This window comes from Pecten maximus, chromosome 18 (assembly GCF_902652985.1).
Source record: "Pecten maximus chromosome 18, xPecMax1.1, whole genome shotgun sequence".
In the NCBI taxonomy this organism is placed as follows: domain Eukaryota; kingdom Metazoa; phylum Mollusca; class Bivalvia; order Pectinida; family Pectinidae; genus Pecten; species Pecten maximus.
The window spans coordinates 17,257,320-17,329,408 of record NC_047032.1 but is presented as its reverse complement, the minus strand read 5'-3'; the positions used below and the strand labels follow the sequence as shown (position 1 = coordinate 17,329,408).

The following is a 72,089-nucleotide window of genomic DNA, read 5'->3' as shown; positions in this document are numbered from 1 at the left end:
CAGCATCCCAGATGGAGGAGGTCGTGGAGGCAGTATCTGCCAGAGTTACCCCTCGCCTGGTTGAGGCAGTTCATTCAGCAATAGAGCCTGTTACCGCAACACAGTCAGAAGGTACAGTAGCATGTAATACTGTTAATCCATATCTGGAGCCCTCTCTGTCTACAATATCGAGCTGTGTTAGTCAGTTTGACCCAAAAGATTATCAAGTTGCCAGTGTCAATAATGATTTAGGCAGTAACATTTCACAATCCATAAGGCAAAAAATCATGGGCAAGGAATTTATTGACCTTGGTCATTGTTAGCAAAGCCTTCTCGAATAGATGACGAGAAACGCTTGTCTTTGGTTGGGGGTGAATTTGTTGTAAAAAGTAAAAATAAAACCCCTACAATAGTCGACTTGGATATGTGGACTGATGCGTTCATCGTGTTCATGTCAATATACACATCAGTTCATCCAGGAGAGGTATCTGGCATGTTAAAGTACATGCATACAGTAAGGTTAGGGGCAAAAAGGGTTGGAGGTCTTGGATGGAGGAGTGATGATGAGCAGTTCCGCTTAAAAAAGGCCCAAACCCATGCTATTCCGTGGAATACAGTGGACCAGGAACTGTGGCTCCTTTATATGCATTCTGGGGGCGCAACTTCGTCAGCCATAACAAAACCTCCCAGGATGGTTCAGGGCATAAAGAAATGTTTTGATTTTAATAATGGCAGGTGTAACAGGTCTTTTTGTTTTTACAAACATATTTGTTTACATTGCTCAGGAAATCACAGGAAGATTAACTGTTATCAGCTGGGGGCACAGACAAATAATTCTAATATGAATTATTCTTCTAGGTCAGGCAACAATCCTTCCACCAGCAAAGCAAGTAGTTGTCAACCTCCAGCCGGGGGTTATAACAAGTTTAATGGATCTCGGGCGAACACCAATTAAACCTGACATTCTCAGCAATTTGTTGCGGTCACATCCAGACAGAATTTTAGTGGATGAGCTAGTGTCTGGTTTTCGTTTTGGTTTTTCATTACATTATCGAGGTCCACGTGTACATTCTAATTGTCAGAATTTACTTTCGGTTAAGGGTAATGAAAATGAGGTTCTCAAGAAGATACAGAAAGAGATAGATGCGGGTAGAGTAGCGGGGCCTTTCGGTTATCTCCCTTTGTCCACATTGAAACTTTCTCCGATTGGTTTGGTACCCAAGAAAGATGGGTCATGGAGATTGATTCACCATCTTTCATATCCGAAGGATAACAGTGTTAACACGTTCATTGATGAGAATCTTTGTAGGGTGCTTTATACAAATTTTGACCGCATAATTAATATAGTTCAATGTCTTGGACCCAACACTTTGATGGAAAAAATGGACATAAAGTCTGCATTTCGTTTATTACCTATCAGTCCTTCTGACTTCGATTTGTTGGGGTTTAAACTTGGGGAACAATTTTTTGTTGATAAATGCTTACCTATGGGTTGTGCAATATCCTGTTCATTATTTGAGAAATGTTCAACGGCTCTGGAATGGATTGTTCGGGAGGTGGTAAAGTTGGATAGTTCACAGCTCTGTTCAGATCTAGATCACTATTTAGATGATTTTTTCTTTGCTGGTAAGGACGGTACTTCTGAATGCTTCTATCTCATGAACACTTTTGACAGGATATGTACTGATTTGGGGGTTCCTATTGCCGTAGAAAAAACTGTTTTACCAACCCCTATTTTAACATTTTTAGGTAATAGATTCCATTAATATGCAAATTAAAATTCCCAGTGATAAGCTGGTGTTTCTAGTTGGGTTACTGAATGAGGTTGTTGTTAAGAAAAAAGTCACACTTAAACAACTTCAGGCCTTGACTGGGTCTCTGAATTTTTGTGTAAGGGCAATTCCAGCTGCCCGTGCATTTATGCGGCGTTTCTACAATGCGATGTCAGGAGTTAACAGGCCACATCACTTTATACGAGTTTCCCAAGGATTGAGGGATGATATCCATACTTGGCTTACTTTTTTAGAGCTTTTTAATGGATATTGTAGTTTTCCTGAGAAAGATTGGGTCAACAACTCAGAGTTACAGCTATTCACTGACAGTGCAGGGGGTGACAGCACAAGGGGTGGGGGGGGGGGGGGGGGGGGGGGGGGGGGGAGGCCTTCTTTTACGGTAAATGGGCATTTTTCCCCTGGCCTGAAGCATGGATAGGTTCACCAATCATTCGGGACATCACCTTTCTGGAACTTTTTCCTATTGTCATGGCAATTTTTATTTGGGGCTCTGAACTTGAAAACAAAAAAATCATTTTGAATACAGATAATGAAGGCCTAGTGGCAATTTGAACAAGAAAACTTCAAAATCGTGTAGAGTCATGGGTTTCATTCGCCCATTTATACTGAGGTGTATGTTGTACATTATTCAGTTTAGGGCAGTTCATATTGATGGGAAGTTAAATTGTATTGCGTATTGCTGATGCTATCTCTCGGCAGCAATGGGACCGCTTCCGCGGATTGGCACCTCTCGCAGAGCTGGTACCATCTGAAATTCCGGCTTCATTCCTAGAGTTGATATCCAACACGAAATTAACCGGCTCCTGAGAGCTTCCATTTCATCAAACTCTAGACAAGTGTATGAGACTGGAATAGTTCGTTTCGAACAGTTTTGTAAAACTTACCTCTCAAGCTGTTCTTGGCCACCAACCCATCAGAGTGTAATGGAGTTTATCGCGTATTTGTCGTCACAAGGTATTGCTCCATCTACTGCAAGGGCTTATATTTCTGGTATAGGTTTCAAATGTAAAATGAGTGGAATTGTGGATGTGACTCAATTTTTCATTATCAAAAAAATGCTTCTTGGTATGGCAAGATTAGATGCTAGATACGATTCCCGTCTACCCATTACTCCAGAGCTCCTCACCAAGATTATCAACATTCTACCTAATGTTTGTATTTCACCTTATGAAGCAAATATGTTTGCGGCCCTTTTTTCAGTAGCATTTTTTGCATTTTTGCGTGTTGGGGAATTGGTAGCAGCGAAGCAGGGGGAGTATGGACATGCGTTATTGGCGCATAATATCTCAGTTTCTACAATAGAGCGCCTGGTTCAGCTAAAGCTTCCTCATTCAAAAACAGATCAGTGTGGATCTGGGGTTGTCATAACACTTCAGGAGAACAAGGAAACCGTTTGCCCATTTAGGTTAGTTAATAATTTTATAGCCTCCCGTGGCCATGCCCCTGGGGTGTTTTTCTGTCACTGTAACAATGTTCCGGTGACTCGCTATCAGTTTTCAGCAGTTTTGAAAAAGGCTTTGAATGTAATTGGCATTCATTCAAGTGGCTACAAGTCTCACTCCTTTAGGGTGGGGGCAGCTACTGTCGCTTCGTTGAAGGGTTTCTCTGATGAAAAAATTAAGGAAATGGGTCGTTGGGAGTCAAGAGCATATAAAAAATACATTCGAATTTCAACTGTATCCTTATTGTACATCAATTGAATTCATTTGTAGTCAGAATACCAGGTTTTTTCCCAACAATGTAGCAAAGAAAATAATTTCATATGCAGGGTAGCTTTCTGTTCATCATTAAAAAATTGGCTCAATTGCAGTAACTTATTGTAAGTTTAAGTCTTCACAGAGTACCACAAAAGAATTTGGATAGTTGGTTCATCCATTATAAGAAGAGCTTTCTGTCATGCACGGGCCTACAAGGAAGGATCATTTCTTGACCTGGGTCGTTATGGTGCCTCCATCTTATGGCATGCCAAAGGAGGTTTAAGGTGGAACAGTGTTATCCGTCATATTAAACTTCTACTCCCCATTGGAAATCCTCCAGACATTTTAGCCATCCATTGTGGAGGCAATGATGTGGGTCAAGTGAATTCTGGATCATTGAGGTATAAAATGCTGTCAGATCTGGAAACCTTACAAACTATGTTCCCAAACACGAGAATTGTGTCGTGAGCAATTTTACCGCGTTTACAGTGGAGGGGGGGGGGGGGGGGGGGGGGGTTTACAACATCAGTCAGTTCGTAAGATACCTGTACGTATTAACAGTCAAATAAGTTCTTACCTAATTAGGAATGGGGGCGGGTATATAAGATACCCAGAGATTACAGATGAGAACACAGGTCTATTCTTGGATGGGGTTCATCTAAGTAACTTGGGAAACGATATTTTCCTATACAGGTTACAGCAGGGTCTTCAGGCATTATTGGGCACTAATACTAGTATGACCCCTGTTTTGGGGGAAAGGGGGGCCATGGTTATGGTGCTAAATTTGGGTGCTAACTTTTTAAGATGTGTGAGAGCATTGCCTGGTCATTTGATATAGTATCTTAAAATTTGTTTTGGATCTTTATTTAATTGTCTTGCTTTTACGTGACTGTTTTTTACTTTGGTGTGGTGTATTTGCTGAAATCTTGGAGGATGCCAAATCGCCCATAATCTTGTTTGGGTCGGCTCCTTAATCCTGATATACTGCAATTGGAATGCAGTATTTTTGTACATTGGCGTACATTTTTTCAGCCGGGCACTTGGGCCCCCCATCATCGTTTTCAGTTTTTGCTGAATATATTTTTGAATTTGATTTTTGCGTCACGGTTGCACCGATTTTGTGGTGTTCTTTGTTTACTTGCTATTCAATTGCTGCTGAATATTTTGTTTTTGAAAATTGGTCGCCTTTTAACACCAAATTTTTGATTGTTTAAAACATCAAAATTTAACAAACCAGGTTTTGCTCTCGCACTCTGTTGTGGCGGTGGCAAGCACTCGCATTTTGCTTGTGTTGCCATTTGGCTGAGTTTCTCCTGCACAACAGATTGCTGCTACATGTTTTTTGAACTTTGACTTAAAATTTGATTTCAAAAGATATCAAATAGTATTGGTTAGTATCTGCTATGATTTTGGGGGGAATTTTCTGCTCCCAGTTTCCTCCCCAACTTCATTAGCTAGCGTGGTTGAAGTCATTGGCCATCATTTGCCATATAATCATAACATAAAAATAAACCCAACATAAAATGTGTAATTTTTGTTTATTTGTTTGAGTTGTCTTCTATTTGATAAATCAAAGCAGCAATTAATCGCCTTAGAACAAATAACGTTAGTTAAATATATTTAAAATATATACATCTAAGCAAGAAAAATTTCCTAGAAAAAATGTATGAACACCATTCGCGACGCGGAACCATAGGCTGCGGGCTATATAATCATAATCTGTATGAATTCATGCGTTATCTGTCAATCGTCATTAATATAATTGACAAACACTGTAACACCATGGCAAGGTTCTCTAGCTTTCCGCCAACGTTCTTGATATGGTCAGTTTTTGATGTGTTATGGGTATGTTGTCAGCATTTGCTGTGATGTTGGTATGTTGTCAGTTTTCGCTGTGATGTTTGTATGTTGTCAGGATTTGCTTTGTTATGGGTATGTTGTCAGCATTTGCTGTGTTATGGGTATGTTGTCAGTATTTGCTGTGATGTTGGTATGTTGTCAGTATTTACTGTGATGTTGGTATGTTGTCAGTTTTTGCTGTGATGGTTGTATGTTGTCAGTATTTGCTGTGTTATGGGTATGTTGTCAGTATTTGCTGTGATGTTGGTATGTTGTCAGTATTTGCTGTGTTATGGGTATGTTGTCAGTATTTGCTGTGTTATGGGTATGTTGTCAGTATTTACTGTGATGTTGGTATGTTGTCAGTTTTTGCTGTGATGTTTGTATGTTGTCAGGATTTGCTGTGTTATGGGTATGTTGTCAGTATTTCCTGTGTTATGGGTATGTTGTCAGTATGTGCTGTAATATTGGTATGTTGTCAGTATTGCTGTGTTATGGGTATGTTGTCAGTATTTGCTGTGTTATGGGTATGTTGTCAGTATTTGCTGTGTTATGGGTATGTTGTCAGCATTTGCTGTGATGTTGGTATGTTGTCAGTTTTTGCTGTGATGTTTGTATGTTGTCAGGATTTGCTGTGTTATGGGTATGTTGTCAGTATTTGCTGTGATGGTGGTATGTTGTCAGTATTTGCTGTGTTATGGGTATGTTGTCAGTATTTGCTGTGTTATTGGTATGTTGTCAGTATTTGTTGTGTTATGGGTATGTTGTCAGTATTTACTGTAATGTTGGTATGTTGTCAGTTTTTGCTGTGATGTTTGTATGTTGTCAGTATTTGCTGTGATGTTGGTATGTTGTCAGTATTTCCTGTGTTATGGGTATGTTGTCAGTATGTGTTGTAATATTGGTATGTTGTCAGTATTTGCTGTGTTATAGGTATGTTGTCAGTATTTGCTGTGTTATGGGTATGTTGTCAGTATTTGCTGTGCTATGGGTATGTTGTCAGTATTTACTGTGATGTTGGTATGTTGTCAGTTTTTGCTATGATGGTTATATGTTGTCAGGATTTGCTGTGTTATGGTATGTTGTCAGTATTTACTGTGATGTTGGTATGTTGTCAGTTTTTGCTGTGATGTTTGTATGTTGTCAGGATTTGCTGTGTTATGGGTATGTTGTCAGTATTTGCTGTGTTATGGGTATGTTGTCAGTATGTGCTGTAATATTGGTATGTTGTCAGTATTTGCTGTGTTATGGGTATGTTGTCAGTATTTGCAGTGTTATGGGTATGTTGTCAGTATTTACTGTGATGTTGGTATGTTGTCAGTATTTGATGTGATGTTGGTATGTTGTCAGTATGTGCTGTAATATTGGTATGTTGTCAGTATTTGCTGTGTTATGTGCTTGTTGTCAGTATTTGCTGTGTTATGGGTATGTTGTCAGTATTTGTTGTGATGTTTGTATGTTGTCAGGATTTGCTGTGTTATGGGTATGTTGTCAGTATTTCCTGTGTTATGGGTATGTTGTCAGTATTTGTTGTGATGTTGGTATGTTGTCAGTTTTGTTGTGTTATGGGTATGTAGTCAGTATTTGCTGTGATGTTGGTATGTTGTCAGTATTTGCTGTGATGTTAGTATGTTGTCAGTTTTTGCTGTGATGTTGGTATGTTGTCAGTTTTTGCTGTGATGTTTGTATGTTGTCAGGATTTGCTGTGTTATGGGTATGTTGTTAGTATTTCCTGTGTTATGGGTATGTTGTCAGTATGTGCTGTAATATTGGTATGTTGTCAGTATTTGCTGTGTTATGGGTATGTTGTCAGTATTTGCTGTGTTATGGGTATGTTGTCAGTATTTACTGTGATGTTGGTATGTTGTCAGTATTTACTGTGATATTGGTATGTTGTCAGTATTTACTGTGATGTTTGTATGTTGTCAGTTTTGCGGTGTTATGGGTATGTTGTCAGCATTTGCTGTGATGTTGGTATGTTGTCAGTTTTTGCTGTGATGTTGGTATTTTGTCAGTATTTGCTGTGTTATGGGTATGTTGTCAGTATTTACTGTGATGTTGGTATGTTGTCAGTTTTTGCTGTGATGTTTGTATGTTGTCAGGATTTGCTTTGTTATGGATATGTTGTCAGTATTTGCTGTGTTATGGGTATGTTGTCAGTATGTGTTGTAATATTGGTATGTTGTCAGTATTTGCTGTGTTATGGGTATGTTGTCAGCATTTGCTGTGTGATGGGTATGTTGTCAGTATTTGCTGTGATGTTGGTATGTTGTCAGTATTTACTGTGATGTTGGTATGTTGTCAATTTTTGCTGTGATGGTTGTATGTTGTCAGTATTTGCTGTGTTTGGGTACTGTTTGTCAGTATTGCTGTGATGTTGTATGTTGTCATTATTTGCTGTGTTTATGGGATGTTGTCAGTATTTGTTGTGTTTGGGTTATTTGTTCATTATTTACTGTGTGTTGGTATGTTGTCAGTTTTTGCTTGATTTTTGTATGTTTGTTAGTATTTCTGTGGATGTTGGTATGTTTGTCATTATGTACTGGATGTTGGTAGCTTTGTCCAGTTTTGTTGTGTTATGGGTATGTAGTCAGTGATTTCTGTGCTATGTTGGTACGATTTCATATTTTGCTTGATGTTGGTATGTTGTCAGTTTTTGATGTGATGTTGGTATGTTGTCAGTTTTCGCTGAATGTTTGTATGTTCCGGATTTTTTCCCCTGTGTTAGGGGTTATTTTCAGTATTTGGCCTGTGTTATGGGTATTTGTTAGTTTTTTACTGTGATGGTTGGTATGTTGTCAGATTTACTGTGATATTGGTATGTTGTCAGTATTTTACTGTGATGTTGGTATGTTGTCAGTTTTGCGGTGTTATGGGTATGTTGTCAGCATTTGCTGTGATGTTGGTATGTTGTCAGTTTTTGCTGTGATGTTGGTATGTTGTCAGTTTTTGCTGTGATGTTTGTATGTTGTCAAGATTTGCTGTGTTATGGGTATGTTGTCAGTATTTCCTGTGTTATGGGTATGTTGTCAGTATGTGCTGTAATATTGGTATGTTGTCAGTATTTACTGTGATGTTGGTATGTTGTCAGTATTTGCTGTGTTATGGGTATGTTGTCAGTATTTACTGTGATGTTGGTATGTTGTCAGTTTTTGCTGTGATGTTTGTATGTTGTCAGGATTTGCTTTGTTATTTGATATGTTGTCAGTATTTGCTGTGTTATGGGTATGTTGTCAGTATTTGCTGTGATGTTGGTATGTTGTCAGTATTTGCTGTGATGTTGGTATGTTGTCAGTTTTTGCTGTGATGTTTGTATGTTGTCAGGATTTGCTTTGTTATGGGTATGTTGTCAGGATTTGTTGTGTTATGGGTATGTTGTCAGTATTTGCTGTGATATTGGTATGTTGTCAGTATTTGCTGTGATGTTGGTATGTTGTCAGTATTTGCTGTGATGTTGGTATGTTGTCAGTATTTGCTGTGATGTTGGTATGTTGTCAGTATTTGCTGTGATGTTGGTATGTTGTCAGTATTTGCTGTGATGTTGGTATGTTGTCAGTATTTACTGTGATGTTGTCAGTTTTTGCTGTGATGGTTGTATGTTGTCAGTATTTGCTGTGTTATGGGCATGTTGTCAGTATTTGCTGTGATGTTGGTATGTTGTCAGTATTTGCTGTGTTATGGGTATGTTGTCAGTATTTCCTGTGATGTTGGTATGTTGTCAGTATTTGCTGTGTTATGTGCTTGTTGTCAGTATTTGCTGTGTTATGGGTATGTTGTCAGTATTTGCTGTGTTATGGGTATGTTGTCAGTATTTGCTGTGATGTTGGTATGTTGTCAGTAATTGCTGTGATATTGGTATGTTGTCAGTATTTGCTGTGTTATGGGTATGTTGTCAGCATTTGCTGTGATGTTGGTATGTTGTCAGTTTTGTTGTGTTATGGGTATGTAGTCAGTATTTGATGTGATGTTGGTATGTTGTCAGTATTTACTGTGATGTTGGTATGTTGTTAGTATTTCAGTGTTATTGGTATGTTGTCAGTATTTACTGTGATGTTGGTATGTTGTCAGTTTTGTTGTGTTATGGGTATGTAGTCAGTATTTGCTGTGATGTTGGTATGTTGTCAGTATTGTTGTGTTATGGGTATGTAGTCAGTATTTGCTGTGATGTTGGTACGTTGTCAGTATTTGCTGTGATGTTGGTATGTTGTCAGTTTTTGATGTGATGTTGGTATGTTGTCAGGATTTCCTGTGTTATGGGTATGTTGTTAGTATTTCCTGTGTTATGGGTATGTTGTCAGTATGTGCTGTAATATTGGTATGTTGTCAGTATTTGCTGTGTTATGGGTATGTTGTCAGCATTTACTGTGATGTTGGTATGTTGTCAGTTTTTGTTGTGATGTTGTATGTTGTCAGGATTTGCTGTGTTATGGGTATGTTGTCAGTATTTGCTGTGTTATGGGTATGTTGTCAGTTTTTACTGTGATGTTGGTATGTTGTCAGTATTTACTGTGATATTGGTATGTTGTCAGTATTTACTGTGATGTTGGTATGTTGTCAGTTTTGCGGTGTTATGGGTATGTTGTCACCATTTGCTGTGATGTTGGTATGTTGTCAGTTTTTGCTGTGATGTTGGTATGTTGTCAGTTTTTGCTGTGATGTTTGTATGTTGTCAAGATTTGCTGTGTTATGGGTATGTTGTCAGTATTTCCTGTGTTATGGGTATGTTGTCAGTATGTGCTGTAATATTGGTATGTTGTCAGTATTTACTGTGATGTTGGTATGTTGTCAGTATTTGCTGTGTTATGGGTATGTTGTCAGTATTTACTGTGATGTTGGTATGTTGTCAGTTTTGCTGTGATGTTGGTATGTTGTCAGTATTTGCTGTGATGGTTGATATGTTGTCAGTAGTTGCTGTGTTAGTTTTTAGTATTTTTTTCTGTGTTTTGGTATTTTTTTTTTTTTTTTGGATTTGATTTTGTTTTTGGGTTTAGGTTTTTTTGGTTGTTGGTATGTTTTCCCCCCCCCCTTTTTTTTTTTGTAGTTTTTTTTTTGGGTTTTTGGTATTTTTAAATTTTTTTTGTTTTGTTTTTTGTTTTTTTTTTTGGGTTTTGGGATGTGTAATTTTTTGTTGGGTTGTTTGTAATTTGGGGGGGAAAATTTTTTTTTCCTTTTTGTGGTTTAAATTTGTTTATTTTGGTTTATGGGTTATTTTTTGTTTTTTTTTGGGGTTTATGTTTTTCGGTTTTTGCTGTAAATGGGGGGGTTTGTCGATTTTTTGGTTTGGTTGTTGTCGTTTTTTTTGGGGGTTATTTGTCGTATTTCTGTGTTTGGTATGTTTGTCAGTTTTTTTTTGGTTTGATTTGTTAATTTGCTTTTTTTTTTGTTGTATTTTTTTTTTTTGGGGTTTTTGTTTTTGTTATTTGGGTTTTTGTCATATTTTGTGTTTGGTAGTTTTTTTTAATTTTGGTTTTTTGGTTTTTTTTTGTTTTTGGGTTTTTTTCGGGTTTGCTTTTTAGGGTTTTTTTTTCCTTTTTTTGGTTGGGGAATTTTTTGTTTGTATTTTCTTTTTTTATTTGTAAGTTTCGTATTTGCTGTGATTTTCTTTATGTTGTCAGTATTTTGGTGATTTGGGTAGTTGTCAGTTTTTGCTGTGATGTTGGTATTTTCTATTTGCTTGATTTGATGTTGTCAGTATTTGTGTGATTTGTTTTTTGTTTTTTGGTTTGGGTTGTTTAGAATTTTTTTGGGTTGGATTTTTGTATTTTTTGTGAGTTTTTTTTTTTTGCGTTTTTAGGGGGTATGTTGTTTTGTTTTTTGTTGGGGTATTTCTTTTTTTGGTTTTTTTTTTTTGTTTTTGTTTTTTTTGTTTTGGGTTTTTTGTTGTTTGGGGTATTTTCTTTTTTTTTCTTTTTTTTTGTTTTTTTGGGGGATGGGTTTTGTCGTTTTGCTTTGTTAGGGATTTTGTTTTTTGTTTTTGGTTTTGTCAATTTCTGGGGGGGGGTTTTTAATTTTGTTGTTTGGGTTTTTTGTTTTTTTTTTTTTTGGGCGTTTTCGTGTGTTGGTTGTTGTCGTTTTTTGGGTTTTGTTGCTTTTTTTTATTTTTTTGTTTTTCTTTTTGTTTTGTTTGGGTTTTTGGTTTCCGTTTTTTGTTTTTGGGTTTTTTTTTGGTTTTTTTTATTTTTTTTTGGGGGTTGGGTTGTTCGTTTTCTTTTTTGTTTTTTTCCCTTTTTGTGTTTTTTTTATGTGGTTTGGGTTTTGGGTTTGGTATTTTTTGTATTTTCTGTGTTTGGGGGTTTTTGTCTTTTGTTTTTGGGTTTTTTGGTATTTTCGGGGGTTTGGATTTTTGGTTTTTTTGCTGTGTGTTTTTAGTTTGTCAGGGTTTTTTTTTTGGTATGTTTTTGGTTTTTTTTTTTTGGGGTTTTGTTTTTTTTGTTTTGGGTTTTGCTATTGGGGCTGTGTTTGGGTTTTGTTTTTTTGGGGGGTTTTTTTTTGTATTTTTCTTAGTTTTATTTGTCAGATTTTGGGTTTTTTTTGGGGTAGTTGTCAGTTTTTGGTGTTTTTTTTGTCAGTTTTTCTGTTTTGGTAGTTGTCATTTCTGTGTGTTGTATTTTGTCATTTTTTTGGGGGGGGGGTTTTTATTTTTTTTTAGGGTTTTGTCATTTTGGGTGTTTTTTGGGTTTTTGTCTTTTTGGGGATGGTTGTTGTAGTTTCGTTTTTGGGGGTTTTTTGTTTTTTGGGTTTTTTATGTTGTGTTTTTGTTTTTGGGGGGGAAAAATTTTTTGGGGTATTTTTTGGGGTTGTTGTTGCCCGTTTTTTTTGTTATGGGTATTTTGGTATTTTGTGTTTGGTTGTTGTCAGTTTTGCTTTTGTGGTATGTAATTTTTTTGGGGGTTTTTGGGGTAGGTTGTCGTTTTTTGGGGGTTGGTATTTGTCATTTTGCTGGATGTTTGTAGTTGTCAGGATTTCTTTGTTTTTTGTTGTGTTTTTTTGGGGTTTTGGGGGTTTTTATTTGCGTATTTGGGGTTTTTGTCAGTTTTGGTGTTTGGTAGTTTTTTTTTTGTTTTATTTGTCAGGATTTGTTTTTTATGGGTATTTTGTCTTTTTTTTTTTTGGTTTTTTGTTTTTTTTTTTTTATGTTATTTTGTTTTTTTGGGCGTGTTTGGGTGTTTATTTTTGGTATTTGTTTGTGTGGGTTTTGTGTTTTGTTGTGGGGGGTTTGTTTTTGTGAAGGGTTTTTTTTTTTTGGGGTTTTTTGGTATTTTGTCAGTATTTCTGTATGTTGGTATTTGTCATATTTGGTGTTTGGGTTTTTAATTTGCTGTGTTTGGTTGGGTTTGTCATATTTTGTTTTTTTTTGGGGTATGTTGTCAGTATTTTTTTTTATGGGTATTTTTTAATTTTGGGGTTGGTTTTTTTTTTTTTTTTTTTTTTTGGGGGTTTTTTCATTTTGTGTGATTTTTTTTTGTCAGTTTTGCTTTTTGGGGGGTTTTGAAAATTTTTTGGTGTTTTGATTTGTCATATTTTGTGTTTTTGTTTTTTTTTTTTTTGGGTTTTTTTTCGATTTTTTTTGGTTGTTGTAAATTTTGCTTTTTTTTGGGGTATTTGTCAGTATTCTGTGTTTTGGGGTTTTTAGTTTTTTGTGTTTTTTATTTTTTAAAGTTTTGTTTGGTTTGGGGGGTTTTTTCGTTTTGGGTTTTTTTTTTTCTTTTTTTTTGGGGGGGGGTTTTGTATTTTTGTTATGGTTATGTGTAAATTTTTTGTGTATTGGTATTTTATTTTTTATGGGGTAGTTGTCTATTTGCTGTTTGGGGGTTTTATTTGTTTCTGGGTAATGTTTTGAAATTTTTTGGGGTTGGTTTTGCAGTTTTTGCTGTGTTTTGGATTTGTCAGTATTTGCTGTGTTTGGTATTTCTATTTGGGTTGTTGGTTTTTATTAATTTGGTTTTTGGTATGTTTTTTTTTGGGTTTTAATGGATGTTGTAAATTTTTGTTTTGGTTTTCATTTTGCGGGTTATTGTTTGTTTTTTTTTTCTGTGATTTTTTTTGGGGTATGAAATTTGCTTATTTGGATTTGTTTTTGCTTTTTAGGGGGATTTGCGTTTTGGTTTTTTTGGTTGTTGTATTTTTGTATTTTTTGTTGATTTTTTTTTGGGTTTTTGTATTTTCTGATGTTGGTATTTTTATTTGGGGTTTTTTTTTTGTCAGTATTTTTGTTTGGGGGTATTTTTCAGTTTGGTGTTGGGGGTTGTTTCATATTTGTTTGTTTGGGGTTTTGGGGGTTTTTGTTTTTGGGTTGTTGTTATTTTCTGGATAGGGGTATGTTTTAATTTCTTTTTAGGGGTTTGGTTGTTTTTTTTTGTGATGGGTTGTTTTTTGTTGTTTGTATTGTTTTTTGGGTTTTGGTTTTGTTTTTGCTTTTTTTTGGTTTATTTTTTTTTTTGTGTTTTGGGTATTTTGTTTTTTTGTGTTTGGTATGTTTGTATTTTGTGTTATGGTTGTTTCAGTATTTGCGTTTTTGGGTTTTTTTTGATTTGGTTAGGGGTTTTGTAATTTTGCTGTTTTTTGGGGTATGTTGTAGTTTTTTGCTGTTTGGTTTTTAGTATTTCTGATTTGTTTGGTATTTTTGTTTTTGGGGTTTGGTTTTTTTTTTGGGTTTTTTTGGGTTTTGGGTATTTTTCTTTTTTGGGTTTTTTCTTTTTTGGTTGTTTGTATTTGCTTTGCTGGAATTTTGTATATTTTTTTTTGGGTTTGTGGTATTTGGGTTTGGGGGTTTTTTTTTTGGTAAAATGTTTTGAAATTTCTGTGATTTGGTATGTTGTCATTTTTTTGTGTTTTTTTTTTTCAGGTTTTTTTTTTTGGGAAATTTTGTCAATTTCTGTGATTTTGGTTTGTTTTCAGTTTTTGTTGTGTTAGGGGGATGTTGTCATTTTGGGTTTTTTGGTAGTTTCATATTTGTTTTTGGTAGGTTTTCTTTTTGTGTATGGGGGTTTTGTCAGTATTTTTGTTTTTATGGTTTGTTTTTTTTTATTTTGGAAATTTGTTTTTTGGGGGGGTTTTGTTTTTTTTTTGGGTTTAATGTGGTTTTTTTTTTTGTGTTTTTGGGTTTTTTGGGTAAATTTGGGGTTGTGTTTTTTTTTTTGCTGTGTTTGGTTGTTTCAGTATTTTTGGATTGGTATGTGTCAGTATTTTTTTTTGGTATGTTTTAGTTTATCTGGATTTTGGGTTTTTTGGTTTGGTTGAGGGGGTTTTTATTTTTTGGTTTTTTTTTTTTTTTGCTGTTATATGATGTTGTCAGTTTTTGGTGTGTTGGTTTTTCGTTTTCTGTGTGGGGGGTTTTTGTTTTTTGGGTTGTTTTTTGTTGTCAGTATTTACTGTGATATTGGTATATGTTGTCAGTATTTACTGTGATGTTGGTATGTTGTCAGTATTTGATGTGATGTTGGTATGTTTTCAGTATTTGCTGTGATGTTGGTATGTTGTCAGTATTTGCTGTGATGTTGGTATGTTGTCAGTATTTGCTGTGTTATGGGTATGTTGTCAGTATTTGTTGTGTTATAAGTATGCTGTCAGTATTGGCTGTGATGTTGGTATGTTGTCAGTATTTGTGTGATGTATGTATGTTTGCCCAGTCTCGTTTATAGTATATTAACAAATTCTCACAAAAGATTAGTTGTCCTTTTTTTCATCAGCCGTCTTCAAACTTGGGATGAACTCATGGGAATATATAGCAAATTGATACTATATTACGGTTGGCAAGATTGGATTTAATTAATTATCTTGTATGAGGAATGCATATAGGTATGGAAACTCCGTAATAGGGAGGAAATCAATCAAAGTGTAGCTAACGACCTAACACAGGTGTCCCTATTATGCCAGGGGGTAATCATACAGTATATCATTGATGATGTCACGTTTTATTTGCTTTTATCATCAATTGCCTGGTACGAAAGGGCCGCGGTGGCCGAGTGGTTATGGTGTCCCAACACTTTATCACTAGCCCTCACCCTCTTCGCATCTTCGCTAGCCAAGGCTTCTGATTGCGTTACACTCCACGAACCCTTGGCGGATATAGTCGTGTTCAAACCGTCGCGCCCTGTATTCCCAGGGCACCCAATCAAATCGCGTTTTACATTCTGGCTTGGTTTCGCAGTAAACAAAAAATGCGGCACCCAGTACAGAGCTACATTGCCGACTATGTCATGGCATTTTACCTAAATACAGAAATCACAATCTTTGGGGGAACATTCGCAGTGTTTGATCAATTCATATAAGTCATTGATCACATATCTCATCGAAATGACACCAAACCTCGATGTGTGTTTGTAAACATCACCGATGAAGTAAATCGGTAACGCTTGTTTTGATTGGTCGAAAATTTCATGCGTGAAGGGTGGTAATTTCGAATCACCGCTAGAGGGCCAGAACTGACGCCTATATCCGCCAAGGGTTCGTGGAGTGTAACGTAATCAGAAGCCTTGGCTAGCGAAGATGCCCTCTTCGTGGCGAGTCCGAAATCCACGTTGGGTAGTGCCAGGTACTGACCGTAGGCCGGTGTGTTTACTCCGGGTACTCAGGGTTTCCCCACCTCCAAAACTTGGCACATCCTTAAATGGCCCTGGCTGTCAAAAAGAACGTTAAACAAAATAAACCAAACCTAAGCATGGTATGATTCGACCTTACTTATACGTACTGGTTAAGCTTTCCTTTCAGTTTGTTTTTCGTTGCTTTGTCTCAGTTTGAATGAGCATAAGAGTTCAATAAGGAGGTATTTGGTTTTAAATGGCCGTATTGGCTATGTGTTCGTTATGTATGTTTCCACTAGAATTATCGAGGTTATCGTTTTCTCGTCATGAACATGACAGCCCCAATCTCTGTTGAGCAATGTAGTCTCCGCCATTTATACTACAATATTATATTTTTTGTTTAGATGAAATATCATACTTTCAATGGATTTCAAAATACCTCGATATACTGCCATCATTTTATCTGGGAAATATGAGCATCGTAAAGTTGCTTGGCATTAATTAAGTTGCTTGGCATTATGTAAGCAAGCAATGAACAGATGCTTTATTGTCGTTATAGTCGATATGACAGCAGCAAGATGCATGCTGGGAAAATGCCATGGGAACCCCTTAGACGCATGCCCACCATACTTTTGCAGTGCAGTGAGTCTCAATTAAGAAGCAATAAACATATTTTTTATGGCAAGTTTAGACAGATACAACTTAGTATTCGTGTAAATCTCCATCAAGCGATACCTCGGTGTTTGCGGCCATATTGTTTGTTCACATAAACAACTTCCTGTGGTCCTACACCCACTGGGTATTGTACATGCAGCTCGATCCATCGGGTTTTATAGACGTATGGTGGCAACTGCCTCTCAGCATCGTGGGACAATGCAGAGCATGTGTAAGTTTATCGATATGAAGATGAAATACGAAATTGACAAAGGTTGATGGACACTCCATTGAAATATCAGTAAACGATATATCACTAGTGAGTCTATATACGTATTTAATTAAGCTGATTTAACAAGATTCATATGAGGATGGAACGGTGTTTTTATTGCGTTTACGGTGGTCTGAACGCAATGACATTTTCTATATGCGCTATATAGAATATGTCTGCATCCCATTGCGTTCATACGACCGTAAACGCAATAAAAACATCGTTCAATGCGTATATTTACAGCAAACAATTCGTTGAAATAATGTACGAAGAAAATAAAAGCCGTAATGTGTTGCGACGTTTGTAACAACGGCAGTCGTGGTTGCTAAGATAATATAGTTCTACTGAATCTACGGAAAGACACCAGCATTATTTACAAAATTAAAAGAAACAACTCAACATTTATGTTTCATACTTACTCACAATCCACAATTTCCGTCTCGCATTAACAATGGTTGTCAAGCACAGTGGATATTGACACAGAGTTAGTAGTGATGTGTCGTGGAAATGTTAAATATTCACTCATATCCGCAATCTTCAGTTTTTGACAAAACACTCACTTGACATTAACTTTTGTACGGAGATCATCGGGTAACAAGAGAAAACGCTAAAATAGTAGTAACGTCACAAAACAATGGTATGTAACTCATTGTTTGATTGAGATATACAGTTAAATGTTCTAATTAGCAAAACACTATCTTGTGGAACATTTACAGAAAAGAGTTTGGAATTGATGTAACACTTAATCTTATGAATCATGTTTCAAAAAATTGCTTATTTTCTTTATTTGTCCTGCAGCATGATTAAAGACATTGAGATTTGATGACAGACGATTGTTTTAATGATACCTATGTAGACAGAAACCGGTTAAGGACATCATTCGATCATTTTTGCTTGATGACGAAATCCCAACTTGCATATAAAGGGAAATAACTCCTCTCGAATTGAAACAGAGGTAGATAATTCACCGACAAAACATATGTTTAAAGAAAAATTCGTTGAATCTCTGGTGTACTAAACCCGATATTGAATTCACTTAAGTAACGTGTTTTTACTACGTTTTCATTACACGGACGTATCCGTAAAAAAAATTATTCAATTCATAAAAATATCTACTCGAATATATCATCACGTTCATGGAAGATTTTTATTGTAAATAATGTACAAAATGGAGCCAGGTTAAGAATAAGAAAGAAATTATTTCAATCTAAGTTTTAAAAAACAAGGCGAAATATGTAGGTTTCCAAACAGCAAAGTGAAGGTTTAAGAAAGTGCTGTAAGTTAAAACTAATTAATAGAGACCGCATACTGTACAAAGTTTATCTTTCATGTAATAACATGAAGATGTCAGGGAAATGTGGATGGCTGCGTTATAAGTATATGATGATGACAGTGTGATGAAGTCTGATGAGGATGAGGGTATTATGATGATGTGATAATGGCCATTATATTATAATGATATGATGATGACAGTGTGATGAGGTTGATAGCATTACGATAATATGATGGCTGCTATAATGATATGATGATGACAGTGTGATGAGGTTGATAGCATTACGATAATATGATGGCTGCTATAATGATATGATGATGACAGTGTGATGAGGTTGATAGCATTACGATAATATGATGGCTGCTATAATGATATGATGATGACAGTGTGATGAGGTTGATAGCATTACGATAATATGATGGCTGCTATAATGATATGATGATGACAGTGTGATGAGGTTGATAGCATTACGATAATATGATGGCTGCTATAATGATATGATGATGACAGTGTGATGAGGTTGATAGCATTACGATAATATGATGGCTGCTATAATGATATGATGATGATGACAGTATGACGTGGTTGATATTACATGCAATTTTATAATGATACAATATAATGATGACATTATTTTGACTGTGTGATGAGGATGACAGAGTGATGATGATGATGGCAGTGTGACAATGATGAGTGTGATCAGGATGACTCTATGATAATAAGGTTTAGGATCGATGATGAATGATACCTGATGTCTTATGTGTATGCACGTGTGCATGTGTCTGAGTGAAAGTGTGAATGTATCAAAAACTTCAAAAAATAAAAAATTACAAAAAAAAAGTTTATCTTTCAAATAAGTTCATTTAGGTTAAATTTATTACCAGGAAATGATCCTTTGATCCCCAAAACCGCACTCCGAAATACAATGATAACAATAAATCTTTGATCTTTAAGAAAAGGTAAATATCGGGATTGAATAGCTAAACATTACCAGGTAAGTATGGTACTACCAATTGTATAAATTCATTTAGATACGTTATGTTGAAAATCAAACAAACAGTTTTTTAACACTGATGAAAAGTGGTTGTTTTCCAGACTTTGGCGTGGTACAGGTAACACTAGCGGCAATAAATTAAGGTCATACCGTTTCTTCAAAAAAGATATATGACCGGTCATTCCGTCACCATTTTAATGCCTGGACCACATTTTGTTAAAATAGGTAAGTTATGACGGCCTACCGCTTTTAATACAGATGGTTAGATATACCCCCTAACTGTCACTCCAATAAATGATGGACTGTGTAATATCTGTGATTAAACAGTTGAGAATGAAATATACTTTGCATACTGTGATTTGAATGTAACTCATATTCCAATGTGTGAGTGTCTCTGTTTTAAAGCAAGCGATTTGAGTAATTTATACGTTTCTAAGTAGCATAACTAACTGCTTAATAAAGAAGCGTCACAGCTTATCTTCTCCAAGTCAATCTTCCTTTTTAATGAAAAGGAGACGCAACATTATTTTAAACTTGTGATGTATATTATGTATTTTATATGAAATATAATATAGTCTAATAGTAATTGACAGTAATTAGGACTCTTATGGTAGGGAACGGGCGACTGGTCGGATGAGGACGGGCGACTGGTCCTAGGGGGACGGGCGACTGGTCGGTGGGGGACGGGCGACTGGTCGTAGGGGAACGGGCGACTGGTCGGATGAGGACGGGCGACGGGTCGGTGGGGAACGGGCGACTGGTTGTAGGGGGACGGGCGACTGGTCGGTTGGAACGGGCGACGGGTCGGTGGGGGACGGGCGACTGGTCGCATGAGGACGGGCGATGGGTCGGATGAGGACGGGCGACGGGTCGGATGAGGACGGGCGACGAGTCGGTGGGGACGGGCGACGGGTCTGTGGGGAACAGGCGACTGGTCGGATGAGGACGGGCGACGGGTCGGTGGGGAACGGGCGACGGGTCGGTGGGGGACGGGCGACTGATCGGTGGGACACGGGCGACGGGTCGGTGGGGGACGGGCGACTGATCGGTGGGGGACGGGCGACGGGTCGATGGAGGACGGACGACTGGTCGGTGAGGGACGGGCGACGGGTCGGTGGGGGACGGGCGACTGATCGGTGGGGGACGGGCGACGGGTCGGTGGGGGACGGGCGACGGGTCGATGGAGGACGGACGACTGGTCGGTGGGGGACTCTTGCATCTCAAACAATCGGATCCGCGCATACATTATCCTTACGTTATCAATCTTTTATGTTTTAATAAATATGAATTTTAATGACTCATAAGTCAAGCTTTGATGGGCATTCTTTGTACATGTGTATTTTTTTATTTTGTAAATCTATTTTCGTTGTAAAAGATGTGTGACACTCATAAGGAATATTTCATTTTTATTAGAGAGGTTTAGCAACCTTACGTGTACGTGTACGTGTACGTGTACGTGTAGGCTTCCCGTACCCGTACACGTACAAGTAAGGTTGCTAAACCTCTCTAATCATAATATTACCGTTGGTAAGCTATGTCTACTGTATCTAAAATGCCACTCTGACTATCGCTGGTGTACTCATGAGAGAAAGAGAGAAAAATCTATTAGATTTGGCATACCCGTAGCTGGCACTGGGTTCTAATACTCTTTTCTAGTGCAAATAATAACACAGCTTACTAAAACTCTAATTACAGTTTAATTATTAGTACGCGTGATATAACACTGGTTGCAGCTTATTAATCAACTACTCGATAAAAGAATTTCTTTAAACAACTTTTATTCCAACCAATAATTACTCTACTTCAAATATGATAAAATGAATCAACAAACTATCGGATCTGAGCATATATATGTTAAAATAGTATTAATGTAGCACTCCGATTGTGGGCAACAATGTTCACCTTAGTTATAAGCATAAAATTAATTAGGGTAACTTTGGCTGTTCCGGCAACCGTCTCTAAAAACAGTTCATTTCATATCTGTAGCTTGTAGCTTTCTCAGGGTATCAATATTTAAGATTGATAAATAGATAAAATATTTGAGATTAGTTTTAAATTAAAGAAAAATGTTTTATTCTACGTACTAGGAAGAAATCAGTATGAATGGAACAAGGGACACTCATATGGAAGCTCGTATTGTACATATAATAATTATATTCATCACACACAGTACAGCTACGACAAGAAATTAAAATCTTTATCTTCGGATCACCAATACATAGTGGATATGATACATTGGGCTAATTATTTCATCTATAGCATATTTAACACAATAGCTAGACGATTAGGTTCCATAGATTGTGCGTTCGAAGCCCGGTCAGGGTGCGAGTAATAAAAATTGCCTTCCACCGTAACATGTTTAAATCGATGTTCCATATACATCGAAATTAATAGCAATCCCTTGGGCGCTTCCATCCGAGCCAACAAATGTGATTAATGAATGATGATATCAGGTTTTTCTTTGAAATCGTAAAATAAATGAAGTTTGAAAAAATGATCTAGTAAACTAAAGCTAGTGTCAGATAGCTATGAAATTTACATGGAAATGCGTTTGACAATTAATCAGTCATTTTGGTAATAAGTATGGATCGCCATTGAATTGATGTATATACAACCTCGATGACACAGCGGATAGTTGGCCACGACAATATAAATGATACCCTATTATCGATGAAAGAGATCATTGAGTTGCGAGTTCGCCCTTCGCGAACGTCTTCTATATAGGTGGGCGTCACCGTCAAGTGAATACAAGTTGTTATTTCGGTGAACGGTTCATCGTAACTAGAGAAGTGCGCTGTGTGTTGACTCAAAGGTCTAAAGACGCGTGTGTTAGGCCCATTAAACCGATGGTCAATGGCGTGGCATTATGACAGGCCAAAGTTTCTTCTGTTTTCTAATGGTTTTAGGATTTATTACACGGACTAACGGTATGTACTGAATTCTGTTGTTTATTTGTTTATATATGTATATTTAATCTGTATTATATAAAATATGTAAAAACAATATAGCCCCCATTATCTATGTTTATTTTACTATATAATTATACAACAGATGAAATATATTTGTTGACCAATATCACAACGTAAAAACACATCAATACCTTTACTTCTACTGTTTTCTCGTCACTTTTATTTATTTTTCTATCATAGTTATTATCATTTCTATTTTAGTTTACACTTTTACTTTTGAAAGACAGAAGAAAATACATGTACTAAATACTAAATATACTATTTACTAAAATATATCTCAGTTAATAGGTCTTTTTTATAGTTTTTCTATATGTCTTTCAATATCGACACTGTGCCTTTCTAATCGCTCTCTAATAACTCTGTCTCTCAATATATCTCAACATCACTCTACATCGACACTGTGCTTTTCTATATAACTCTCTAATCGTCCAGTCTCTCAATATATCTCAACATCACTCTATATCGACACTGTGCCTTTCTATATCACTCTCTAATCGCCCGGTTTCGCAATATAGCTCAACATCACTCTATATCGACACTGCCTCTGTATATCACTCTCTTATCGCCCATTCTCTCAATGTATCTCAACATCACTCTATATCGTCGACGCCTCTCTATATCATTATATAATCCCCCGGTCTCTCAATATATCTCAACATCACTCTATATCGACACTGCCTCTGTATATCACTCTCTTATCGCCCATTCTCTCAATGTATCTCAACATTACTCTATATCGTCGGCGCCTCTCTATATCATTATATAATCCCCCGGTCTCTCAATATATCTCAACATCACTCTATATCGACACTGCCTCTGTATATCACTCTCTTATCGCCCATTCTCTCAATATATCTCAACATCACTCTATATCGACGTTGTGCCTTTCTATATCACTCTCTAATCGTCCAGTCTCTAAATATATTTCAACGTCACTCTATATCGACACTGTGCCTTTCTATATCAATGTAAAATCGCCCGGTCTCTCAATATATCTCAACATCACTCTATATCGTCGGCGCCTATCTATATCACTCCCTAATCGCCCGGTCTCTCAATATATCCTAACAACTCTCTAAATCGACACTGCCTTTGTATATCACACTCTTATCGCTGGTCTCTCAATATATCTCAACATCACTCTATATCGACACTGTGCCTTTCTATATCACTCTCTAATCGCAAGGTCTCTAAATATATCTCAACATCACTCTATATCGTCGGCGCCTGTCTATATCAATGTATAATCGCCCGGTCTCTCAATATATCTCAACATTACTCTATATCGACACTGTGCCTGTCTATATCACTCTCTTATCGCCCGGTCTCTCAATATATCTCAACATTACTCTATATCGTCACTGCCTGTCTATATCCCTCACTAATCGCCCGGTCTCTCGATATATCTCAACATCACTCTATATCGACACTGTGCCTTTCTATATCACTCTCTTATCGCCCGGTCTCTCAATATATCTCAACATTACTCTATATCGTCACTGCCTGTCTATATCCCTCACTAATCGCCCGGTCTCTCGATATATCTCAACATCACTCTATATCGACACTGTGCCTTTCTATATCACTCTCTAATCGCAAGGTCTCTAAATATATCTCAACATCACTCTATATCGTCGCCGACTGTCTATATCAATGTATAATCACCCGGTCTCTTAATATATCTCAACATCACTCTATATCGTTGGCGCCTCTCTATATCACTCTTTAATTGCCCATTCTCTCAACATCACTCTATATTGACACTGCTTCTCTATATCAATGTATACTCGCCCAGTATCTAAATATAACTCAAAATCAATCTATATCGACACTGCCTCTCTATATCACTCTCTTATCGCCCGGTCTCTCAACATATCTCAACATCACTCTATATCGTCGGCGCCTGTCTATATCAATGTAAAATCGCCCGGTCTCTCAATATATCTCAACATCACTCTATATCATAGGCGCCTCTCTATATCACTCCCTAATCGCCCGGTCTCTCAATATATCCCAACAACTCTCTACATCGCCACTGCCTCTGTATATCACTCTCTTATCGCCCGGTCTCTCAATATATCTCAACATCACTCTTTATCGACGCTGTGCCTTTCTATATCACTCTCTAATCGCCCGGTCTTTCAATAAATATCAACATCACTCACTGGATATCGGCATTGTCTCTCAATATCACAGTCTAATCGGCCGGACTCTCCGTACCACTCACTCGGTATCGACATTGTCTCTCAATATCACAGTCTTATCGTCCGGACTCTCCGTACCACTCACTCGGTATCGGCATTGTCTCTCAATATCACAGTCTAATCGGCCGGACTCTCCGTACCACTCACTCGGTATCGACATTGTCTCTCAATATCACAGTCTAATCGCCCGGACTCTCCGTACCACCCACTGGATATCGACATTGTCTCTCAATATCACAGTCTTATCGGCCGGACTCTCCGTACCACTCACTGGATATCGACATTGTCTCTCAATATCACAGTCTAATCGCCCGGACTCTCCGTACCACCCACTGGATATCGACATTGTCTCTCAATATCACAGTCTGATTGCCCGGACTCTCCGTACCACCCACTCGGTATCGACATTGTCTCTCAATATCACAGTCTAATCGCCCGGACTCTCCGTACCACTCACTGGATATCGACATTGTCTCTCAATATCACAGTCTTATCACCAGGACTCTCCGTACCACTCACTCGGTATCGACATTGTCTCTCAATATCACAGTCTAATCGACCGGACTCTCCGTACCACTCACTCGGTATCGACATTGTGTATCAATATCACAGTCTAATCGCCCGGACTCTCCGTACCACCCACTCGGTATCGGCATTGTCTCTCAATATCACAGTCTAATCGCCCGGACTCTCCCGTACCACTCACTCGGTATCGACATTGTCTCTCAATATCACAGTCTAATCGACCGGACTCTCCGTACCACTCACTCGGTATCGACATTGTCTCTCAATATCACAGTCTAATCGACCGGACTCTCCGTACCACCCACTGGATATCGACATTGTCTCTCAATATCACAGTCTAATCGACCGGACTCTCCGTACCACCCACTGGATATCGACATTGTCTCTCAATATCACAGTCTAATCGACCGGACTCTCCGTACCACCCACTCGGTATCGACATTGTCTCTCAATATCACAGTCTGATTGCCCGGACTCTCCGTACCACTCACTCGGTATCGACATTGTCTCTCAATATCACAGTCTAATCGCCCGGACTCTCCCGTACCACTCACTCGGTATCGACATTGTCTCTCAATATCACAGTCTAATCGACCGGACTCTCCGTACCACTCACTCGGTATCGACATTGTCTCTCAATATCACAGTCTAATCGGACGGACTCTCCGTACCACCCACTGGATATCGACATTGTCTCTCAATATCACAGTCTAATCGGACGGACTCTCCGTACCACCCACTCGGTATCGACATTGTCTCTCAATATCACAGTCTGATTGCCCGGACTCTCCGTACCACTCACTCGGTATCGACATTGTCTCTCAATATCACAGTCTAATCGGCCGGACTCTCCGTACCACTCACTCGGTATCGACATTGTCTCTCAATATCACAGTCTAATCGGCCGGACTCTCCGTACCACTCACTCGGTATCGACATTGTCTCTCAATATCACAGTCTAATCGCCCGGACTCTCCGTACCACTCACTCGGTATCGACATTGTCTCTCAATATCACAGTCTAATCGCCCGGACTCTCCCGTACCACTCACTCGGTATCGACATTGTCTCTCAATATCACAGTCTAATCGGTCTGACTCTCCGTACCACTCACTCGGTATCGACATTGTCTCTCACTATCACAGTCTAATCGGCCGGACTCTCCGTACCACTCACTCGGTATCGACATTGTCTCTCAATATCACAGTCTAATCGGCCGGACTCTCCGTACCACTCACTCGGTATCGACATTGTCTCTCAATATCACAGTCTAATCGGTCGGACTCTCCGTACCACTCACTCGGTATCGACATTGTCTCTCACTATCACAGTCTAATCGGTCCGGACTCTCCGTACCACTCACTCGGTATCGACATTGTCTCTCAATATCACAGTCTAATCAGCCGGACTCTCCGTACCACTCACTCGGTATCGACATTGTCTCTCAATATCACAGTCTAATCGACCGGACTCTCCGTACCACTCACTCGGTATCGACATTGTCTCTCAATATCACAGTCTTATCGGTCGGACTCTCCGTACCACTCACTCGGTATCGACATTGTCTCTCACTATCACAGTCTAATCGGTCGGACTCTCCGTACCACTCACTCGGTATCGACATTGTCTCTCAATATCACAGTCTAATCGCCCGGACTCTCCGTACCACTCACTTGGTATCGACATTGTCTCTCAATATCACAGTCTAATCGCCCGGACTCTCCGTACCACTCACTCGGTATCGACATTGTCTCTCAATATCACAGTCTAATCGGCCCGACTCTCCCTACCACTCACTCGGTATCGACATTGTCTCTCAATATCACAGTCTAATCGCCCGGACTCTCCGTACCACTCACTCGGTATCGACATTGTCTCTCAATATCACAGTCTAATCGGCCGGACTCTCCGTACCACTCACTCGGTATCGACATTGTCTCTCAATATCACAGTCTAATCGGCCTGACTCTCCGTACCACTCACTCGGTATCGACATTGTCTCTCAATATCACAGTCTAATCGCCCGACTCTCCGTACCACTCACTCGGTATCGACATTGTCTCTCACTATCACAGTCTAATCGCCCGGACTCTCCCTACCACTCACTCGGTATCGACATTGTCTCTCAATATCACAGTCTTATCACGCGGACTCTCCGTACCACTCACTCGGTATCGACATTGTCTCTCAATATCACAGTCTAATCGCCCGGAATCTCCGTACCACTCACTCGGTATCGACATTGTCTCTCAATATCACAGTCTAATCGGTCGGACTCTCCGTACCACCCACTCGGTATCGACATTGTCTCTCAATATCACAGTCTAATCAGCCGGACTCTCCGTACCACTCACTCGGTATCGACATTGTCTCTCAATATCACAGTCTAATCAGCCGGACTCTCCGTACCACTCACTCGGTATCGACATTGTCTCTCAATATCACAGTCTAATCGGCCGGACTCTCCGTACCACTCACTCGGTATCGACATTGTCTCTCAATAGCACAGTCTAATCAGCCGGACTCTCCGTACCACTCACTCGGTATCGACATTGTCTCTCAATATCACAGTCTAATCGACCGGACTCTCCGTACCACTCACTCGGTATCGACATTGTCTCTCAATATCACAGTCTTATCGGTCGGACTCTCCGTACCACTCACTCGGTATCGACATTGTCTCTCACTATCACAGTCTAATCGGTCGGACTCTCCGTACCACTCACTCGGTATCGACATTGTCTCTCAATATCACAGTCTAATCGCCCGGACTCTCCGTACCACTCACTCGGTATCGACATTGTCTCTCAATATCACAGTCTAATCGCCCGGACTCTCCGTACCACTCACTCGGTATCGACATTGTCTCTCAATATCACAGTCTAATCGGCCCGGACTCTCCCTACCACTCACTCGGTATCGACATTGTCTCTCAATATCACAGTCTAATCGCCCGGACTCTCCGTACCACTCACTCGGTATCGACATTGTCTCTCAATATCACAGTCTAATCGGCCGGACTCTCCGTACCACTCACTCGGTATCGACATTGTCTCTCAATATCACAGTCTAATCGGCCTGACTCTCCGTACCACTCACTCGGTATCGACATTGTCTCTCAATATCACAGTCTAATCGCCCCGACTCTCCGTACCACTCACTCGGTATCGACATTGTCTCTCACTATCACAGTCTAATCGCCCGGACTCTCCCTACCACTCACTCGGTATCGACATTGTCTCTCAATATCACAGTCTTATCACGCGGACTCTCCGTACCACTCACTCGGTATCGACATTGTCTCTCAATATCACAGTCTAATCGCCCGGAATCTCCGTACCACTCACTCGGTATCGACATTGTCTCTCAATATCACAGTCTAATCGGTCGGACTCTCCGTACCACCCACTCGGTATCGACATTGTCTCTCAATATCACAGTCTAATCAGCCGGACTCTCCGTACCACTCACTCGGTATCGACATTGTCTCTCAATATCACAGTCTAATCAGCCGGACTCTCCGTACCACTCTCTCGGTATCGACACTATCGGTACTAAACACTATCTGACAATAGTGCCCTCAAAAGAAGAAAATATTTTTCAGAATATCACATTTACATTTTATTTTGTAAATTTCATTCTACCACAATACCCTGTGTTATTCAACTCTCAGACCATCAGTTAATCATTGCAGCCGTTGATTAACAATCTGTTTATACCACACGTGGTATAAACTCTGTACGCATTTCGATTGGCTAACACGGTGAACTTTGACCCAAGCTGCAATTGTTATTGACGTCATCAATAATCTAATGACGTCACATCACCGGGTCCCGGACGTCGTCGGTACACTTTATTTGCATACGCGAAATTATACTTGGCCACGTTTCCCTTTGATTCAAGCCGATATTATTGTGGTAGAAACAGGTCACACGACTCGAAATTGTTGGATATGGAATTTATTTCACACTCGTAAGTAATTTTTTAAAAGTTGCAAAATACACTCGCTAAAGCTCGTGTCTTTTGTAACTTTTAAAAAATAACTTACTCGTGTGAAATAAATTCCATATCCAACAACCACTCGTTGTGTAACCTCTATTTCTACCACAATACCCTGTGTTATTCAACTCTCAGACCATCAGTTAATCATTACAGCTGTTGATTAACAATCTGTTTATACCACACGTGGTATAAACTCTGTACGCATTTCGATTGGCTAACACGGTGAACTTTGACCCAAGCTGCAATTGTTATTGACGTCATCAATAATCTAATGACGTCACATCACCGGGTCCCGGACGTCACCGGTACACTTTATTTGCATACGCGAAATTATACTTGGCCACGTTTCCCTTTGATTCAAGCCGATATTATTGTGGTAGAAACAGGTCACACGACTCGAAATTGTTTGATATGGAATTGATTTCACACTCGTAAGTTATTTTTTAAAAGTTGCAAAAAACACTCGCTAAAGCTCGTGTCTTTTGTAACTTTTAAAAAATAACTTACTCGTGTGAATTAAATTCCATATCCAACAACCACTCGTTGTGTAACCTCTATTTATTCAACGGAATAGTTCATCACCAGAGTAGGGGCTGTCAATGTCAGCCATTGTAGTCGTATGTATGCAGCACCAAAGTAACAATGACGTCACAATAGATAAACGTTCAATTATATGTGCACTTATATATCTCTTATGTTGTTGAAATATATTTACATTCTGGTTTCTTATTATTCAAAGTAAAAAAACAACAAAATTTTGACCATGAAAAAACTATAAATACAGCCTTAAATAATCGTTTCACGTGCTGATTTTCCACACAGAGCATAAATTAAATAGCAATACGCCAGAAAAATAGTCCTCATTTCTTTTCCGTAGATTGTGTTTTCCTTGCCATTTATCAACATGAAAAATCTAATTTAACACATATTAATCAATTTGATATTATCTGATGTTTATTTTTTTTTTTTATGAAAAAAAAAGAAATAAAAACGACTGAAAACTGCGGAAGGACACGGTAAATGATGGCATGGTGCATTGGCGGGATCACCGGCTGTTCCATTAATTTTGCAAATTTTCATTGATAGTTATCAAAAGTTAAATGATTTAAGATGACTCTGTTCTTTATGCTTTTATTCTTAAATCACTCTTATGTAGATATATAAATTGAATTTTGATTTTATTGTAGCCATGAATAGCAGTAGGTATGTACATAGCAAACCTCGGAAGATATGTAGATAGCTACTGCTTTTCAGAGCCGCAATGAAAATGAAAAATAAAGTCCATTCAATCCTTATATATCACAAAAAAAAAAAAACGGCGTGCACTCTCTGAACAACCGACCTGGCGGTTTATGATAAGAGTACACTCCTGTTTCAGTGTTAGAAATTACAACCCAGTCGGCGTTTGTCGGCGACGTCAATTTTCACATTACTTGAGTATGTGCAGATTAAATATTTTTTTAAGCCAATGAAAATGCTTGTTTCAAGCAGGACTATATTATTTCCCAGCATGTATCCACGACCTTCGACTTAGTATAAATCTAAACACATTTTAAACCATTGTATGTATTTGTTGAACGCGTTAAAATGATTACTGCCGGTTAACGTTACATTCGTTCTCTATACATATTTGTTACATATGCTAAATGAGCATGGATATTTAAAATACAGTACTATCAAATCGGATGTGTCGAGAACATATTTCAGGGTTTATGTTTACATTTTTTGTCAATTTCACTGGATAGTCTTATATTTCAAAAATATCGTTAAGTTTCAAGCATTTATAAATTGACTTGTCGGTATCATTATGTGCAGATAATGACGCAAAATGTCGATTTGGGTTGGATTCCCAAAACGATTGTGAAATGGTAAGGGGGTCTAACGGCCCGACCGCAGGGGTTACTTTTTTCAGAACAGTTCCCCATTAAGACATTAAGCGTGATAAATACTAATTAAATAGTACGTACGATACTTATTTAAAAAAAAGAAACTTTAAAGTTCAAGCATGTCGTCCATAAGCTTATACAAATGTAACTGTTCAGGCGAACATATGTCTTCTTTTAGGCGGAAATATGATATTACGTTATTCGTTAGAACCCTTGGATAGGAAGTGTATATTATTAGTTCCGTAAAGCTGCATTATCACATCATCTCAGTATAACATACACGGTGTCAGTATTCCTGACTCTCTATGTGTTAATGAACACTTTAACACCAGCCCTCCACCTCTGGGTTGCGAGTTCGAAACCTACGTGGGGCAGTTGCCAGGTACTGACCGTAGGCCGGTGGTTTATCTCCGGGTACTCCAGCTTTCCTCCACCTCCAAAACCTGGCACGTCCTTAAATGACCCTGGCTGTTAATAGTACGTTAAACAAAAACAAACCAAACCAAAACCGTATCTCAAGAGAACTGCAAGACTGAAAAGTGTAACAATGCGGTCATAAGGAAGTATTTCAGTTTGTTTCAACTCAAGTTGATTTATGTTTGAGTATTTCAAATAGAACACCATTATACAGGCAAGTGTTGAATTTAACATGAATACTCATGTCACGAAGAGTTTATCTGTGAAAATTACAAAGGAGTGGAAATCTGTTTCAACTGAAACATTTAAGGATTAGAGACGCGCACTGATATTTATATTTATATATAACATATAGCCTTAAATGGCTTCCTTTCTAACCACGCATTCTGGTCTTTGCTTTGGGGTGTTTATGTTTCTCTAGTTCGGCAGAGTCGTATAATATTCCTTTGACCCCGGATATGACGCGACAGGTGGCGTTACTGGTCAAGATGAAGTAGGTGATTGGTCAATGTAGCGGTAAATGCAAAATGCAGATATAAAGTTAAAAACGAAACAATGTTAAGACTGCATGCAAGCTGAATAAGTGGATGTATCTTTTCAAGTGACACATTAATACAATTATATTCCTGATTCAAATGCAGTCTTATTATCACCAAAAATGATTCAAACTGATATAATTTTTTTATCCGTGCTGAAACGTATTAATTCGTTAATTCATTTCACCAGCAGTTTTACATTATAACCACCAGCATTTAAACTACATTAATGTATGTCGTTTATCTGTTTTAAAGATATGTCTTGTTTACCTGTGTTGTTCACCTGTTACCTGAGTTTATCATGATGGTAACTTAGACCTATAAGATGCACATGTGTTTTTCTTTTTTACTATATTAATTGGATTTTAAGAAATCGATTAAATCAAAGATTTTTAAGGGATATTCCTTCGTTCGGACATCAGAATCATGCACAATTTCTATTGATGAAATTTATGTCCACACGATGATTATATGAGTATTTGTGCCTACATGTAATGAAATTAACGCCGAAATGTACAGGGAAAAGGCGTATTGTAGTCAAATATCGTATATGTCTTTGCGGTAAATAGTGATAATTCGGGTAGAATTAAGAATTTTCATGACTTAAGACTCGAACAAACTTGGGTTTTATCTTGAGAGTAAACTGCCTATTAATGTAAAGATTATAACTTTTACTACTTGGAAAAAATGCATTATGATGATCTAAGCTGATGATGCCCTCCACCGTTTTTATAGATTATGAGACAGCTGCCCACAACGCCAGTCGTCAGGTTTTCCCCGGGGTCGCAGTCATAAGGGATGTTTTTTTCCACTTCACACAATGTACAGTATATGGAGAAAGGCTCAACAGACAGGTTTGTATAGAAGATTTACAGGACCGACAACTCTATCAACAGATCGGTACGCCTGGCCGCTGTATTACCCTTGGTGCTAATGGAGAGTGTTGAAGATGTGGTTTAACGCCTTGGAAGAACTAGAGGATGCTGACCTACCCGTGAACACCCTACCCTTTACAAACTACGTCGTGTCACAATGGATAGAGGGAGACAGACGGACTTGGAACCACTACTTAGACAGAGGGACGTCGCACCACCAACGACCTGGAAGCCTGGCAAAGGAACTGAAGAAGAACTTGGCCACTCCCATTCCAACATTCCATGAGATCCAGGCCAGCAACGAGATCAGCAGGATACAGAAGGACGCAGGAGGGCCAACCAGACCACACACCAAGAGATACTGGAACATCGACCACCGCCTCGACCAACTCAAGGGAAGCCTGCAGAACCACATAACCTGATGGACATCGCCGACGCAGCATCACACCTTCTTCACTTGGAGTAAAGATAAAAACCAGTGTATGAACTGTAATGCCGTTTTTGATAATGCCATATACTGTAGGGCCCGATTCAACTACATGTACATGTAATATTAGTGTGTGTTTTTTTTCCAATGATGCATGCTGACTGAAATGTACATGTATGTAATTAGTGATAACTTAGTGACATATGTTGCTTACTGAACTGTATTATCTACATGTTTCTTATTTTTTCATGTTATATTAGTGTTTTCTGAAAAGTATGTTTTAATAATAATGATTATATCTATTAAGGATTTTAAGAGAATTGTTTCCCCACATTTTCACAGGTAAGAGGTTCGTGTGTATACATATATGTCTCCCCACTTTCTACATGTAGCACAGGTAAATGACTACAGGTAAAACACAGGTAAAATTAATATGGAACAGACTATAATTGGTTTTCGTTCGTTCTCCTATATCAACACTTTTCTTTGAACTTTACAAATGTGGGCAAACGGAGAACACCCCGTACGTACGTACTAACGAACTGCTTGTTTATATTGGGTATAAAATATGTATCTAAACGTTAGTGACGAAATGACTGAATCATGCTTCTACCCAAATGAATACCCCACTCAAGGACATACAGTTGTACCAAGTTTTTACGATTAGATATCTCTACTCATGCGATATTTTGAAATCAAGATAAAGAGACCCAATCGTGTCAGATTTCCTTTATATAATGGTAGTGAGTAAACAACGTATTCAGTGTGTATTTGGTATGTTTTCTCAATCACATGGGCCTTTTTACCCAATGTGTATTTTCGCAGATATGTTAAATGTCAGTTTGGAAGGTTACTGGAAACCGGAGGAAATGAAACATGCATTGAAAAATTAATAGGTTCGTGACGCAAGCCAAACATGCCTTTGATAATTTATGTGAATAAACCCTCAGTCTAGTGATAATTGTTTAGACTACCTGTCTGTTGTATGATCAGAATCACATATTTGGAGGGAAAACGCGCTGTACGATCAACACTTTGTGAGGAAAACTGCCTGAAATGACCACATATCTATATTTACCATTGTATGGCACTGCCACTATATAACCCTACCAATTCAGTTGCGAGTTCACCAGCCTATGAACTGCCAAAAGGAAGTGATCTCTGCTACTGGTAAGCGCGGGAAATTTGAATTTGAATATTTCAAACAAAAATCGCATGACAAATAAAAAAAATCGCAGATGGTAAATATAAGAATTGAACGGCTTTCAGTTGGCATTCATAGTCAATATGAATGCAAACTGGACAGAGGCAAATTCAACATGAAGCGCTAGCGCGCTTCATGGAATTTGCCTCTGTCCAGTTGGCATTCATATTGACTATGAATGCCAACTGAAAGCCATTCAATGCTTAAATAAGTCGAGCCACTCTTCTATATCAATCACGCGGTTAAAATAGTTTTTACCTAGAGTTTCTGATATCACAACTATTTAAAGATGTCACAGGCGTGACAGTTCGTTTGTTGACTGGGGTATAAATTGTCCGAGATTGTTATTATAGCGCCAGGTCTTTTTGACTTCACTATAATATTATGGACACTAAGATGGTAAAAAGTGTGCATGACAAAATACTGAACCAAGCGAATACATTCTGTGAGGAACTGTCGACATTGCCTTGACTCCCGAGCTATGTACATCAAATTATTATTCCTATTATAAATTATGATTCCTGGTGTTATAAATTATGATTCCTGATATTATAAATTATGATTCCTGATATCATAAATCATGATTCCTTATATTATAAATCATGATTCCTGGTGTTATAAATCATGATTCCTGATGTAATAAATTATTATTCCTGCTGTTATAAATCATGATTCCTGGTGTTATAAATCATGATTCCTGCTGTTATAAATCATGATTCCTGCTGTTATAAATCATGATTCCTGCTGTTATAAATTATGATTCCTGCTGTTATAAATTATGATTCCTGCTGTTATAAATCATGATTCCTGGTGTTATAAATTATGATTCCTGGTCTGTCTGTCTGTCTGTCCGTCCGTCCGTCCGTCCGTCCGCCCACCCGCCCGCCCGCCCGCCCGCGTCTCTCGATCGATCGATCGATCGTATCATCGATCGAAATACAGTATCACCATGTTTTAACGAAGCTCGTATTAAAGTACAATGTATGGTTTGAAGAGACGGTCTGTCAATAGGGTAGTCACCAACTACTACAGTCTGTTCACGGGGCAAAAAACCTAGCAAGCTAACAGACAAACGTTCTGTCAATATTCTAGAATTCCGAAGGAGAGATTTTACATGATTTACTATTAATGTAAATTGTATTATGTATGGCTAGTCAAGCTAGCCGAGATAGAAATACCGAGCAATTGTAGCGCGTGTCTTCTTTAAGAGTAATGCTGTACATAAACAAATAGAGATGAATCAGCTGTTGCAATGTTTAAGGGTTAGAATTGACAAGCCATGTCTTACATAAATTGTGAGATTGTTGGGTAATTGTTTGACAAGTTGGCGACTCAGGAAAATATAGAGACCTATAATTCAATTGAAGTCTTCGAAAATATCATTTGAAAAGATTGAAAATAGTGATGGAGCTCAATTGGTCGCTGGATACATCCAGCTGCGATTAAAAAAGTAATCTGATTAAAATCAGCTGTTACATGGCTACGTTTACTAGTAATCAGATTGGCTAAAACAGCTGTCTACCATTGTAACAAAATATGATAAGTCAAAATAGATTGTATTCGTTAGCAATGTGTATCCAGTATTTATAAGAAACGTATCTCCTATGACGCTTAAGAGATATGTGGAAGTTGAGAGAACATTATCTTTATTCTAGGTCAGACTCAAGAGAAATAACTTTAATTACAGTATAATATATGCAGGTATGTAAATGTAGTTGTCAGTTTACTTAGCGAGAGGTCGCTAGTTCATCCTTTTACAGAGTCGGCGGCGTTTAGGTGGCCGCGATAATTCAGTGGCTTAAAGCGTTCGGCATGCAACCTGAAATGAGGACCCGAGGTTCGTGGTTCGACGCTTGAGATCAGTCAGTGATGTCCTGGTTGTGCCCTTGCCATCACATGAAATATTATACATGTAGAAGGTTAGACTTTGATACGCATACCGGTATATAAAAATGTACATGTATTATTTTATGTACTAGGTGCAGCATGTACCAGCAATGAACTTGTCGGAAACAGTAACCCCCAAAGTGACAAGCAAAATCTGGATTCGTCTACAGGTAAATATATGTTTAACGTAAATAAACGTTTAAGGCAGTAATCAAAGAAACAAGTAATTCTCCTCTGTATCGGATTATATAACACAGAATAACGGAATTGTGGTATATTTAATTCCCAATAATAATGTGATTATGAGATCAGGTTTCGTACTATGTACCTGTGTAAATCGAATAGATCTTTAAAGCCACATACTCCCGAACAACCTAAAATTCTAGTTGCACACGTGTATTAACGGCAATCCAAGATACTCGTTCACGCTCTCCCAACATTAAAATGACCACTGGCCTGGACGCTTGACCGGGTGAGTCCTTGAGACATCAGTGTATAAAAATAACTCGCCGCATTTATATTTATAGCGAGATTTGTCACGGAGTGAGAGCGAGGCTGTAACAACGTGCACTGCACATAAACTACAATGTACACGAATGGCCGTTGTTTACATATCGAGCATACGTGAACTTTGCCTAATAATGCTTTCATTTAAACATATTACCAGAATATTCGCGTAACACCCCGGTAACTGAACAAAAAAAACTTTATTTCAGTTAGATATAATATTAACTGAAAAAACTTTGCTATGGCGAAATGATACTTATTCAATACAGAAAAATGATCAAATATTCTTGACAGTACAAAATCATATTAAGCTAAGTAAACGTTTTAGCTGATATTTTTGAACCCATTATGTCATCTATCGAATTTATAATGACATACATTTATACGTAACTATATAAGGTAATTTTATTTACAGGCGTCACTGTTGTTTATTTATACTATTAACTCTAGTCAACACATGTACGTATATATGTCTATTGGTTTTAATTGTAACCAATAAATATCATTATTTCATTTCATATTGATGTAAGGTGTTCCAGTTCGAAGGTTTATATTTGCCTTTGTATGTAAATGGGAAAGGAATTAATATAAGCTCTAAGCTTGTTTTCCAATCCCATAAAAATATTTGTATATGTATTGATTATTTTGATTAATGAATAAAATATTGTTTAAACTAACTAAACAAAATAAACAAACATAGTTCACATTCAAATACTTAATTTTAAAATGTAGCAATATGCATGCAACAAAACATCGATAAAATCTTACATCGGTGAAGTTGACAATGTTCAAAAGCTAGCCAGCAATCCAATAGACGTCCGGAAAAATCGGAATTCGAGTCTATTCCTTTTTCTTCTCTCGTTAAGTTCCAACGAATCATTTCCTTTCCTAAGGAAATACTCGGGTTTCGCCGATTCCACAAAATTTTTGTGTCTTTTTTTTGGCAGAATCTGTCTGCGTTTTCGCAATTCCACGCTTGGGAAGTTCCGCCATTTTGTATGGACTGTAAAACCCGCCGTTGCATTTTGGGATTTATTTTCAGAGAAACTTGGTCCGGCAGCCACAGTTATTATTTTTGGGAATTCCCCGTATACATTCATAAATACACATTTTCTTTCAGTTTCTGAATCACGATAATCTGTTAGGTATGTATCAAGTCCGAAAACTGTAAAAGGCTCAAAAGGTAAACATTGATATATTTTCTTCGTGAGCATGTGGCTTTAAGTGTTAAAAACGACGCGGGAAAGTCATAGGGGGTCGTTCGTTCTTACCAATCAAACAAACGGACACTTGAAAAATATAATCTTGGTTTTTGCTTACATGCAGTATTTTACACAAACATGCATGAGTGACTTACCTAATTGGATAAACAACAATAATGGTTGCAGGTCTCAGCGTGCTTCATTCCGGATCGGGCTTCCAAGTCCAGTGTACATGTGGAGAGATCATCCAATGGGGTCATTATGCAAAAACCACCGGGGATGTCTACTTCCAGGCGTGGCGAGACACCGGAAGTACTTATGAACTTGTCGGAGAAAATTTGGTCACTTTCACAGGTAAAACATTAATATACTTACATTTACTCATCAGCAATATCTAGTATGTACATGTATATGGAATTGAAGAGATGCCTAAATAGTTAATGAGATGTATGACGTAACCAAATGATGATGTAGGTTTTTGAATGGTTGCCTCCTCAGATTTTTTCATGATTGTTCCAAAGCATATATAAGTTGTGCGTTAAACATAATCGGAGTATCCGTTTCCGTTTTATACATATAAAAGATAAATGAGTTTTCATGTAATATGATATTTTATGGAAATCGTCTCGATATTAAAATCCTACTAAGACTCAATTCATAGAATATTGTATGAAATGAGAGCATATTTGAAATACTTTTGATCACATAACTCAACATATAACATCATATATAGCATAATCCAGCAGAGACAGCCATTGTGTTGCGCAATTCACAATTCATGGCTTCAATTCGATGATGTCACAATCAATTTCTGATTTGCGCGGCTGATGAAAAACTATGTAGTATTAAGAAACTCCTCACAATTTTTGTTTCACATTTGACCATACAGTAAGGTTATTATGGCTATTTCATAATAGCATTCACTTATTTCATATTTTCTTTTTATAAAAAGAAGAGACAAGTGTGACTTATGGCCATTTTCATGTTAATGACTTTCCTTAAGAATATTTCCAATGCAATGGTCATTAAATAGATACTTAATTAAGTGGTCAATACATTATCAATCATCCAAAAACAGATATAATAAGCGTGTTGCAATTGCGATATGTATATAAACATTTACTCGAGCTTGACATTTTACTCCATTTTATTTCAGCGTCGAATGATGGAAATGGCAACACTCCGATATCATCCGGAACGATCTACGTTATACAGAATGATTACCTTGCTATGTAAGTATAACAACCAAGGATAAGATATTATTGCCAAGTGCTTAAAGAAAGGGGAATTTAAATGCCAAATCGGAGATAATCCGGCCTTCTTTAATCTTGATTAACATACTATAAAAGTGGACATTTTCTCTTATTTGGCAATCAAAAATCTCCGCGAAAATAACCACACGCAATCATATTAACACGTGAATAAATCCTAGATGTAAGGGAGATAACTCGTACTCCAATATACATGCCCTTTGGCAACGCATCGTGAATATATATTTTCAACATTTCTTACAGTGCGAAAATATTCAAACCGCGAAGAAGTTTTGAAGCTCACTAAACGAAAATTTCAACGCACGAATATATTCACTTTTACAGTATAATCGGTAAGTTTGGAAATGATTATATATTCATATGCGGAGATTTTCACTTCGTTCTGACCAAGATTTAAATAAGAAAGATACATAAACAATAATAATAGCGCTGCAAGGGAAAACATTTTAGAATTTGAAAGCCCCCTACCGGTGAAACCGGGGGACTATTGGTTTCCTCCCCGTTCATCTGTTCGTCCGTCCGTCTGTTTGTCCGTCCTCTCAGTTTTCCGCATTTTTTCTCAGCCATACTATAAGGTATGTTGATAAAAGTTAGTATATGTATCTTCAGTATAGGGTTTTTGGGTCAAGGTCAAGGTCGCTGTTACTTTTGTTGGCGGGGACCGATAGGAGACATGTATTGCTTTAGCAATACCCAGCATGCTTGCTAAGAGTTGTAATCAGTTTGATATTTACATAAAGACAAAAAACGTTCAAACTATTGAATTCAATCATTATTTTCAGAAAATATAAGGGAAACAAGCAAGATAGATAAAAGTCTTTGTTATCAGGGGGTAAAATACACTCTTTTGTTCTACTGAGTCTCCCCTTTTGTACTTCTACTAATTCATTGTCCGGGCCATTTCGTCTTCTTTTCATAACCTTATTTGGGAATATTCTATACACATTTAATTAGCAATAATCGACATGGCTAAAAACGTTTTAAACATTTTAAAACAACAGGACAAGTTCATACACAAGTATGTCCAGTACACTTAGTGAATACTGAGTAGATGGTATGATAGTGTACAGGTTATGCTGTATATCTGAAATAGTTTTCCAACCAACATAATAAATATTGCATAATATATGAAGACTACTATACATTTTTTAGCAAATATCTCGGCCGTGTGAGCTACAATGAAATTAAAGTTAAATAAAGTTTATAATGTAATTTACACTGCCAATTATATCAGAGTACATACACAACATGCTTTTGACATAATTTTGCATACACGCTTTGCGCACTTAGGCCAAATGCCATTAAACGCAGACTGGTGTAGTATTTTTGAGTATTCAAAATTTTCATGATGTCAAATTGTTTACTTTTAACTAATATCAAAAACAAATCCATGCAAACACATAAGGGAAGTAGATTATTTCTTCGGTGGGCTAAACTAAAGGGCCGCTAGGCTGTGAATGTTTAAACAATAAAAACAATTCTGTTTATCATCGTAGTCATATAAAATTATGAAATGAAGTATTTATTTATGTATTTATTCCTCAACATGATATCAGATACTTTACATATATGCTGGTAATATTTATTTTGGACATCTTATATTTTATATATATACATATAGCAGAAATCATGTGAATATACATTGTTTTGGAAATATTATATCTTACATATATTGTATATACACATATCTGAAAGCAATGTACTGTACATATTTCTTTGAGATATCTTATACTTAACATATATACATATGTGGTGAAACATGTTTTTTAAACACGTACATCTATTTGGGAAATTGTATACCATACATGTAGCAATATTTAAGGATTGATTGTCAATTTTGTTGCTTGCATGGACTGATGAAGGGAAGTGAACCTCGTGCAAATGAAGTGAACTGCGAGGAAAAGAATTATTGCCAGCACGATGCATATGTTTCTATTGAACTAAAAAACAAAGCTTTAATTATATTCGTTTTGAGTCACGTGCCTATGTAGTCGGACTTATCTCGATTATTGATTACTCAAAGCCCCAGCTTCTTATCACGAAGTAAACATTATTAAGTTTTTAATGACCCCGTACTGACCTCGAGAGTTTCCAATGTATCATAATTTATTTGATATATTTTGCTACAGATACCAACCCAGTAATGCCGTTATCCCTTACGGTAATGGGAATGGAAATACCAACGACTTCAAGAGGACTACGAGCGTTGGTGGAGCGACAACATATGCTTGGGGCTCAGAGAGTGTAGCTGGAACAAGAAATTATGCGTTTAATGCCCGCCTCGATCCAGGCAGGGAGTAGATTTTATATTTCCTGTGGCAATATGTATACATTTGTATTGATGCCTCTTTCCTAAAAACAATTATCAAAAACAAAACAAAACAAAACAAAAAACAAAAACAAAATACATAATATCTTTATCCAAATCAAGAGGAGAGTGTAAAGGGGCTTTCATAGACTTTGTCTGTTGTTTGTTTAACAAATAAAGAAAGGTTATCAAGTTACTTTGCCATACATCAAATGTTGATGGGTCATCCAGATATTTTTTTATTTAGTATTGTGTTTTGTACTAATATTTGGATTAGTTGCCAACATTTTTATTGAAATCAGTCATGCGTGGAATTAAATCATTGTGTTTTAGAAAAAAAACTAATTTTTTTCACTGGCCTTTTTTCCAGTTGAAATTTTATTAAACGCTTTATGCACGATCTCAAAACCTTTATCTCTTGAAAAATCATTTGGTTTAGAATTGTATTGAGATTGATGCGATGCCGCGTCTCCCGAAAGAAAAAAGAGGGGGTGGGGGCTAATGGCATGATCCAAGTCGGATTAAGGCAACACAAGATTGCAAGGCGGTTTTGCTGTAACAAAAAGACGGTATGTAATACATAGCAAGGTTCAAACGCTACCAATAAAACACCCGGGGGTCCAATGAGCGGCCGATCACGAATAACCACCCCTCGTGAAGACCGTCTCGTATGGCTTTGGGATCTTTGAAATCACTTTTGCCCTGCAACCGTAGCAACAAGGAATTCATTTGATCGACGGGTAAGCAGCCAGACCATCCGTAACAGGCTGCGACGTCATCGAATGTTTGCGAGGAGGCCTGACATATGTCCCGTTTTAAGGTGACGTCATTGCACTGGTCGCGTCGGTTGGGCTCGGCGACACCGACTATGGCGCTTATGGCGGAGGGACGTTATGCTTATTTCACCAATGAGTCGAGATTTTGATTTTTGATCGGAGTCAGCAAGTATGGCGACGTCGGAATGAACTCTTCGCAGACTTCTGTGTAGCCCAGTGTCACTGATTTGGGTGGGGTCGTATGGTGATCTTGGGGGGCATATCCGATGGAAGTCGAACCAGATTTGTCTGAGTTGTAATGCTGTAGACCTAGCCAATAGTGTTCATACTAACGTTCCTTCGTAGAGACATGACCATCACATGTCTTGTACATTACACAAAATCTAGGATTTTAGTCGGCATTTAAGCGCCCTCAAGCAGATATCCTACTTCAACAGTTGACCTCATTTACTTTATTTTATTAAAACCTGACATAGTTACCACCATTTCAAACCTTGATGACCTTTCTTTATTTTTTAAGTATATAAGAAGTATAATATACGTAAGGAATAAAAATGTTAACAAAAAAGTTAAACAAAAGGAAGACATTTATATTTATTTCCGGGGCAGAGACACTTTGTAACTTATACGATAATATCAAACAAACTGAATTGTGAACTTGCATATGAACAAAATCATCTGCAGGTTGCTAAAAAGTAAAACAAAACTGCCAAAACAACGCCTTCTACGTTTTATTGCATTCTAACAAAGTATACAATGTCTTTCACGTCTTTCACAGTACCAACCAATTTACCAACATTTTCCAATTTGGATGGTTCAGTCAGTGTTTCTGACAGTGTTACGGCCGGAACTAGTGTGTTTACCGTCACAGTATCAGATGTTGATGGCGATATCCTGTCAACCGAGATGACAACGAGTTCGCCCTACTTCAGTTTCGACGATTCCATACGTAAGAGTATAATCTGTGTTGTAGACGTACATGTTAGGGCTTGATTTCTTTTAGCTCATTTCTCGCTGAACGCATTATGTTAAATAAACACTGCACTCGAAGATCGTATGTGTTATAGTTTGTCAATTTACAAGCGCATTTTAGTTTTAAAGTTATGAGGTGTAGCTTTCTAGAATATGACATCAATGCCAACACGTATTATGTAACAAAACGAGACAAAACAATAAGTGGTATTTAACTGCATTGACACGAGAAGGATTTAACTTCGTTTCCCGGGTATATCCTTCAGTACTTATCGTCACATAGGCAAAGGGCGCAAATCAGTTGTCGAAAGAGATGAAGATTCAATTAAATATATTGTCAATAAACTGGTGCGGACAGCAGAGCCTATTCTTGCACTCTTTTTGCAGGACAATAGTACAATGTATGTGGGATTAAATGAACAGGCGACTCATGTTAACTTATTATATGGTCGTAAATTATATCAACAATTCGTGAATATCTAATTAGTGATTTTTTTTAATTTATCTGTGTGATAAAATCTTTACGTGGAGAAAAAACGATCTATTTTCGTCACATTAAACACATAATTTGAAAAACCCCGTTTAACGTTTTCATTGTATGTTTGTGTGTTTGTCTGTTATCTCTAATCGGTAACTTAAGAAACTATATTGCTAGACTGTAAATATGAAAGATTTGTTTTCGGAATATCAACACATTAATCATGTAATCGTTAATAATCTTCACATTAAGCCTTACACTTGTTCTGATCACGTTTGTGTAATAATACGATTTCGTTAACATCAGTATTTTTTTTTATTTTTATTTTTTTTTTTTTGTGTGTTTTAGTTGAAGTCAGCGTACTGACTACACCGCCGGCCAATACCTACAGTTTGGAATTCAAAGTCACCGACAGATGCGCAAACACAGCGACAGCCACGCTAACAGTGACTGTCGCTGATCCGTGTGCTGGCTCTGCCACACCGACCTTCTCCGACGCCTCTCCGACTGCCTCCATATCTACATCGGAAGCTGTCGGAACTACAGTATCCACACTCACAGTGTCCGACACAGACGGCGGCACGCTCAGCACAGTGATGACGTCATCTTCCTCTTACTTTTCGTTTGACACGTCTTCACGTGAGTGATCGTATACAATTATAGACTTTTGATGAGTTGGATACGTGGAATTATGAACGCAAAAATCTCTGCGCCTGGTTGATGACTTTTTCGAATGAATATAACCCATGTATTGGTTTAATCGAACGTCTATAACATTTTTACTGTGACACGATATTTTGCAAAGTGCATTAAATTATTCAAATCTTGATTAATTCCTATATATTAATTCATAATATAGTAAGCGACACAGAAACATATCTGTTCAATCAACCCCATTCGTATAAACATTTTAAAAACCACATTGCATATTATAAATTTTTAATCATTGATGGATTTATTGTCAAATTTGCTGCTTGCATAAAATGATGAAGCGATGAACCTCGTGCAAATGAAGTGAACGTTTATCAAAATATAAATCCCCCCATCAGATTGCAAAATTCGGTCGCAACGGTAGGATGTAAATGCGCCACTTTGCTACATTGTTATACTTATCGTACATGTGTGCACAGTAGTGGATCAGCGCAGTCAGTCAGCTACTCCCGTTGCCAAGGCAACACAAAACAAAACTCATTTAAAACAACTATTGATGATATTTTATAATAAAAACTTAATAAAATAATAAAAAGCCATACTCATATAAATACGAATGTTAAGCGCAGTGTTGATAGTATAATATGTGTGTGATTTGGTCACTGGAAACACAGAGACTTGTTTAAGAAAATTGAGCACAAGTTTAATGTGGCAAAAGTGAAATATCACAACACTAAAAATTCAGTGTTTACATACACACTAAAACCTCGTCAAATTTGATTTTGTAAGGTTCGGCAACGTAAAGGAATGTTTGATTTTTAGTCTTGCGATTATTAATACAATTGTAGATGCCATATGATACTCAAAATCTAAAACCGAGCCCTGTGACCGTCTATAAGATACAGTCTAATAGCCGGGATGTTCAGAGTTCAGAGAAAAAAGTAGCAATGTGGATTTAACTCGCAGATCGGCTGAGGATTTATATCATGTTCTTGAAATATTGGATTTCATTGTCGCACTGGCATTTTTTTATGCAAATTTTGATGAAAGTAACTAGAGAAACATTTATTTGAAAATTGGCGGTATTCGATAGCCCGATTTTGTGTGTCCTCCATGTGTTTACATTATGAGTCAAAGGAACCTCTTACGATAGTAGTGTATCCCTGCGCTCGATAATAGCGTATTGCTGAATCGAGTCTGTTTTATGTTGTTAACAGTGTTAAAATTGAGGTCCATTTTCTGTGACCACTTAAATCATATCCAGTATCGTATTCGGGATACAGCCACTCCTACTGCGCTACGTAGGTCATGAGCTCGGTGCTATCGGGAGTGTCAGTGTTCTGTCATATCCTTTTGTCTATTGCATATTTATAAACACAAAGCGTCTCTTCCATTTATGTTCATATACATATATAACAATGTTACACTATTCACAAAATGAAAGTGTATTGAAGTCTAAAGGTAGTACAACAATAGATCGCGAAAGCCAACGAGAATGTATTCACACGCCGGCAAGAAAGTGATTCGTCTCTCAGAACAGAAGCACGCGACCCAAAATATCCAACGGGAAGTAAGTGATCTGAGTTTACTAGTTTCATTTAGGCGGAGCGAAGTGAAAATGTAAATATTTCGAAAAATTGGCCTCGGGAATAGACTTTTAAAAACTAATGATCATGTGCATGTCCGGTCGTTAATCATATTGAAAGCATAGCAACCCTATGCACCCCCTATACACAACCCCTAAACACAACTCTTAGTTGTCATTGCAATTAATGTAACGTCGGCTAGTTTGTTTGCTGACTCTTTCGGCCGAGTAAATGTCGCCGACATTTGTTTTTCTGACAATTAACCTGTGTTGGAAAAAGCGTTGTGATGTGTTTTCTTTATTTTTCTAAAGAAAATGGCTATAGTAATTCGATGATGTTTCTTATGAAAATGTTTTGACCAATTTAAGTTTTTGTAAAGTATTACCTTATAATAACAAATCAAGTTCGAAGTCACTTCAATGCCAGTACCATACGGGTTGTAATATATCGCTTCATTTCCTTTTAGATGACCCTTAAAATAATCAAGGATGGAAAGGCATCACACACTCACAGAATCGAAAATAGAGTAATGTCAAAATAATCGGGAGAGGCTAATATAAAAATTAACTGAAGGTTTTATTTCAGTTGAGGTGAAGGTTTTAGCATCGCCAATAACCGCTGCCACGTACAACCTGAATTTCGAGGTGACCGATGATTGTTCCAACACGGCAACAGCCACGCTAACTGTGACCGTCACAGATCCGTGTGCTGGCTCTGCCACACCGACCTTCTCCGACGCCGCTCCGACTGCCTCCATATCTACATCGGAAGCTGTCGGGACTACAGTTTCAACACTCACAGTGTCCGACACAGACGGCGGCACGCTCAGCACAGTGATGACGTCATCATCCTCTTACTTTTCGTTTGACACGTCTTCACGTGAGTGATATTATAAAGTTATAGACTTTTGATGAGTCCGATACGTGCAATTACAGGCAAAACATTTTTGTGCTTGGTTGATGTTGGGTTTTTTTTCGAATGAATCAATCCTGGGTATTGTTTTCATCGAAAGTCTCTACAAATTTTACTTTGGTATGCTATTTTCCAATAGTGATATGATTTAAATCTGGATTCTTTCTTACTTAATTCATAAAAAAGTAAGCTTTACAGGGAACAAATGTTTTCCAGCCTCTATCGTATGCAATTTGGGGAAGGGGAGGGGGACCAAACAGCATTCAGATTATCTACTAAACAGTATCAATATTTTGCAAAAAATGTCTTTCGGTAAACATTGCATATTACGAAATTCCAATCCTTTGGAATAATTGGCTTTGGGAATAACCACAATTTCTTATGAACTGCTTTTAAAAACAAATTATGAAGTGCACGGTGTGTCTTTTATTATAATGAAAGAAAAGAGCACATCCTTGATATACAACTCAAATTTGTCATGCCAGTTAATGTAATGTTTACCAATGTGTTTATTGATGTTTTCGGCTATGACAAGGTCGCCGACTATAGGAATTCTAATACTTAAAACGGCGATAGGTTTTTGATGAGGATTCATGTGAAAATTTCATGACCAATCAAAGTTTGTGAAAAATTTTACATTATAATTGCAAATAGAGACGTAAGTCATTCTCATAAAAAAATCATACGTTTCGTGAAATATTACTGCATCTTATTTGATGATCACTAAACTTCATGATAAAAATGGCTTCACACAAAGACAGACTCGAGATTACAGTAATGTCCTAGTTATCGTGGTGGTTAATATAAAGACTTTGACGACGCCTTATATTAACTGAAGGTTTTATTATAGTTGAGGTGAAGGTTTTAGCATCGCCCATAACCGCTGCCACGTACAACCTGAATTTCGAGGTGACTGATGATTGTTCCAACACTGCAACAGCCACGCTAACTGTGACCGTCACAGATCCGTGTGCTGGCTCCGCCACACCGACCTTCTCCGACGCCGCTCCGACTGCCTCCATATCTACATCGGAAGCTGTCGGAACTACAGTATCCACACTCACTGTGTCCGACACAGACGGCGGCACGCTCAGCACAGTGATGACGTCATCCTCCTCTTACTTTTCGTTTGACACGTCTTCACGTGAGTGATTGTATACAATTGTAGACTTTTGATTAGTCGGATACCTGGACTTTCGGACAAAAAGCCGTGCTTGGTTGATGTTGGTTTTTCTTCGAATGAATTAAACCTGGGCATTGTTTTCATCGAAAGTCTCTACAAATTTCACTTTGGCATGATATTTTCCAATAGTGATATGATCTAAATCTGGATTATTTCTTACTTAATTCATAAAAAAGTAATTTTACAGAAAACAAACCTCTGTTTTGTCAGCCTCTTTCGTATGTAAATTGAGGAGGGGAGGGGGGACACAAGAGCATTCAGATTCTCTACTAAACAATATCAATGTTTTGCAGGAAACGTTTTTCGGCAAACATTGCATATTACGCAATTCCAATCATTTGGAATAATTGGCTTTGGGAATAGACACACTTTCTTATGAACTGTTTTTAAAAAACCAATGTCAAGGTCGCTGACTATAGGGATTCTGACACTAAAAATTGCAATAGATTTTTATGAGGATTCATGTGAAAATATCATGACCAACCAAAGTTTGTAAAAAAAAATCCTACATTAAATGGATTCACACAAAGACAGACTCGAGAATACAGTAATGTCAAAGTTACTGTGGTGGTTAATGTAAAAGTCTTTGATCACACTTTTTAGTTACCGAATGTTTTATTTCAGTTGAGGTGAAGGTTTTAGCATCGCCCATAACCGCTGCTACGTACAACCTGAATTTCGAGGTGACCGATGATTGTTCCAACACGGCAACAGCCACGCTAACAGTGACCGTCACAGATCCGTGTGCTGGCTCTGCCACACCGACCTTCTCCGACGCCGCTCCGACTGCCTCCATATCTACATCGGAAGCTGTCGGAACTACAGTATCCACACTCACTGTGTCCGACACAGACGGCGGCACGCTCAGCACAGTGATGACGTCATCCTCCTCTTACTTTTCGTTTGACACGTCTTCACGTGAGTGGTCGTATACAATTATAGACTTTTGATGAGTTGGATACCTGGACTTTCGAACAAAAGACTGTGCATAGTAGATGTTGTTGTTTTTTTTCGAATGAATTAAACCTGTGTATTGTTTTCATCGAAAGTCTCTACAAATTTCACTTTGTTATGATATTTTCCAATAATGATATGATTGAAATCTGGATTCTTTCTTACATCAAACAAAAATCTGTTTTGTCAGCCTCGAAATTCGGGAGGGAGAGGGGGGACGCAACACCATTCAGATTCTCTACTAAACAGTATCAATATTTTGCAAGAAAAGTTTTTCGGTAAACATTGCATATTACGAAATTCCAATCATTTGGAATAATTGGCGTTGGGAATAGACACAATTTCTTATGAACTGCTTTTAAAAACCAATGCTGATGTGCAGGGTGTGCCTTTTATTATTATGAAAAAAAAGAGTACATCCTTGGTATACAACTCAAAATTATCATGCCAGTTAATGTGATATTAACCAATGTGTTTGTTGACTCTTTCGGCTATGTCAAGGTCGCCGACTATAGGAATTCTGACACTTAAAATGGCGATAGTTTTTTATGAGGATTCATGTGAAAATATCATGACCAACCAAAGTTTGTGAAAAATCCTACATTATAATTAATATTGCTAATAGAGACGTAAGTCGTTCTCATATAATATCATACGTTTCTTAATACATCACTGCATTTCCTATTTGATTATCACTAAAATGCATGATAGAAATGGCATCACACAAAGACTCGAGAATACAATAATGTCAAAGTTACCGTGGTGGTTAATGTAAAAGTCTTTGATAACACTTTTTAGTTACTGAAGGTTTTATTTCAGTTGAGGTGAAGGTTTTAGCATCGCCAATAACCGCTGCCACGTACAACCTGAATTTCGAGGTGACCGATGATTGTTCCAACACGGCAACAGCCACGCTAACAGTGACCGTCACAGATCCGTGTGCTGGCTCTGCCACACCGACCTTCTCCGACGCCACTCCGACTGCCTCCATAACTACGTCGGCAGCCGTCGGAACCACTGTATTCACACTCACAGTGTCCGACACAGACGGCGGCACGCTCAGCACAGTGATGACGTCATCATCCTCTTACTTTTCGTTTGACACGTCTTCACGTGAGTGATAGTAAATAGTTAGAGACTTTTGATGAGTTGGATACGTGAAATAACTGTGCTATGTTGATGACTTTTTCGAATCAATTCAACTCATTTATTGCTTTGATGGAAAGACTCTGAAAGTTTTACTTTGACATAATATTTTTTCCAATAGTGAAATGCATGAAATGATTCAAAACCGGATTCTTTCTGAAATATTTGTTAATGAGAAAGTACGCGACGCAGAAAAAATATCTGTTCTGACAAATACCATCGTATGAACATTAGTGAGGGGGGACGCTATCATAAGCAGTTTCCCTCCTGAATTTTTGAATAATGTTTCTTTCGGTAAACATTGCAGATTATGACATTTCAGTCGTTTTGAAGAATTACTCGCGGGTATAGACACAACCACATTTGAATTGAATTGCTTTTGAAAACCAATGATAATATACAAGTTTTGTTTTCTATCATTATGAAAGCATAGCAACCCCTATATATGAACTCTTAGTTGTCATGGCAGTTAGTGTAACCTCGGCCGGTTTGTTTGTTGACTCTTTCTGCTGTATCAGGTCAGCTGGCTGGCTAGCTGTTTATCTATGAAAATGTAAGCGAAAATATAAATTTGAAGCAAATGTTAAAGAATATTTACTTACTGGTTAAAATATATTCTACATTCTAGTGGAAATAATGGTGTCTTCCACCGTTCCGGCGGGAAGTTACAGCTTGACTTTTCAGACAACTGATGACTGCTCAAATACGGCAGCTGCTACATTATCGGTCACGGTGCTTAGTCTGAGTGCTGTTACGCCAACATTCAGTGGTTCCCCTACAATATCCACCCTGCCGGACACCACATCTGTAGGGACAACTGTAGTACGCCTCACAGTGACGGACCCCGACGGCGGCACGATGACTACAACTATGACATCTTCATCTTCGTACTTCGAATTAGATCCAGTGACACGTAAGTAAGGAAGTAAGATAGACAAGAAATGATTGAAATATTTCTAAAATGCCCTTTAAAAGAGAAACAACATCAAATGTTTCTTAAGAGAAAATAACTCAATAGCTCATTGATGTCTCCTTGATAAGGTAATGTGGTGTTCACAAAGAAGGAATTTGGATTGTATAAGGATTTGAAAATTAGAACTTGTGAATCAGCATTGTTATGGTAGAAGGACGGATATCATATTTTCTAGTGAGTTATTGGAAACTCTTTTACATGATGTGCAGAAACCTTCATTTTTGGGAAAGATTCAACGTTCCAAATAGAAGTAATTATATTTAGAGAAAATCCTTCCACATCATTTTACAATAACATACATGGCTCATGTAACAAGGCTGTGGTTCTTATCGATAATAAAGCAGTTTTTTTTTATCTAGTTTTTATCACTTGTTAAATTATAACCAAAACAAATATGTGAAATTGTGGCTACATCAAATATTTCCGTGTTTTTATGTATGGCTGGATTTAGGCGCATGCGCTGGTTTTTAGAGAGAGAGAAAAAGGAACGAGAAATGAAAAGCATGCGAAATATTCACAGTCCCCTAAAGGTAACCGCTTATAAGGCCTTAAGTTACATACAAATCAATAGAGACTAAAAACAATACAGTTTCTTCAGGATGCAAATAATGATGCATCCACTTTAGATAAAAACGATAGAATCAGAATCACATACGTTCCGAATGTAGTTACATCAGGTATGCTTATTTTTCTTTCTGTTTTTTTTCTTCTTTTTTTTTCTGATCGAGAAATATTGTCTTAACACCGGCAATGATGTATGATTTTTTTCATTCTTTATTTTAGTTGATGTAAAAGTTCTCTCAAATCCGACATCCGGAATTTACGTTCTAGAGTTTCAAGTTGTGGATAACGACGGGTACAGTGGCACTTCTCAACTTAACATAACTATTGAAAATGCGGTATGTATATCATGTAAAACAATTGGAAATTAAATTGATTATTTGAAGACAAATATAACTGCAGCACTCATATATTACACCAGAAAAAGATAAATATATCAAGATAAAGAAGTATTCTCGATGATGAAGGAAACTTTCAAACCGTTCTGATAATATTTGTTTCATCTTATGGACATTTTAGCTTTGTACATATCTATTGCATTCACCTCAAAGACATTATGAAAGCATGCACAACCGTACTCTTCAGTTCTTTTCCCATAAATGGAATTCCCGAGTTTAATATTAACAACAGTTGACAGAGGTTAGATATTTAAATATTCCGTGGAGCTTATATTTATTTTTTCTTATAACCTCTGTGTGACGAGTGTACCAAAATCATTTGACTAAACAAAAATTTGCTAATACATTTGCATCTATATTTACATCTATGTAATTGATACGTCAATATATGATTCACCCATTAATGCGCTTTTGACCTGGTTCTAGACCCACAAGGATCAGCCGTCCACACTCCTTAAAAGTGTACTGTGTAGTGCAAATATTCACATTTTATCGGACAGCTCTTTAAGGACGGATCTGATCGCATACATTGCATTATATGAACATTGTTTACAATGACAAGAATTTACAGTTAGAAAATAGTTAAATCTATATAAATATGTTCCTGTTGTGAATATGTTTTCAGAAACCATTTACTACAAGCCTGCCTACCTACGGGTATGTGACCGAAACGACGTCAACTGAGAATCTTCTTCACACGATTGTGACAAGTGATGCATCACCATCTGATACTGTCACGTGTTTACTAGGGGCGTCTGACCCTTCTTCTACAGACTTCACCGTCAAAGTCATATCAGGATCATGTAAGTGTTTGCACGCGCGCGTCTAATCATTACATCATCATGATAATATAAGCTTTTTAAAGAGAACGTCAAAGTCAAAATCAGGATCATGTACATGTAGCTGTTAACAAGTGAAAATCAACGCCTTAAAATATCAGGATATAACGTATGTGTTTTTAAAATGGCGTCAACACACATCATCAGGAATATGTAAGCGTTTGTTCATTAGCGTTAAAGTCAAACATCATCAGGATCAAGTACGTTATCCTAGTGGAGCCTCAATACCTTAAACTATCAGGGTCATGTTTACGGCTCTCTGAACGTCAAAGTCTCCTAGTATATAATAAGTTTAGTGTTCACTTTGAGCAACAATGTCTTACAACATCAGAAGCCGGTGACACAACACTATTTTTGTATATATGGTGACAGTTTATTGTTAGGTTTACATTTGTAGACAGTTAATAAGTACTCAATGGTTGTATATCTGCTACCTCCACTCCTTCCACTCTCGCCGTCTGCTTATTGTCCTCTTTCCTCTAACCCTACGTGTTCTCCCTTCCCCGTCCATGAGAGCTGTCTCTCTATCCTTCAAAGTTCTCCCATTGTTCTTCCTAAATTTTGCAAAATCCTGTATACTTAAGTTATCAAACTTTCATTCCGTCACCCCATTTAATACATAATCATCTCCACCCCTGATCTGACTACATTGTAGGCATTGCTTCTAATTATGTTTACTGTTACATCTGCTTGATCTGAAGTGAGTACCCGCCCTTCCCTATCTGTAATATGTAATCTAGCACCAGCAGTCCCTCTCTTACATTTTCACTCCACTGAACCCGACTTCCCCTCTACTATCAAACTCTACACACAGCACTGCCAATCAACGGTTGTTTATCCGAGTTGGATTTGGACCGCTCCCCCGATACTTACTGTTTTAGTCCTGTTTAAATTTGTATTAAATATGCTATTATTTCCCTTGAACTAATTATCAACCCATTTTGTTACAAGCCTGTCAATGTTATAAGAACAGTTTGTTACCTATACGAAACAACATTATATTCCTTTCTTGGTTATATTAAAAGCATATTGTAATAATATCCATAGGTATAAATCAATATATTTTAGTGTGAGTAGATACAATGTAGGTATAGTTTAAATAACCATATTTCACTTTGATATAGATGCAAAAGATACGGACCTGTATGTAGTGTTTATTCTGCTATGTAATCATTTCATTTAATTTTAACAAAACTACATTATATTCATTGAAATAATTTTATGTCCTTATGTTCAGGTTTCAACAGGATAAATGCTTTCGAATTCAAGCTAGCACTATGGAATTTCCTAATGATATTGTTTATTTTGAATTTAGTTTAATTGGTTTTTATCATTTTGTATTGAGCGTACGGTATATATTCTCTGGTGGGCCATTCGTTCAACTATGTTACCACTAAGCGATATGTCCTTACAATCAACTGTACGGATAGTAAGGATGACGTCATCGGAACATTTTACGTATTCGTACTTCCGAACACTCCTCCGACGTTTACTAATCTACCAGGTAAGTATTGCACATGATTACATGTTCCACTCAGAGAACGTTCCAAGATATCACGAATGAGCATATGTATAATACCATGTTTTGTTGTAAAATTGCCTTGTAATTTTTTTTCACGCTTCAACCATCTTTCAAGGTTTTTTAATATCATGTGTTTAATTGTGACCAAATGACGCGGTGTTAAAAAAAAGACCTACAGGAACTTTCAGTCTTATTCTTTCAATCTGAATGACATCATTAACATTTGGTATTTAAGACGGTCTCTGTTACTTAGAAAATAAAAGTTTTATTTCACTTTTATTTTTGTAATCTGTGTATATGAATGTTTTGGTTTGCTTATTGGTTTACAATTATAGATTCAATTTCGATTGCCACGTCAAGCAGTTCCGGCACAAATGTTTTCCAAGTGACTGGATCTGATACAGAGGGCGACAGCTTGACGTATTCCATGTCATACAGTTCTTGTCCATTTCAAATCACAAGCGGTATGAATACATTTCTAAATATAAACCGGATAAATTAATACATAAATAAAAACATGCATAAAAACTAGATTTATTAAATCCTCCACAGATCATTGGGCTTCGATAGGGATATCTCAATAACTCAATAACAACGAGAGTTGAGCTTCCTCAACGAGGTAAATAGATTATCATCTAACCCTGTTTGTCATTTTATCTATCTAATTATGACATTCCACTTAAGCAAACGAATATCCATGTGACTTGATTTAATCGAATATTCATGTGACTTGATTTAATTGTCGACGTTACGTCATGCAACAAGTGACGTCATGTAACTGTTGTGAAAGAAGAATCCCCCATCTCATACGGTGTGTTAGGGAAATCTTGCATCGGTAAAATGTACGTGAAATTGCCCCGGGTAAAAGAAGCATCCATGGATGTTACATAGTTGGTAATACGAAAGATACACGAACCTACCAACCTGCAACAAAATTATTGAAAAAGAACAGGTCACATGGTTTTAGCCAAAACATACGATACACGGTCTACTTCTACCAGATAGGTTGTAATATATCTAATTAATCAAGATATTACGTTTCACTTTCATATAACGCTGGGGAAAATAACAAGCAGACCCCTTTTCTGGTGGGTGAACCAGGTTTAAATAGCACATCTCACTTAGAAATTACTTGATTTCAGATGGCAGTTTTCGGATTATCGCATAAATGTTGTCAACAAAATGTTGCGGCCACAGAACAGCATATGCAAAAATATATATTGTTTTAGAAAATCATTCAAATTTCATTTTAAGGATGTATGAAAGCCTGAGGCCAAAATTTTCGAAAATTTAACTTTTGTTCTACCATAGTTATTTTGAAAGATGAGTCAATGCCGGATTCAATTCTGGAAAGAAACTAGTACGTCGCTGTGCTTGTTTTTGCACTAGAGCTTTTTTGAAAATGACATGTGATGCAGCACCATTTTCAAAACTGTATCCCATGAAAAATACATGTTTAACTGCAATGTCATTAATATATATATGTAAAAGAAAAAACAGAGTTTGATTTAGTCTCATTATTTTTTTTATCGATTTCAAGAATATAAGCAAGAATGTTCAGCAATTGTAAAAAAAAAAAAAAAAAATTATATTCTCTCAGTTAAACCTTATTCAGAATGGATATTTCTTTTTCAAAACTTGAACATGGAGATTAAAATATAATATATATAAATATATATATATAGATAATTTAACTTTTTCTTAAACTTTGTCGCATGATATAACTTACCCTAAGTTATGTAAATTTAAAAAGGAAATGATAGGTTGTTAATGAAAATTTTGAGATATTGCAATAATGGTTACACCCCAAAATTTTAATAGTTTATTTTTTCTCTATTGCTGCATATCATATATTGATACACTTTCTACGAAACACAAAACAATGTCTTATTATTACCTATTTAGTGTCCTTTTATTGATTTCAAAATAAAAAAATAGTATTTCCCAAGAACAAACAATTATATAAAGTTTATTCTAAACAAATTATTATTGGAGAGTTATCTTCCCTGTCCTTTTTATTTTTACAGTATTTCCAGTCTGTATAGTTTTAATTATGCTAAAATCAACGTGGCAGTGAATTGGGTTGGGTAAAGCAGAATATATCATGATTTCAATCTTCCTGGATTTTTTCTTAATAGTATTTTTTCAGTTTTTTATTTAATTGATTTTTTTGGGGGGTGGGGGGGGGGGGGTGGATGGGGTATGGGCGTTACATGTCAGACTACTCAACTTTTCCTCCCACAGTGGGACCTTGCAAGCATTTTTAGTTGTTTGGCCCTATTTTGTTAGAAGAAATTTCATTATTCATTACTAATTATTTCCTACACTCCTTGATGAAATGTTCACAAAAAATAATCCTAATGCTTTTATGACCCAATGCTTTTTGATTTTTGTTCATATGAAATGATTCAACCTTAGAACAAAATTAAATAACATTCTAGATTCTAGTAACTATGTTTTCTCAAAAAAGTTGACAAACAAAATAGTACATGGAAAATTAAAAAAAACATCGATTTTGTTAATCATTTTATTGCGCAAATGGCATAAATTATTTTATAACAAATAATGTAGACAAAAGAATTAGTCGTTAAACTTAATTATCCTGGACATTGTAGTTCCGGTTTGTGTTGTATTAATACGCTGATAAGTGTAGCGCATGACGGATGGCATTCAAACGTAAATCAATGTCAGAGCTCTCAAACAGACTATATAGTGACAATGCCAGACAAATGTAAATATAAGGAAATGAAATGTTTCAGTTATGTTGCATTTAAATAGTACACATGTATTTTTAAACAACCAAACAAAATATTGCTGACAAATTACATGTGCTACAATCAGTATATGACAATTTGTTTGTCATTGGTAAATATAGATCTAAGACATTGATCATAAGAAATGTACATGTATAAGAAAGCACAAATTTCATAACAATATATATGTCGGTGAAATGTAAACTGGCAAAACAAGTTTCAATTATATAGATTTAACATTAATTCATATACATGAATAGATTTAACATTGACATGAATCAGTAATGTATACAGTGAGTAAACAGTATACTGTATATAGCAGCTGGATATATGGGACAAGGGTGTGTGTGTGTTTTTTTTTGTTTTTTTTTTTTACTAATGCATATATGAATTAGAATTGTAAATTCAGTAGACAACTGTTGAATACGTCTAAGGTTATTACCTTAATGATCGGTGACAGTCCTAATAAGGTCTCCATTAGAGATCAGCATATGTCGCTGTGATGAGATTTGAAGAGACAATGAAGCATGATCAGCTAATTATATAAATCAACAAGTCAGTTCAGCAATTCACTTGCTCTGCATCGGCAGGTTAAAAGTGATCAGACCGTACACCTCTGTTCATAATTTTCGGTCTGCGTGGATGCTTCTGACTCTTGAAACCATCAGTCGTATTTTGGGAGTTTTACCCATGTTTATACAAATAATGGCAGTAAAAAGCTTACAAAAGTATCGATGTTCGCACAACACTGCAGGTCCATGTTTACTTTTGACAACCGTACCGATTTGCTGCATGTCGTAAAATGATAAAAAAAATTATAAACAACAGCATTTTTCATTCTTTATCTTAGCTGAGATAAACGTTTTGATGATAATGATTGTTATGCTACTTATTTTTATTACGACCTCATATTTTGTCTAACGGCAAATATTGACTTTCCTACATCCTTAGATCACGAAATTATAGAGAACAGTGACATACTTTTAAATTGTGACGGGAAGAAATTGATTGTAAAAACAAATAGAAGGACCAAAACAAACTTGGTTACTGTGTGGAACAATATGACTTTAAAGTTTGGTGTATGCCAAACATGATAATTCCAAAACTTGTTTTGAAAACATGAGAGCCCAACACACGTATTGAACTAAATGACTGACACGTATGTATATTACAATAAGTCAAATCGATATGACGTGCGAAATTGGTACTGTAGCATTAAAGTGTTCAGTTAAACTACAATATGACAAACATCTAACACTTGAATGACATTAATAGGATTTCGAACAGGACATTTACTGTAAAAATGTTAATAACTACAAGGTACGTGACTCGTTTTGACAGGGGGCGTTGTCAGCACCAATCAACTTATTACCGGTGACCCAGTGGGGTATGATATACATGTTGATGTGACTGATGCTACTACAAGCGTTGGACCCAGAGTTCTAACTGTAAAGATATCTGGTAAGTAAACTTTTTCAAATTGAAGAATTGTCGTTTTTTATTTATTACATTCTGGAGATACATATCAAAATAGTTCCGTTTTGTTTTCACCATAAACTTTATTTTCCAAAGTTTCATTAGGGTTATGATCAAAATACAACCTCGTTTTGGACATGTGCTCTCATTTGTAGGCATAAACTCGGATCCCGTAATAAAGAATCTTCCTTTTCCGGCTAATATATCTATCTTAGAGAACGAACCTGTGGGAACTACGGTGTTCAACGTAGCTGCGGTAGATGTTGACACATCTCAGACGTTGACTTATTCATTAACAGTTACACCCAGCTCTGGACAAACTGTGTTTAATGTGGATTCAAGTAAGTGAATAGCATGAAGAAGTTATAAATCTTGATAATTGCCAGGCCGGATTTCAGGACTGGCTCTGGAAGTATTATGTATCGCCTGACTGAATGACAAAATGTCCATGATCACGAAAAATAAGATACAACGTTTATTCATCTGCCTTTAGTAAGTAAAGATGCAGATTCTTTAATGAAAAGCTAAGGCTTTTCAAAAAAATATAACTTATTGGTCTTATTTGCAAATGTTTGTGTCGATAAACTATTTATGCATTTTTGTGAGAAGCAGTGTATACGCTGTCGGGGATGAAGCATCATCAAATCTCCATCCGTTAAGTTTCCAATTCCAGATATAACGTTTTGCTTTTTTTTTAGGTGGATTAATTACTACATCACTTTCGCTAGATTACGAATCTATGACAGACACGTATTTCAACATCACGGTGACAGTGTCTGACGGCCAGGTATCGGACTCTCAGTCATTTTACGTCATTATACAGAACGTGAACGAGACTCCCGCTTTCTCCACCACTACATATTACCTCTCCGCTAATGAAGAACAAGTGGTATGTTGAAATTTGGTCCTGTGACAGTCCTTACCAAATTTACTTAAATGTTAACAATGATTTTTTTATACTTTTGTTTCTTTTCTTTTCTTTTTAACTATACGCGAGTTTTGTCAGATAACATAGTAACAAACTAAGCACCCTTGTATCTTCTATTTAAAAAAAAAAAAAAAAATTTCATTATAATTATCATAAGTAAGTGTCTTTTTTTGTGTTATCAGTCTTTCTTTTAATTATGCACTTGTTTGATCAGATATGATAGTAACAAATTGAGCATATGTATACTTCTTTGTATTAATGTTTTTTTTATTATTATTCGGTTGTTATTGGGGGTTTTTTTAATTTTATTTTCAACTATGCGTGAGTTTGGGAGCATATCATAGTTACAAACAACACGCATGTTAACTTTTTTTTCATTTCTTTTACATTTTTATTTTTTTGTCAACTATACGCGATTTTGCTCAGATAACATAGTAGTACCGCACTTGTCATGCACCTCGGCGATTCGGAACAAGTACTTCCTCAATGGAAAAACACCAAATATATATTTGCTGGAAATTTGATGTTTAGAAATTATACAGTATCCATTTTTTACAAAATCATAATGCATTATTGGGTAAAGGAAGTTTCTGCATTTCCTCATCTATGTTTTCAAGATTTAAGTTGTTTTTAGTTGTACTTCTTCTGAATTTCATTGTTTCCCCTTTATTCATTGACTATTACTTACTGTAAGAGAGAAAAATTGTATTATATAATTATATATTCAATATTCGCAATTCACGTATCAATAAGAATAGGTTATACCAACATTACACAGGATAGCATCTTTCAAAACAAATGTAAGGTTAGATGCTGTAAAACAAGCTGTTGTGATCTTCTAGGAATCGTCTGTAATGCTATGGGCCTAAAGTGATGGTTCATTAAACGCGATTAAAAAAAAAGTCGAAGGAAATGTTAAAATCGTGATGCGGAATTGCAAAAGATACATTATTCAATAATTTCACAATTGTTATTATTGAAATTCGTGATTAAATGCAGCACTCGTATTAGGTAAAATCCTTTGATATACACCAAGTATTTTTATAGTATTAAGAAGTTGTTTCCCCATATTTTACAGAGAGGAACAAGCCTTGGAACCCCCTCATATGGTGTGACAGACCCGGAATCCGACTCCGTGTTTTACAGTATCGACTGCTATCAATTCATGATAAACGCTACCACGGGGGAGATAACCTTTTACGCTACCTACGACCTTGACCTATCCAGCTCCTCGTCTCCGATCAGCTGTATTGTGAGTGCCGATGATGGCGAGTTAACAGGGACAGCTTCATTGACCGTTACTATAAATGATATCAACGACAACTACCCAGTCCTCGATAAAGACATCTACACATTTATGTCAAGCGTGACCGCAAGATCTGGCGATGCCATTGGAACATTGACAGCTACTGATGCAGATTATTCCGCGTTATATGGTATGAAAGATGATTTTATATTGATATGTAGATATTTATATAGGCATTGATATCCTTTTCGATCCAGACAAACAAGATAAAAAATGGTATATTTTGCTTTGCGATTGTTGTGAAATAAATACAATTGATTAATAAAACTACATACATTTGTATATCAATTTAAAAAACAAGGATATTTTTTGTAGGCACAGTTTCTTACTCTATTAACCAAACGTTACTGAGTTCAACCTATTTTGGAATATCTGGGACTGGCTCGCTATTTGCTGTGGCTGACCTTGAGACACTCGGGGCTGGAACAGTCCACGATATCACGGTCACTGCTGCAGATACAGGTGGAAACTCTGGTAGGCAATTTGATTCAAATGTTGATTTATTTCAAATCGTTTTCGACCGTGTAGTAACCCCGTTGAATATTGATTTGATAGTAAAAATCGGTTTTGACCTGAAGATATGTCCGTTAAATAGAAATTTAATACTACAAATCATTTTTGACCTATGACGTGCCCGTTAAATAGAAATTAATACTACAAATGTTTTCGACCTTTTAACATGCCCGTTAAATAATAATTCCATAGAACAAATCGTTTCGACGTAATAACATGGCCGTTAAAAAAAAATTAATAGTACAAATCGTTTACGACCTTATGATATGGCCGTTAAATATCAATTCAATTTCAAGAATGGATCATAAAATAACACGTATAGAAGGATTATATCATTATTCAGGGGGCCGCGGTGGCCGAGTGGTTAAGGTGTCCCGACACTTTAACACTAGCCCTCCACCTCTGGGTTGCGAGTTCGAAACCTACGTGGGGCACTTGCCAGGTACTGACCGTAGGCCGGTGGTTTTTCTCCGGGTACTCCCGCTTTCCTCCACCTCCAAAACCTGGCACGTCCTTAAATGACCCTGGCTGTTAATAGGGCGTTAAACAAAAAACAAACAAACAATCATTATTCTAAGGAAGATAAAAAAAGATAGGACTATCTAAATATTGGGTTATAAAATTATGTGAAGTCAATGTGTATAATATTATAAACTATATCATTATTCCATGAAATGTAGAATGCAGTTAACGAAATCCTTGTGGTTCAACTGTAGTATCCATGCCTGCAATATCAGGAAGTCACAAATGAATTTCTAGAATTTAAATAAATGCATGTGTACATATGATATTTTAATATAGAAATTGTCATTTTGTCATTTTTCTTATGTTTATATTGTCTTCCGTGCACTTCCTTTGTCTTTCTGTCTTTCTGCTTCTCTCCCGAGGTCTAATATTGGTGATATGTTTTTGTTGAGGAAAGGGCTTCATTAAGTTGACATAACTTGTGCCCTATCCTCTTTCGTGAGTTGGTGAAAGCATAATTAAGTATGTTTAAGAAAGTATTAAAACAACCTTCTACCACAATACCCTGTGTTATTCAACTCTCAGACCATCAGTTAATCATTACAGCTGTTGATTAACAATCTGTTTATACCACACGTGGTATAAACTCTGTACGCATTTTGATTGGCTACTCGGTGAACTTTGACCCAAGCTGCAATTGTTATTGACGTCATCAATAATCTAATGACGTCACATCACTGGGTCCCGGACGTCACCGGTACACTTTATTTGCATACGCGAAATTATACTTGGCCACGTTTCCCTTTGATTCAAGCCGATATTATTGTGGTAGAAACAGGTCACACGACTCGAAATTGTTGGATATGGAATTTATTTCACACTCGTAAGTTATTTTTTAAAAGTTGCAAAAAACACTCGCTAAAGCTCGTGTCTTTTGTAACTTTTAAAAAATAACTTACTCGTGTGAAATAAATTCCATATCCAACAACCACTCGTTGTGTAACCTCTATTTTCAATATATAATCTAAGATTAATGTCGTTTCAGATACGTCACTGGTAACGATTATCATCCCTGGTATCACGTCAACAAATGACGTCACGACAGACTCAGATGACAGATATCTTACCTTTATCGAGGATACACGAAATGTTGCATGGCTGACGTCATTTTGTTTTACCACCTTTTGTTCAATATGTCTGATCGGCTATCTTGTCTACAAACATAATAGCATAAAGTTTTTCTTAAACGCTATTAAGGAAACTTTTCAGAAAGATAGGTGAGTATTGTGTGCCAATTGGTTCTTTAAATCACATTGTAAACATATTTCGTCATCACGAGATAAACTCAACAAAAATATCCCTGCATAAAAGTATGTTATCTATAGAAAAAAGTAGACTAAATAGAATATATAAGCAAACTTATATTTTATATATTTTTCTTACTATAGACCCGTGTACGTTCGCAGTTCCGATTTAAGCGTAGCGTTTCCGTAGCACTTCCGTACCACTTCCGTAGCATTACCGTAGCACTTCCGTACCATTTCCGTAGCACTTCCGTAGCACTACCGTATCATTTCCGTAGCACTTCCGTAGCATTACTGTCGCACTTCCGTAGCCCTTCCGTGCCGTTTGCGTCCACTCACCATAGTATTACAGTAGCACTTGCCTTTACCAATTTTCACTCGCAGACCTTCTCATAACCGTTCGGTAGAATATTTTGCGGAGTGTATGTTTTAGCGAAACGAAATTTAGTTAAAAATACTTACCAAACGTCAAAAAAGAAATGTAGCGACAGCAAATAATTTCATAAGGAGGTGAAAAAATTAATAGATACAGTTTAAGACAGTTACGTGTAATATCAACAGGTCAGGTTACATGTATAGGGTACAAATGGTCCGGAACAGTATCATACAGGTAAACAAGGGAAGTTAGACTTAATTGTCAGCAATGATACAAACAACACAGCATGTTGTAGACTTCCGGTTCCGGTCTGAGGCCTGCAGCCATGCCCTCCCGTGGGTAGGCAAAAATATATGGAAATTCACCCTTAAATTAATAAATTTGAAATGAAGATGTGTTAAACAGCTACTGAAGGAGATAAAGATAATATCTACAAATGCAGTACGTTTGACAGTAATTACTTATCTTCAGAAAATACCGAATTTCGAATCGTCTGGCAGACGATTCAAAATCCAATATGGCGGCCATGTAACATCGGGTACTATTCGCCAGCAAGGTTAGTAGGACTAATTTGTAGAATTTTCTGTGTGAATTGTATAATGCACGGTAATGCCAAGAGGTGCAAATAGAGGTGGAAACGTGGTTCACGTGACAGTAACATTTCAAAGTATTTTCTTCGTGAAGAAACGGACCCAAAATAAGCTATAGCGGGGGGATCTGACGTTACGAAAAACGAGCTGAAAGGACTTATATTGGCGACCACAAACAAATTGAGTGACCACATTGATGTATACTAACAACATTGGACTCCAAAATTCAATGGGTTGAAGAGAGATTCGCTGCACTCGGGGAGAAGTTCGCTGAATCGACAACAAAACAAGATGAAATGGTTGAGACAGTCAAAGTTGTTCATGCAAAGATTGCGGACCTAGACAAAACCGACCCAGTGTACACAAAAGAGTTGGAAAATAAAATACAACCTCTTGAATTCCAGATAAGATACCAAGAAGTGTGTTGTCGTAAATACAGTCTCTTGCTTTATGGACTCAAACACAAAGAAGAAAATGTAGAAAATAGTGTTTTAGTCAGACTTGAAGATGGAATATTCCTTCGCAAAATCTGCCCTTCTCGGAAGCGAACACAGGTTTCCACAGTTTAAAGATTACTCTCGCGAACCCATCGATCGTCCAGATGCTGTCATAGTAAAGTTCTTACAAATGAAAGACAGGAACAAAGTATTGATAGCGGCGCGGAATCTACAAAAGGGTAGTAAGAAATCTGTTCGGACAGATCTGCCGAGTGACCTGAAAAAGAAACGTGCGGAACTTTCATCAGTTGCTTATCATTTGAGGCAGTCTGAAAAACGTCAAACTAGAATACGTTAGTCCATGACAAAAGGAGTGTGGCTGGAGACGAGGAAAAGCAAGGATCAGAATTGGGAAGTGTATTCATAACTGATCAATACCATTTGTTGATGTTGTTTGTTACTTTTGATATTTGAAAAGGGTAGATTTCCCATATACACTATGTGCCAACCCATAACGGTGCCGGAATAATAGATTATAGATTATACATGAACTTAGGTTCTATATATAATGGTTGATAAGGTAGCTATAATGAGTGATATTAGTAAACGTAGAGATGTATTCAACTATCTAAGACAAAACAAAATCGTTATACTGTCTTCAGGACATCTATTTTATTGAGACTGATGAAAAAATAGTAAGAGCTCAATGGGGTTTTGAATGATTTTTTCAGTCATGGCAGTCGAGATTCGCGAGGTGTTTATATGTTAGTGAATAATAACTTTAACCACAAAATAATTTCTTCGTTTACTGATCATGATGGAAACTATTTGATTGTCAATTTAGAAATACAAAATAAATTGAAAATAACTCTTGTTAATATATATGGCCCCAATTGGGATAATCCTAACTTCTATAGATATCTTAAGGAAAGAATATCGGAAATAGAGGAAGATTTCATTATAATATGTGTGTGGAGACTATAATCGAGTTCAAGACTTCAACTTGGATTGTTTTAGCTATGTCTCAGGAAACAATATAAAAGCCAGTGAAGAACTCCAAAATATCATTAATCAATTTAATTTATTAGATCCATGGCGTGTCAAGAATCCTCAGTTAAAACGGTACACGTGGTTTAAGAAAAATCCTATGAAGAAATCCAGACTGGATGTTTTCCTTACATCGGCAGAGCCCTTAAATAACATAGAGAAAACTGATATTAACCCGGGATATGAAACGGACCACTCGGCTATAACTCTTGAACTGACTTTTTCATGTTTTAAGCGAGGTCGCGGTTGTTGGAAATTCAATAATTGTCTATTGAAGGATAGTGTTTATGTAAATAAAGTAAAAGAAACTATTTATATGACGAAATATGATTGTCCAGTTTACAACCTTGATAACATTTCCTCTATTGACCCTCAAACTTTTCAATCTCATATTGATGATTAATTTTTTTTAAATGTTAGGTCTATGACCATACCTTATTGTGCAACGAAAAAACGAAACAATAAGGAAAGATTCAACAAACTAGAAAAACACATTAAATTGATGGAGGAAATCCTTATAGGTGACAAAAACCCAAACAATCATTTGGAGGAAATATTAACAGGTATAAAATCAGTTTCTTACTTAAACCTTACGTTTTATCAGTACAAATACAGTGAATAAATACATATATATATAGATAGATAAATACATACAAACAAAATATTAAAATTCGGACACACAGAAACCACACATCCGTCTTTTGTTGCCGAAAATAATACATTTTACTAAATTTGAAAGATCCTTATATGACCATAATATTTCCGGTTTCTAAAAGTACACATTTTCACATACTGAGGTTTTCTATAGTAGTACGGTTTGATAAAACGTTCTTCCACTTCTCGATAAAACATTCACTCCATCAGACACCATTTCACTGTCGTTTCTACTTGTTCGCTTCGTCTAGGATCCGTTTTTTATAAGAACCAGACAATTTATTCAGAAACAGTCGAATATTTGTGAGCGTCCACCGTAGCACTTCCGTAGCATTGCCGTCGTAATACCGTAGCACTTCCGTAGCATTACCGTATCATTACCGTATCATTACCATAGCACTTCCGTAGCGTTTGCGTTTAAGACGGAACTGCGAACGTACATGGGTCTGTAATCATTCTTAATGAAATATTAAAGATGATAGTCAAACAGTCAAATACTAATGTTTTAGAGCGATACAATCAGCACATGATTGGCGAGTGCATATAATTTAATTGTATGATCAAACCTTTTCGCTAATAAAGTTTGTGATGTTGACGTTAGAACCAAATGATTCCATCACACTAAAACACTAATAGCATTGTTTCTGTCGCAAGCTTGACCTTTTAAGTACATAATACCGTTTTTGTTATAAACAGAAAAGGGCTAAATTACCTCACATCATGTTATTTTCTTTATAAATACAATGTATTAATAATGTTATTGTTGGGATGACTATTTGGTTTTGTTAAGCTAAAACATATTGATTAATAATGTGAAATAACAGGAAGCAAATTTTATGTAAATGTATTGCATTGAATTACGTAGCAAATTTAATATATTTCGTAAATAACATCAGACATGAGAAGATATGGAGCCACCTGCCACCTGTTACCTGCGGTTTTCCCCCACTACTCCAGTTTTCCTCCACACTAAGACCCTTCACGCGCTTCTTGTTTTAATATCAATCAGTTTTAGTACATAAGAGAATCTACACAAAGTGTCTATCAAAGTATCGATATTTGCACTTTGAATGAATACATGTATTACACCTAAATAAGTAAGCCACAAATTTGCGAAATACATTTGTCTTAATTATTACACATTATCTATATATTTTACAGCAGCAAAACACGGAAAGCAAACAAAACGCCAAATAATCGTGAGTGTTATACATATTCTTTTAGTATCTTCTCAACACAATATATTTTGTGAGCATTGAATCAACATTACTGTTAAATATTTGAATTTTAAATAATGGTATATAAAGTATCAATACCCTTTTAGGAGAAGTAAAGTTTAAATTTCTTGAAATCAATTCATATACTACATTGATTATTTTTGCGTAGTTTCAATAATTGTGTGTTTATAGATCGGAACATGATTAACAGACGGTCACCTAATTCCAACGGAAGCGAAATTTCTGAGCGGAGTAAAGCCAACGCCAGAATGGACAGGGAAAAGTTTCGAGATATTCGACATTATATCAACAACCAGACCACTCGTCTGTGATGCTTTGTGTAACTCCTTGTGCGAAGTGTTTAATGTATAGTTTTATTGTATTGTACAACTGGGTTTTTTGTTCTATTTTTTGTATGAACAATCAAATTGTCCGGTGATGTGACGTCATTCGATTATTGATAACGTTATAACAATTACAGTTTTTGTCAAAACTCTCAATTCTTGACCAGTCAGACGACCGGTAGTATTGTGGTAGAAATCAAGGTTATCATTTACTTTTGAGTATCGTATTTCCCTCGAGGTACCCCTCTGGACTATTGACTTTCATTTTATCCTTCAACCAGGACCATAAAGGCCATCAAATTTGTTATACTATCGTCAAACTATTACAGTGTATATGCATCATTGTGATGCATTTCTTTTTTTCTTGTTAAAATAAATACATACTGTTGTACTGTTTTATTACTGTACTGAAGTATATATATCCTGTTGTTATCATAATACTCTGTACTATTAAATAGATCTGCATACAATTATCATGGATACAGTGCGTTTCATTTATATTCAAAACCATATTTCACGGATAATATGTAGATTGAATTAATTTATTTAAATTAATTATCATGACAGCATGACCTCTTTTCCAACAGGGTTTATGAATGAACATGAACCGTTCTCATATTTTGTACATGTACAATAAGAAAAAAATACATTACGTAAATTTGAGGGAGAGACCTTCACAACGTCATAGACTTACGCTTTGGTGACGATAGACCGACTGTGCAAGATATTTGTATGATTGGCATGGCATATGGATAAATGTGCATCGCTTTAAAATCAAGCAATTACAATCATTATCAAATGAAATTGTTTTATGACAGCCTGCTACAAAAAAATAATAAATCACCTACAACGAAGGTACGCACATAAGAGTTCGTTTGGCATACCATATTGGTTAACTACTGATAACCTTGATTATATAAATATTTGCATCGACGGACATTTAAAACTGACGGATTATAGAAAGTGCATATAACATTTTAACATAAAAACATTTAAAGCAACCTAAAGATATATCATACTGACTTTGCATTTATGCTTCTTTTTTATAATCAGTTATCAAATCATTCCGATAGCGACACACAACTATCGCCTGACAGGAAGTTGGGGCGAAGTGACTCTTTTAATGTTAAAAAAAATTATGAACATTTTTACCAATTTAAATGAAATAACTCTCAAAAAGCTACACCTCAAATATTAATTGGTACAATTTTGGGGACATTCATTTGACAAGGCATAAGCATGTAAGATTCTAATATCGCATACAAGTTGCATATATATGTTCTGAAAACCTCTGAGTGAGAAGGGCGACATATAGGGGACATAATTCTAGGATACAAAAACCACCAAAAATGTGAGGTACGTATCACACTTTCACAGTTTCATACAAAGGAAGATAAATTTGATCCAGTGCTCATGTTATATTGGTGCGTAAATAATCGTATGAAGCAGAATATTAAAACAAAAATTTCCGTTTTTTCTGTAAATAAAGTATTGCTTGGGTATTTCTTGAGACAATTCCCCTTAAAATAGCTAAGTTCATATCGAGATGGAGTTAATAAAATTTATAATCAAAAGTTTTTTTTTTTTTAAATGTTAATATATCGCAGGCTATGCAGATACAACTGATGATTCCATTTCCCACTGTCAGTGCGATAAGTTTAAAGCTCCTGGCTTCAGATGTTGATCCCATCGTAAGGATGATACCAACCTACTCTGGGAAGCTCTTAGCTCTGAAATAGGTAAACTTCTAGAAAATTATATGGCACATAGTACCAGGTCTACTTACAACAAGATATATCAGCTATTTAAAAGCAAGTACAATGTGTGCATGTATTAGTGCATTAATCTAAAATCATAAAGCAAGGAGGAGGGGTATCTGATTAAAAAAAAGCTTAATTGTGTCTAAACTCCTCGAGGGAGCGCAAAACGATGGAGAGGGATGTAGACGTTTCGATTTCAGAGACCCTATTACACTTTCCTTGCTACATGTAGGTAGTCTAATAACAGCCCATCCCTGTTGTGAACTTCTCGTTATGAGTCTAATTTATTCACAGCAGCATGTGGTATAGCCATTTTTGGTTTTCCCAAGTCCGATCCATGCCCAGTTGTCTGAGCAAACATGCAGCCATATCTGAACATCAGCTATTTGTTCATTTGAACGGGCAACCTCTCACTGGATGGCAGTTCACAAGAGTATTAAGTGTTCACTTTGTTGTGATATTAAAGGTCATAATCGCTTGCATAACATTGTGACAGTCACTGAAGCTGCTAAGATGGACATGGATGACGACACTACATGGGGTAGATGGAAGTACTTCAGAAGCACATGAAAAAACACCCCGCCACAAAACACTCTCATCATACGCCTTGGAGCGGACAACCTCACCAACGAGAAATCAGTTAACCTTAGCAATAGTAATTAATGCGCCTTTATTTGTCAAAGGATTTAATGATAAAAACAACCATCTGAGATGCTTTCCCAGTGTTAAAAGTTGATAACGCAGAAAAAGGGATGACAGAAGAATATTTTTGATTTAAGGGAGAGAAAGTCATCCGGCACTCTTCAGTTGCAGTTAAAGAAAAAAATCTTGTTAGAAATGACAGCGTACATCTGACAAATACTGACAATGACTTTTTTTATACGAAATTAATTTGTAGCAACGGATACAGATTAAAGCAATGCGGTTGAGGAATGTTCTACTATGTCTATTGTGCGTCAGTGTATATACTCCTCATGTGGTATCCTCGGGGTTTAGAGGTATGTATTCCATATAACTAAAATGCATGTAAGGTCCTAAAAGTAGTAAATTAAAATCCAGTTCTGACCCTACTACAATAAATTCTGAAAAGAAACGGCCCAAACCGTAAATGGGAAAGTAGATGTAAATGACAATGGGTATTGCCAATAAACTCGAGGACGATCTACCCGCAATTAGAATGGAGGTGCTGAACGACATTAAATTACTAAAAAGATCCTTAAGAAATCGAGGCTTCTGATGATGATGAAACAAATATTGAACTAAAACGTTTAAAGACGAAGTCGAAAGAAAAATAATAGGCATGAAAGACATCTTACATCTCAGGCATTTCGAATGAGGCTCATGAAGACAGGCGTGACCACTCACGTCAACTGGACAAAGTAATAAAAAAAAAATAGAATTATCAGAGAACGAAAAAGTCGAAAGGCGACAACATGAACACAAACACAAACACAAAACGCAATGTGAACATATTAATACAGGAAGGTATCCAGTTGGATAGCGCAAACATTAAAAGTATACAACGTAAACAAACCACCAAAAACGGTCCAGGTATTGTCATAGACTCCGTATCATCATATGGCAAGCACAGAGTAATGACGTGAATTCAATAAAGCTGACGTTGATATCGAACCAAGTATTAACTTAAAACCGAACGAAAATTCACGACTGTGATGAACGAAATGTCTGCGTTGGAAGAATAACCACGTACTACTATAACACCAAAGGAGGACACGTGTACTGACGCGACAAAGGTCACATGTAAGCACAATGAACGTGGAAACGATGGTACGTATCGCCGGAGGACATAGTCACAACACCTGTCGCATAATCAATCAGATCGTGAGAACAGGCGACGCCCGTCAAGATTCAATAGCAACATGTACACGCAACAGAAAGGTATGCCCGCGTAAAGGCTACAAATATAGAGACAATCATGGAAATTCTAAACACCACGAAATACAGGGATACCATCACTTGTGGTCTCTCAAAGTTGTTTTCTGGAATGTAGGCGGGTGGTGGTCTACAAAGAAAAGTGACAATAACTATTTCGTTAAGCGGTACTGAAATCATGAAACTGAAATAATCAGAACTTCCAAAACTGTTTTCCAAAATTACAACGGCATACTATTGGTCGGATATAAATGTATCGGCAAGAACAGAAAGTTTTCATAGAAATGCACGGAGGGTTTCAGAGGTGTAGGACTTTTATATAGAAAGGAATTAGATCATAATTACAACATATCCGTAATCAATTATTCAGATGGGGGGATCCTTTGGATAAAAATCTGTAATATATATAACTCTGAAAAAGTGCGTGAGCGTACGCTATATATCCCCCAGAAAACTCGAAACACGCGTCATACGGATCCGGAATTATATCGAACACTTTGCTTAATCAGATACATCCTATATGCCACGCCACTAATTATAAAATACTGACCTACACTGAGTTCGTTGGTTTTGTAAGTATAACTGATCAATTTCCCCGCATAAGCCCAGATGAAAGTGGTAGAAAACATGCAGAAGTGGATGGAAGTTAAATAAAACAGCAATACATCGAACGTCTCAGTGAGCCGTGAGCCGCACAGAGCAAAGGACACATCCTCTGGGGTTTTCTTACTTTGATTTGGACGACTATTTTACCAGACTGATGTCTTCATGTACTGGTGTGGTATCCGTAAATACATGAAAGAACCAGCTGGACGAATCACGAATCTTTTTTT

General features: G+C 36.9%; 1 protein-coding gene across 1 annotated transcript; it reads left to right on the top strand.

Moving 5' to 3' along the window:
• Positions 1-21,829: 21,829 nt before the first annotated feature.
• Positions 21,830-67,745, top strand: LOC117316274 (cadherin-23-like). Its single transcript, XM_033870811.1, has 24 exons — positions 21,830-21,950; positions 36,047-36,124; positions 37,850-38,017; positions 38,820-38,895; positions 41,064-41,232; positions 42,721-42,967; positions 43,817-44,107; positions 46,291-46,584; positions 47,468-47,761; positions 48,425-48,718; positions 49,574-49,867; positions 50,529-50,813; positions 51,657-51,772; positions 52,458-52,635; positions 54,017-54,175; positions 54,529-54,657; positions 58,288-58,407; positions 58,578-58,763; positions 59,121-59,311; positions 60,429-60,786; positions 60,972-61,130; positions 62,680-62,911; positions 67,204-67,241; positions 67,452-67,745. The coding sequence occupies exons 1-24, from the start codon at positions 21,890-21,892 to the stop codon at positions 67,589-67,591; spliced, it is 4,557 nt and encodes a 1,518-aa protein (XP_033726702.1). The 5' UTR covers positions 21,830-21,889; the 3' UTR covers positions 67,592-67,745.
• The last annotated feature ends 4,344 nt before the right edge of the window (positions 67,746-72,089 follow it).

Bases quoted from the DNA above. Each gene is read 5' to 3' on its own strand.
- LOC117316274 (XM_033870811.1), top strand. From the start codon at position 21,890: ATGACAGGCCAAAGTTTCTTCTGTTTTCTAATGGTTTTAGGATTTATT. The intron at 42,968-43,816 runs GTAAGAGTATAA...TGTGTGTTTTAG, and splicing joins CAGTTTCGACGATTCCATAC to TTGAAGTCAGCGTACTGACT. The intron at 52,636-54,016 runs GTAAGTGTTTGC...TTTTGTATTGAG, and splicing joins CAAAGTCATATCAGGATCAT to CGTACGGTATATATTCTCTG.